We start from the raw sequence: 72,089 nt of genomic DNA on the forward strand, positions 1-72,089 counted from the left end.
TATTTATTTTATATATTTAAATGCCATTTAACAAAGAAAAATCAACCAAAAAAATGAGTTCGCGTGTCACCTCTGACACGCATGTCATAGGTTCACCATCACTGGTCTATACTCACCAGGCACTGGGCTAAGGGTTTTAGCCAGTGTTAGTTCACTTTATAGTCCCAACAACCCTATGCATTTTATTAATAGGACTGAAGCTGAGAGAGACTAAGTAACTTTTCCAAAGTCAATTGGTAGTTAGCTGCAGAATTGGAATTTAAATCCAAGCCTGTCTAAGCCTACACCTGGTGCTCTTCTTTTAAATTTATTTTCTTTTTATAATGCCCACTTCCATCCTTGTCTCTTTTTCCTGTCCCTCGCCCTCTCAGAAATAATTTCTATTACTTCCTGAGTTATCTTTCTAGTATTTCTTTTTGAGAATACACATACACATGCACACACACGTGGATTTGAAATCATATTAAGCCACTGCACAAAGACCCTCTCGTAACTTCCCAACCTCATCCCCAGCCAGCCTGGCCTCCTCGCTAGCGATGAAACACCCCAAGTGAGCTCTTCCTTGGGGTCTTGACACTTGCTGTTCCCTCTGCCTAGAGAGCCTTTCCTCACCATAGTTACATGCCTCACTCCCCCACTTCCTTCAGGTCTTTATTCAAATTGAGAGGCCTTTTCCAAGTACTTTACCTAAAGAAACACACGCACTTCAGCCCCTCATTCTCTATCTCCATTATTTTGGTTAATTTTTCTTCATTGCATTACTGACTCCCATCGACTCTCAGCCCCAGTAGAGGGGACACTCCTTCGAGGCAGCAAATTTTCCTGGTTTGTTCACAGCGGTATTCCCAGCATTTAGAACAGTGCTTGACACAGAGGAGGAACTAATAAATAACTGTGAATGGATGGATTTCTCCTCAGCCACGCTATCTTTTTTTGTTTTTTTAGTGTATGAAACAAAACAGGTTATCATCAACCAAGTATATCCAACCGAGGATACCAGGTATGACTTTTAACTTGCTAAAGAAAAGTATCAGTGGATAGAAAACAACACTCTCTCTCGTCCCTCTTCTTCCCATTTCCCAGCCCTACGCCAGTATATCTAAAGCAAGATGAACTCTAAGCAAAGTGTGCTAAATTAATCCTGACTGCCCGCCTTCTCTCCCCCCTCCCCCGCTAGGTGCCTTGCTCAGTCTGGCTTTGAGAAGCAGTGATGCAGGGTGTTCGTGGACCAGTGCCATTGAGAGCAAATCCTGCAGAGCTCCATCCACGTTGGAGGAAGCCACTCAATCCCAGCCCAGAGCCCAGAGCCCAGAGGAAAATCAACAAAGGAAGAGAGAGAGTCAAGGACAGAATCCACAACGGGTCATCCTGTGCCTGTCATACCAGAATAACTAGACTCTTGGTTTTCAATGGAAGGAAGGCAGAGGAGGACTGCAAAGGAAGAAGTATATTTTTGTTTAATGCATTTATTTTTAAACATATTTCTTTTAAGTTACATGTTGGAGAAATTTAAGAAAATCTAAAAGTAAAATGAAGCAACAATTTTTAGAGTCACACTCCCCAGATATAACAACTGCTCAAATCCTGTGTGTGTGTGTGTGTGTGTGTGTGTGTGTGTGTGTGTTTACAGTCTTCTTCCTATGTGCTCCCTTGTGCTGGCCAGAGTTCTGATCACTTCCACAGGACACTGCTGCAAAATTTGCACTCAAATGGGTGATCATTTTTAAAGCACTTTGAGATGCACCGGCTAGTCGCTTTCCGGAGCAGTCATGCTAATTTGCATTCCCTCCGGCAAGGCATGAGAATACATCCCTCACCTGGCTTCACCTCACTTCACCTAGCCTCACCTCCCCAATGCTGTCCAAATGCACCTTGAAAACATTTGAATCAAGACACAGTGTAATGTTGTACACCTGAAACTAATATTACACGTCTACTGTAAATTAAAATTTTTCTTAATTTTTTAAGAAAAAAAGTGTAAAAATATGAAATCAACTGGCATTACCCTCTGACTACCTTACACTTCCCAGAGAGGCCATCTAAAGGCAAAGGATACAATTTGGTAGGTTGAGATGCCCTGTTGGTCTAACAAAAAGTGTTTCTCATCATCTGCCTTGGTCTTTTGTAACCTCCGTTAGCCGCCGCCCCAGTTCTCTGACTGGATCTGTGGCCAATCAATCCATGCTCTCAGGGCTTCTCTTCTTCCCTAAAATCATATTTCTCTCTTTTTGGAATTTCCCTGCTTTGACTCTTTAGGAATGTCCTGAGCTCAGAGCCCAGTGACGTGCCCACTCAGGTTTCTTTAGCGCTCTCAAATTGGGCCTTTTCCACTCCACACTGGTGATTGAGCCTGCAACCTGGGCATGTGCCCTGACCTGGAATCGAACTGTGACCTCCTAGTTCATAGGTCAATGCTCGACCACTGAGCCACACCAGCTGGGTTCCATTGGCATTTTCTTCTGTAGCATGTGTGTGTGCATTTAGGGACGCAAAATATTTCAGAGATCATGGTGATGGTGATGACGCCGCTGTTTTATGCGTAACACCTGGTATTGACTGGACATTCCATTCACTGTGCTCAGCAACTAGTTACAGGTGTCCTCTTAATCCTCGGCCTATGGGATGAGCACTATTATTATATCCATTTTACAGATTAAGGAGATTTAGGGAAGGAGGTTTGATTTAGGTGACTTAACCTGTAAATGGCAGAGCCACACCTAGAGAAATGTCTGACTCCAAAGATGATGTCCCTAAACCTCCCCCTGGGTTTTCAATCCAAGCCAAGCATTCCAACATTTTCACTCAACCCCTCCTTTAATAACATCATCATTAGCATCAACACGTCATCATCATCATCATCATCATCAGATCTGGAAATCACACCTTATATATTCGCAGGAAATCAATTTCCCTTCCAAAGATTTCTCAAAATCTTGAGGAATGGAGAATGATGTCCCCTCACTATAGACAGCTGCTCTGGGCTGCTTTGTGGCTTGCTCCTTGCCTTCTCATAACTTTTCTGCAGGAGGTGGCTCACCCCAAACACCGAAACACTACCTGTTTCCCTATGTACACACAGCTTCATTCTGCCTTCTCCCTTCGTGACACCCCTGCACCCCGATTTGGATATAGTTCACTTTGCAGAAGGCTTGAGGGAAACAGACGCTTATTAGTGGACAGAAGAGGTGGGCTTTAGAGGATCAGACTTCAGCTGGGAAGTCTGGGGATGAGGCAGTATAGTGGGGCATATGCAAAAGCACTCTGGAGCCCAAGTGTTAACAGGCTGCACCGAGGCCTGTGCCCATGCCACTTGCACCGTGGTCCCCTTGTTTGGATCTATGGGGATGTGGGTTGGAATCGTCCAGCCGCGGTACCAGCCTCCAGTCTGTGTGGCCGGGACTGACCCAGACCCAGCTGTGCCTGCTGCTCGGTAGCAGGAAGGCCTGTGGAGCGTCTTGAAGGAAGGTCCAGCTACCAGTCCTCAGTGAGGATTCCCACCGCATGCAGAATGGCAAGGAGCATAACAATGCCAACCACCAGAATGAGGAGCCCATAGACATCAGCCCACTGGGTTCCAAGTCCCCCAGGAGGACTCAGCGCCCCAAGTGCTGGCTGGAACAGTGCTTTACTGCAACAGGAGAAGTGAGGCAGCAAGATCGGCATCTGTGGTGTGTGCCGGTCTCCCTTGACCAGCTGGTCCCAAGGCCAGTGCCCTGGGCTGGGCTGGTGGACCAGCTTTTAATGCTTGTGTTGAGAAGGGCCCCTCGTGGGAGGTGGCTGCCAGAGACACTCAGATGGGGTCTGTGCTGTCTCAAGTGTCTGCAGAGGCCCACTAGCTGCTGTGCTTCCTCTTTATTAGAAGCCAGTGACAGGGACTTCTGTTTAACCTTCTCTGGAGTGCTCTGTTGCCTCCTGTTAGCATCCCCCTGACCACAAGCAGTGGCAACTGAGCTCCTGCTGTTTTGATGTTTCGGTGGCTGCCCTGAGAAAGGCTCTCACCCGTAACCGTGTCATAAAAACCAGCCTTCTTCAGCAAATTGTCCCTCTCAAGTTTCATAACTATCTTTACCTAAAACTATTAAATTTTGCCATTACAAAACTAATGACTTATTATTAAAAAAAGAAAATTTGGAAAAGGAGAAAAAAAGTGCATGCAAAGGTAGAATGGCTAAGATTCTAGTACATTTCCTCCTACTCTACTTTACATATTTGCTTGCTCAATTGCACAAAACTGTGTTGATGTCAATGTTTTGCTTTTTAAACATAATATATAAGTACTAGAGGCCCGGTGCACAAATTCGTGCATGGGTGGGGTCCAACCATACTGATTGGGACTGATCAGGCCAGGCCGGCCCGGGGGAGGGGACACAGGAGGTTGAGGGACAGATCGGGTTGGGGCTGGCCAGGAGGAGGGGCCATAGGCAGTTGGCTGGCCAGCCCCACCCCCGATTGGGGGAGGCGATCAGGGCCTGATTGGGCTGGTTGGCCACTGCAGTGAGCATCATAGCAACCGGTCGCTCTGGTCACTTGGCTTTTATACATATAGGTATTTGTTAAATATATTTTTATTGATTTCAGAGAGGAAGGGAAAGGGAGAGAAAGATAGAAACATCAATGATGAGAGAGAATCATTGATCGGCTGCCTCCTGCATGCTCTCTGCTGGGGATGGAGCTGGCAAGCTGGGCACATGCCCTGACAGGGAATTGAACTGTGACCTGCTGGTTCATAAGTTGATGCTCAACCACTGAGCCAGCCCAAGATATAAATGTTTTTATTGTTTTTGCTTTTGTTTTTTTTCTTTTTAGGGAGAGAGGAAGGGAGCAGGAGAGAAAAATATCAATGGACTGACTCCTGCATAACCCCGACTGGAGATTGAGCTCACAACCTGGGAATGTGCCTTGACTAAGAATCAAGCTAGGCAACCTCTTGGTGCATGGGAGGACGCTCAACCAACGGAGTCACACCAGCCAGGAGACCCATGTTTTATTTGGTTGTTTGTTTTTAAGTGTTGTCAGTAGTGGGACCATTGGAGTTGTTCACAGTGACCTCTGTTTTGATTGGTTAGAATTCATGCTGGCCTCTGTTCTGATTGGTCAGTTTCTGAGAGTTTGCGATAGCATCATGCAGGTCATTAAATGTTTTGAATATCACCCTCTCCTCAGTTTAAGTTTTAGCCCATTATCTAAGCATTTTGGGGCCTCTATTTTCTCATCTTTTTGCCAGAGCTCACAAAGCCCTTTGCTTGGAGTAGGGAAGACTATTATTGCAGTAACTGGCCCCTGAAGATGGGTAGAAAAAAACTTAGAAAATGAATTAGCTCAGTATGTTGATGCTGAAATAGTCCACCAACCTATAACCTAAGGCCTATCTGTTAAGATTGGGCCCTGCGATAGCACCATAAAAAAAAAAAGAAAAAAAAAAGAAAAAATCCTAAATTAACTTGACTGTTTGCTGACCATTATAATTTCATGAGGGCAAAATCCACTTGTGATTATTGCTATAAAAACTCCTCATTGTCACTTCTTGCAGGAAAACAGCTTTCTGTCACCTGTTCCAGGTGAGTAAGTTTCAGATGAATGAGCCTCAGAGGGTTCTCTGGAAATAAGATAAAAAGAGATTTCCTGAGAAATAGACAGAGTTATTAAAAGCTGCTGTTTTAAGACTAAATTTGCATCAGAGGAAGTACAACAGATTTAACTATATCAAAAAAATCTAAATTGTTTTGTTTAATAAAAATCACTAACCACAAACTAAAAATACATGTTACAAAATATGGCAAACAAGGAGTTTAATCTCTTTAATATATAACTATACTAGTTAGTAATGTTTGTAGGAGAAGCAGTAGCAATATAGAGAAAACATTGTCTTTTGTACACTAATTTTTAAAAATGGCCAAAGAACAGGAATAGATAAGACATAGAGGAGTAAATATAAATGATGAAAAGAATTCTGAAAGAAATATTTTACATCACTGATAACTGAATAAATTTTAATTTAAGAAATTATTTGCCTGTCAAATTATTTATTCATATTTATTGCATATTTAAAAATTGCTGAAAGAGTAGATCTTAAACATTCTCATTACAAGGAAGAAAATTGTAACTGTGAGGTGATGGATGTTTCTAGACTATTGTGGTGATCATTTAGCAATATATACAAATAACAAATCATTATATTGTACACCTGAAACCAATATGATGTTATATGTCAATCATATCTCAATAAAATCATTTATTCAACAAATAAATACTATGTGCAAAGCATTTCAGACCCTGGAACTTCAGCATTGAACAAAGCAGACACAAATCCCACCCTCTTAGAGATTTCATGCTAGTATAGGAGGCAGACAATATAAAATATGTAAAAGATATAATGTCTTAGGTAAGTGCTAAAAAGAAAAGTAAAGCCAGGGAAGGGAGGGCCTTCAGGATGGAGGGTGGGGCATACTCTTTTAGATAAGGTGGCCAGGGATTGGGTAAGTAGCTGACAGAGTTGAGGGAGTGAACCATCGAGGTATCCGGGGAAAGGGCTTCTCCGTAGAGGCCAGAATGTTCAAAGGCCCTAAGGCAAACGTGCAGCTTCATGTTCAAGGGACAGCAAGGAAGTTGAGTGGCTAGAACAGAATGGGCAAAGGAGAGAGTAATAAGAGTAAGGTTAGACAAAGGGAGTGAAGGTCAGATGATACAGGGCTCGGTAGGGCACTGTAAGAACTTCCGCTTGAACTTGAAATAAAACAGACAGCCAGGGGAAGACTTGGGGAGAGGATGGTGTAACTTGATATATTGGTTTGCTGAGGCAGCCTTAACAAAATACCACAGACTGAGAGGCTGACCCAACAGAAATTTGTTTTCTTACAGTTCTGGAGGCTACAAGTCTAAGATCAAGATGTCAGCAGGCTTGGTTTCTTCTGAGGCCTCTCTCCTTTGCTTGCAGACGGCCGCCTTCTAGCTGGATCCTCACATGGTCTGTCCCCTGTGTGCATGCACCCCTCCTGTCTCTTCCTCTTCTCACAAGGACACCAATCAGATTGGAGTAGAGCCCGCCCTAATGGCTCATTTTAACTTAATCACACATTTAAAGACTCTATCTCTAAACACAGTCACATTCTGAGGTATTGGGAGTTAGGGCTTCAACACACAAATTTGGAGTGGACATATTTCACCCATAATAAGTGATTTACATGTTAAGAGCTTCATTTGCCGTGTCAGGTTGAGAGTAGATTCTAAGTTTTCAAGGACAGAGCCAGATTAGTTAAAAGGTGTCACAACCACCCTGACAAAGGATGACAGTAGTTAAGTATTTATCACTCCCACACTTGGTCTGATCCAATTACATAACTAAACAGCTTGATGGAATATTACAAAATCAGCACCTCTGTAACTAGGTGAAAGAATAGAACATTGCCTGCGCCCCAGAATCATGAGCTTCTTTTTTTTAAAAATATATTTTTATTGATTTATTACAGAGAGGAAGAGAGAGGGATAGAGAGCTAGAAACATCAATGAGAGAGAGACATTGATCAGCTGCCTCCTGCACACCCCGCACTGGAGATGTGCTCGCAACCAAGGTACATGCCCTTGACCAGAATTGAACCTGGGACCCTTCGGTCCGCAGGCCGATGCTCCATCCACTGAGCCAAAGCAGTTAGGGCTCATGAGCTTCTTTTAAAAATCCTTTTGGTTTGGGTATTTCCCCCCAAATCCACATTTTACTTTTTCTATCATTTTTTTTCATTTTTTATTGTAGTAAAATGCATATAGCATAAAATTTACCGTTTTAATCATTTTTAAGTGTACAGTTCTATGGCATTAAGTACATTCACATTGTTGTGCATCCATCTCCAGAACTTTCTTTATCTTCTCAAACTGAGACTAGGTAGCCACCAAACTAACTCACCACTCCCCCTTCCCCCCAGCCCCTGGCCACCACCATTCCACTTTCTGTCCCTATGAACTTGACTGCTCTAGCTAAGTACCTCGTATAAGTGGAATCATACGGTTTTTGTCTTTTTTATGAATTACTTCTTAAATTTAAAAAGATTGTTAGCACTTACAAAACAAATTGAACTCATAAGAACCAAACCCACTTGGTTACAATCCCCTGATGCGCAACAATAAACAGTTCAAACATGATTTAATCAGCTCACTAAATGTCCCAACATGACAAGACTTTGCAATTCCTTGGCACAGACATTTTTTTTTGTATATTCCTACCAATCCCAAGTTTCCTCAAGCCATCTGAGGTGGTGGTGAGGGTTGGAGCAGAAGCCACAGAACAGGGGGAAAGTTTGGGGACGTCAAACCATCATCACACCTCCTCCCAAATGACCCTTAACCTGGAAGTGCTCATAGCAGAACAAGAACTACATAGGACTATCAATAATTAATCATACCAGCCGTTATCTATTAAACACTTACTGTGGAGTAGGTCACATTTTAAGCACTCTATCTGCATTAACTCATTCAGTCCTCACAGCTCTATGACACAGTTATAACCATTATCCTCATTTGCAGATGAGGAAATGGAGGCACAGAGAAGTGGAGTAACTTGCTCAAGATCACACAGAGAGTAGGAAGTCGAGCAGGCTTCAAACATAGGCAATCTGGCCCTTTGCTCTTGCTTTTCATCAGTGGTTCTCAAATGTGAATGCACACCAGAATCCCAGGAGGGCCTGTTCAAACACTGATGGCTGGGCCCACCCCAGAGTTTCTGACTTACTTCCTAGGCAGAACCGAAGAATTTACATTTCTTTTTTCTTTTAAAAAAATGTTCCTTTATCATTGATTTCAGAGAGAAAGAGAAAGGGAGAGAGAGAGAAACATCAATAGTGTGAGAGAATCATTGATTGGCCGCCCCCTACTGGGGATCAAGCCTGGCCCCCATCCGGTAATTGAACCGTGACCTCCTGGTTCATAGGTTGACGCTCAACCACTGAGCCACACCAGCAGGCTGCATTTCTAACACATTCCTCAGTATGCTGTGCTGCTGGTCTGGGGACCACACATTAGAAAGATCTGTTCCTGGCAAGGAGTTAACGGTAATTACTATATCACGAGCATCTGCCATGAATCGGGCACTTTACAAGGACAGTCTGTCAGGTTGTTCCCATTTTACAACTGAGTATTTGAGAATCAACAAGAGTAAGGACCTGCTCAAGTTCCTAGAAGTGCAAGTGCTGCAGCCTGTGTTCAACACCAGCTTTCTGAATGCCAAAGCCCTTTTCTTTTCCGCCCACTGCTCACTGACAGAGCGGGGCTGGGGGCTCTAGGCAGGAGGATGGTTGGGTACCTCTTCAGAGCATGTTCAGGAAGTATTTGTCTGTTGTTTGTTTTCCTGGAGGTGGGAGACATGGATTTTCTATTAATAGAATTATACACCAACTCACACACACATATACCTTTATGTTCAAAAGTAGAAGTAATCCCCTACATGGAACACAGTCTAACATTTTAACCTCCGTGGCGGTGTTTTCCATTCTATCCTACCTTTGTCATAACTGGGTAGTATGTGGTCCTTCACAGTCATTAGGATGACTTAATGGACGTAGTTTCAAAGTCTTGTTCAACATTTTGTTAAGTTTGTTTCTTTTCTCTTTTTTAAATTGTCATGCTGGCATAATTTTTCCCTTTGTTTCTAAAGTTCTTGTTCTCCCTCCTGTGTTCTTACACAATTTATCAGCGGACAAATTCTGAGAAAAACTAGTCAAGGGTTTAATCTCAGACTTTCAGTTGGCTCTGGGAATCAACTTTCTGTATTATTGGCTGATTGGTCTCAGAGTGGATGGGTGTGCAATTGGGCTACTTGTAACATATATGGACCCAGATAAGAGTTTCTGTTCCTCGTTCAAGGTTGCTGTCTTCTTTGGTGAGATAAGGACAAATTTATATTTTTCCTGTTACAGAAAGAGTGGTATGTAGATACCTAGGTTAACTGGTGCCATATTTTCTATTCTTTCTCAGTGTTGTGGTCCACACTGTTGGCTATCCAAACAAAATCTTTCTTGCCAACAGATCCCTACTGTTCTGGTATTGGGAGTGCTGCAATGAGGTGAGAGAAAGTGGACCCTTTCTCCAGTCCCAGGGAATAAATCTGACTGTTCTAAAATCAGCCATGCGCCCGTCTAGTGTGGCTCAGTGGTTGAGCATCGATCTATGAACCAGGAGGTCACAGTTGGAGTCCTGGTCAGGGCACATGCCCGGGTTGCAGGCTCGATCACCAGTAGGGGGCATGCAGGAGGCAGATGATCAATGATTCTCTCTCATCATTGAAATTTCTCTCTCTCTCTCTTCCTCTGTGAGATCAATAAAAATATATTTTTAAAAAATAAAATACTACCAGCCATGCAACAGTATGCACTAACCTCTGTCAATGATAGGTCTAGGAATGTACATATGACCAAGTACTGGCCAATGAGATATAGAAGGAATACTGTAGGGGGCTTCTGGGAAAGATTTTGCTCCCTGATAAAAGTAAGAAATGCTATTCTATTTATTCTTTCTTGTTGCTAATTTTTTAAAGCCCTTCTTACATTTGCAGAAATTTTTTTTATTTTAGAGAGAGAGAGAGAGAGAGAGAGAGAGACATCAATTTGTTGTTCCACTCATTTATGTGTTCATCTGTTGATTTTTGTATGTGCCCTGACCAAGGATCGAACCCACAACCATGGCATATCATGACAACTCCCTAGTCAACTGACCTACCCAACTCTTTTTTTAGAATAATAGAAGTTACTGCTTAATTCTCTTAAAAAAAAAAAAAGATTTGAGCCAATCGTTAGAACAGATTCCCACAAAAAGATAGAATGCTTGGAGTTCTGTAGTTCTGACCTTGCAATCCTTGCCCAGGATGGGGCAGAAATTGGAAGGCTCGGGGTTACTCCTAGGAACAAGGAACATCTGGAGGTGTGCCATCTCCCTGCCGAGTAGCTGGAGTCTGGACCTTGACCCAGTTATCTGATGTGAGGATCTCAGTTGCTATAGGCTCTACAGCTAAATTACATGTGAAGGCTCAGAGTGTGTTACATAACTTCCCACAAACATAACCATTAAGCAATTAATGTAGCTGGTGTAGAACAGGATAATTCCCTATCTATAGGGTCACAGGGACACCTGTGGGCTACATCTAGTTACTAGCAACTGTTCAATTACTACTGCAGCCATGTGCCACTTAATAATTTAATCAATTAAGAAAATAAGGAATATAGTATCAACGTGGTCCTGGAATTCATTTCAACCCAGCCCAGACTCAGGAGAGAGGATGAGGGAACATGGGGTGAGTGGGGAGCAGAGCCCTGTTTCAAATCTCCAAGATCTTGAAACAAGTCAATTCCTTTGCTTTGGGTTTATATATCAACCTACTAACCTTGGGACCTGCAAGTGAATTGTTAGTATGTCAATGACTAAAGTCAACAGGCTTCAACCACAGCCTTCAGGCCAGAGACAGGCAAAGAAAACCTTTCCTTGGTTTAGTCAGAAAGGGAACCTCACAGACAGAATTTGTCAAAATGCTGTTCCCCTCAAACTTAAAGAACCAGACCTTCATTGTCTCCATGAGAACAATGAATTGTCTTAGAGTTTATAATTCTAAATTATGTTTCTTATCTCTTCTTGCCTAGTGTTCCTCAGCTCTTTTTTTTTTTTTCTTCGCTCAGGCCCCCTTCAATGCTTTCTCCCCTTGAATTTTTTATATCCCTACCAGCCAACATTTAGTCAGGTTTGCTTCCTGTAGTTGGATTAAGGAAAACATTAGCTATATGGCACCATCTTTTCTGAAACAAATACATGTCTCCTGCATTTCCTGGAGGTAGGGCCCCTTCCCTGATTTGTGAATGTATGTTCTAGTCTTGAATAAATCTAATCCTTGCACTTTTAACCTGTGGGGAGTCATTTATTTCTAAATGTGATTAGGCACACACTGTGTAAAGTAGAAATTTTATTATATTTGGGTTTCTCTGACTTGGATAAGGAAATATGTTTAAAAGAAAGAGATCATTTGTTACATCTCTCATGATCCCTCGCGCCATCCTTACTTCTCTTGTATTTATCTGTCTTATTATGACTTTGCTTGGCATGAATTATTGGCTACAAATCAGTGTACACTTTGCTTTTATTGCATTTTCCCTTAGATCACTAAAATTTTACTCTTTGTTCTATGCATTTTTCTTTTAATATAAAGATTCTATGAGTGTAAACTTATTTTCAAATAGGGTCTTTGTAGATCAAATTAAGATGAGGTCATACTGAATTCGGACCCTAAATCCAATGGCTGGGTGTCCTTGTGAGAAGAGGAATTTGGATACAGAGTCAGAGACCAGCAGAGAACACCATGTGAAGACAGAGGCAGAGACTGGGGTGTTGCATTACAAGCCAAGAGATACCAAGGATTGTAGGCAACCCCCGGAAGCTGGAAGAGGCCAGGAAGGATTCTCCCCTGGAAACTTCAGAGAGAGCATGGCCCTGCAGACATCTGGATTTGTTACCTCTAGCCTCTAGGACTGTGGGGAATACATTTCCATTGTTTTAAGCCACCCAGTTATAGCAGCCCTTGGACAGGATTACAACACCCAAATAATGGCAAAATATAAAGATAAATAATATACAATTCTTGTACCTAAGAGAGAACACAGCTGTAGATATTTTTAACTTACAAAACTGTAGTGTGTCATATGGCAAATATAGAAATTTGTGCATGCTTATAGAGACAACAAAAAAGGAGTAATTAACAAACTGGGAGCACAAGAGAAGCACTGCAAAAATGTGAATTTTTTAAAATAATTCTTTTTATATACAAAAGCACTGGACTTCTACCCCATTAATCTTGTTAATACTCTGGTATTTATTTTTCCATATTTTTCTCCAAGTTTAGGTAATTACTCATATTCGTATAGATATATATGTTGTTTTTGTTCATTTTACAAAAATGCAAATCATATTGTAGATATTTTATGTATCTTTCTTTTCTCAATAAAACCTTATAGGAACCTTTCCATTTCAGTCAGTATAACTATAAATCATTCTTTCTATTGATATTATTCCATAATACTCCATCTTATAAGTATACCATATTTCATTTCCCTGTTGGTGGGTGCTATAAGCATGTTGCAATAGACATCTTTGGACATATATTTTCGCCTGCTGCTTCTATTTCTATGGGCTAAATTCCCTGGAGGGGGATTTATGTGGCAAAGGACATACTTTTAATACTTAAAAATGTTGCTAGTATGTATTCTGAAAATATTATAATACTTCACATTTCTATTTATGTTGTATGAAAGAGTAGCCCTGCCTTCCCATACCTATCCCCACCAGCCATAGATGTCTAGATCTTTTTTAATATTTGCTACCAGTTGGGTGAAAAATGGCATAACATTTTTTTAAATTTGCATTTCCTGGACTATTCCTTTGTTCTAACAACTTTTTATATGTTTTAAAGTCATATTAATTTGTTTTTCTGTGAATTGCCTTTTCATATTGTTTTTTCATTGTTTTGATTGGGTTGTTTACACTTTTTGACCAATTTGTAAGAATGTTATGGCTATTAACAGTATTAATGGTATGTCCGAGTCTGTCCTTTATCATTTGACTTTTTCATTTACTATATTCATTATACTTTTATCATAGGGAATTTTTAGTTCTTATGTAATCAAATATGTCTATCTTTTCTTTTATAGCTCTTGATTTCTAGCTTTTTAATAAATTTTATAGCTCTGGTGTTAAGAAGATCTCAATAAATAAGTCATGGTGACTATAGTTAATAATACTGTTTGTATATTTGAAAGTTGCTAAGAAAATAGATCTTAAAAGTTCCCAACAGAAGAAAAAATATTTTGTAACTATGGAAACAGATATTAACTAGACTTATTGTGGTGATCATTTCACAATATATATAAATGTAGAAACATTCTATTGTATACCTGGAATTAATATAATGCTATATGTCAATTATACCTCAATTTTAAAAATAAGATCTCCTGTGACACTTACATGTAATCTCCTAAATTTTCTTCCTCCCACAGCTTTTATTGAGGTATAATTAACTAGTGAAAATTATATATATATATATAGTACCATGGCGTTCAAAGTATATCAGGTGATGATTTAATATATGCACACCTTGTGGACTGATTACCACAATCATTTTGAATTAATATTTAAGATAGAGGTCCCATTTATTTTTTAATAGATAGTCTTTCCCCACTGATTCAAACTACCCTCATTGTCATGTATCAAATTTGCACATACACTGAGAATTTCTGACTTCTCAACTCCTTTTTACTGATGTTTGCTTGTTTGTTTGCTTTTTTCTATGTCTAGCCTAATCCTAATTTTATGTGCTTATCATGGCCTCTACTATCTTCTCAGGCAAGTATTTCTCACAGTTTTCTTTTGCAGATTTTTCTTGGCTTTTGGTATTTAGTATTCATTCTTCCATATAAACTTTAAGATTTAAGGTCTCAGGTAAGGGTCTATGTCTAGCTTAGCCTGAGTCACATGCCCAAGGTGGGAAACCAGCTTTGCTCCTCCTTTTTGAACTACTGAACACCAAAAGCCTTATTTCTATCCATCTTCTCATGATGAAGACCCTGATTGCTCCCAGAGGTTTCAGACTCTCACAACAGAAACGGTCTGATTACTTCTCTTGCAAGAGATAGCAGGGAGGTTTCTTTCTATGCCAAAAAGATAAATTATGGCCTCGGAGTGAATGAACAAAGGAACACCTCTTAGGTAGCGCAGCAAAAAAGAAAGCACACATATACACATTTTTAATCTCTGCTATATCGTATTAAGGAAGTAGGACTCTATCCAACTTGTAGGTATTTAATTAGCCATTTAAAAGTTTTGGGTGGGAGAGTCACAAGATCAGTTTGGCATTGGGGAAGAAGATGGAATAAAAAGGGAAGACAGGAGGCTCAGTTAAAGAACTACTGCAATAGTCCAGGCAAATATGACAAAGACCTGAAATAAAGCAATAAAGGGTATAGCAAGAAAAGGACAGATTTGAAAACCCCTCAGCAGGTAGAATTGACAGGATCAGTGACGGGCTTTGTTGGGTTAGGTGAGCACCCAGAATGACTGTCTGATTTTTAGCCTGGGTGGTAGAGTTGGTGTTGGTGTAGCTAAATAACACAGAAACACAGAAAGAAGAGACTTGGATGGTAACATAGATAATGAGCTTAGTTTGGAACATGTTGAATTTGAACATGTCTATGGGATATTTAGGTGTGATACTCAATTGGCATGAAGATTATATTGGGTTTGGAGCTAAGCAGAGCACAAGACTGTGCAAGTGGTTCTGAGAATCGTCAGGATCCTATATAACAAAAGTCTAATATGCTAAGAGTCCAGCCATTTGACCAGTCGCTATGATGCGCACTGACCACCAGGGGGCATACACTCTGACCAGTAGGTTAGCTTGCTGCTGGGGTCCGGCCAATAGAGACTGGGTGAGATGGGCCCAACATGCCCTGGAACCCTCCAGCAGTCCCTCCCTGGCTGGCCAACCTCCCGCGGTCCCTCCCCGCTGACCGGCTCCAATTGGGACTGGCCTAGAAGGGCCCAACATGACCTGGAGTCCTCCTGCAGTCCCTCCCCAGCCCCGATCATGCACCAGTGGGGTCTCTCAGCCTGGCCTGTGCCCTCTTGAAATCCAGGACCCCTCAGGGGATGTCAGAGAAATAGGCCCAGGACCCCTCAGGCCTATTTAAGCCTGGTCCCCACAGGCCAGGCCGAGGGACCTCACTGGTGCATGAATCCGTGCACCGGGCCTCTAGTATATCTATAATAATAAAAGCATGATATGCTAGTTAGACCAGATGACCTTCTGGACGAAGCCAGGGCTACAAGGGAAGCCCAGGTCCTGGGTGCCAAGGGAAGCCAGTGCTGGCAGCGGGGGGAAGGAAGGCCGACTCTTGCATGAATTTCGTGCATCAGGCCTCTAGTGTAATAGTAAAAGGCATGGAGGAGAAGAGCTGAAGACAGAGCACTGAGGGACATCAAACTTTGCCAGAAAAGGAGGAACTGGAGCCAGCCAGGGTTTCTGAGAATGAGCTGTTTAAGAAGCAGACAATGGTAACACAGAAGGTAAGAGAGAAAGGGTTCAAGGAGGAGGAATTGGGAGAAACCAAGATGGTGGCATAGGTAAACACCTGAAATTGCTGCCTCGCACAACCACTTCAAAAATACAACTAAAAGACAAAATGGACATCATCCAGAACCACAGGAAGGCTGGCTGAGTGGAAATTCTACAACTAGAAGGAAAGACAAAAGCACACTGAGATTCAGAGGAGGTGTGGAAGTAAAGTGCAGAGATATGGAGGTGCACGAGGAAAGGGCTGGCAACTGAGGATGTGGTTGTCTTTTTCAATCAGGCAGGAGTCTCAAGCTCCTGACTGCTCCGAACTCCAGTTCCGGGCAAGTCTCTGGGGACCCAGACTCATACTGGGAGAAACTGGACTGCCTCGCATCGGGTGGAACTCAAGGGCAGCTCGCTCTCAGAGGTGCTTGCAGAGATTACCTCGGGACACTGAGACCCGGGACCTCTTAGGGCAGGGCTGAGGATCAGCCATAGCTGTTTGCTCCACCCTGTTGATTCCCTGAGTCCCCGCCCCACCCAAGCTGTGCATGGAGGCTTTTGCATATGAATGGCCTGGCCCTTTGCAATCTAAAGTTACCTAACAAACTGCAGCTGGGTCAGAGAGACCCTGAACATCCAAAAGAAGGCCCAAGGCCCCACAGCAGCTTGCATTGCTTCACAGCTGGGCCTCATCTGGGCACCTCCAAACCCCAAACAAAGAAGGGGAATCTGCATATATCTCCATAGCTCCTGCTGGGTAGCTTCAGGCAGAGGCTAAATTAGCACCTCCTTTGAGATCCAAGAGCCCATGTACCCAGTGGTCAGAGTGGGACCATCCAGATTACAACTCCTTAGATCCATAAGGGACACACTCAGGGGGCAGACTCAGTGAGCACCAAAGCCCCACTGAAGCAAGTCTTGCCCCAGAAGGGTGTCTCCAGCACAGAAGTTTTCCCACCATACACAGCTGATTCTCACAGACAATTGGCCTGGAGGTCAATTCCTTCCAGTGATACCTACAACAATCAAAGCTTAAATATAACAAGACTGTGCACAAAGCCCACAAAGGGGTGCACCAAGAGTGTCCACCTCAGGTAATTGGGGAGGCTGAGCCACTGGGCCCTATAGGATACCTAGCACACAAAGCCACTCTATCAACACAGGGAAGCATAAAAAATGTGGAGGCAAAGAAACAGGTCACAAATGACATAAATGGAAGAAAGCAAACGACTGGATATAGAGTTCAAAACCACACTTATAAGGTTTTTCAAGAATTTTCTAGAAACCACCAATAAATTTAGTGAGACCCTCAATAAATCTAGTAAGACCCTTGGAGAACCAAGATGGCGGCATAGGTTAATGCCGGAGATTGCTGCCTTGAACAACCAAATCAAAATACACCTAAAAGATGGAACGGACATCATCCAGAACCACAGGAAGGCTGGCTGAGTGGAAATTCTACAACTAGGAGGAAAGAGAATATCATACCCAGACTCAGAGGAGGCGCAGTGCTGAAGTGAAATACTCAGGTACGGAGTGCGCATGGAGTGGGCTGGCAGCAGAGGGCGTGGTTGGTGCTTTCAATCGGGAGGGAGTCTCAGATTCTGAGCTCCAGATCCGGGCGAGTCTCTAGGGACCCAGACTCAAACGGGAGAAGCGGGACTGTCTGGCTTCGGTCGGAACTCGAAGGCAGCTTTCTCTCCGAGGTTTGCAGCGGTTGCTGGGACTATGTGAGGCAGAGCCCCTAGGGACGGAACTGAGAGCCGCCATAACTGCTCTCTCCAGCCCACCCTGTTGATCCCGAGCCCGAGCGACCCACCCACCCCGCCCAAGCCCTGCGCAGAGCCATTTGCCAGATAGCCTCAGGCAAAGGCTAGATTAGCACCTCCCTAGAGGACAGAAGTTTTCCCACTGCAGACACAGCTGATTCTCACAGCCAGCTGGCCTGGAGGTCAAATCCCCCTAGTATTAACTACAACAACCAAGGCTTAACTACAGGAGGACTGCACACAAAGACCACTAGGGGGTGCACCAAGAAAGCATTAAAAATGCGGAGACAAAGAAACAGGACAAAACTGTCAATGGAGGATATTCAGTTCAGAACCACACTTTTAAGGTCTCTCAAGAACTGTCTAGAAGCCGCCGATAAAGTTATTGAGATCCTCAACAAATCCAATGAGACCCTCGATGTTATGATAAAGAACCAACTAGAAATTAAACATACACGGACTGAAATAACGAATATTATACAGACTCCCAGCAGCAGACCAGAGGACCGCAAGAATCAAGGCAAAGATTTGAAATGCGAAGAAGCTAAAAACACCCAACCGGAAAAGCAAAATCAAAAAAGAATCCGAAAATACGAAGATAGTGTAAGGAGCCTCTGGGACAGCTTCAAGTGTACCAACATCAGAATTATAGGGGTGCCAGAAGATAAGAGAGACCAAGATACTGAAATCCTATTTGAAGAAATAATGACAGAAAACTTCCCCTACCTGGTCAAAGAAATAGACTTACAAGTCCAAGAAGCACAGAGAACCCCAAACAAAAGGAATCCAAAGAGGACCACACCAAGACACATCATAGTTAAAATGCCAAGAGCAAAAGACAAAGAGAGACTCTTAAAAGCAGCAAGAGAAAAAAAGTCAGTTACCTACAAGGGAATACCCATACGACTGTCAGCTGATTTCTCAACAGAAACTATGCAAGCCAGAAGGGAGTGGGAAGAAATATTCAAAGTGATGAATAGCAAGAACCTACAACCAAGATTACTTTATCCAGCAAAGCTATCATTCAGAATTGAAGGTCAGATAAAGAGCTTCACAGATAAGGAAAAGCTAAAGGAGTTCATCACCACCAAACCAGTATTATATGAAATGCTGAAAGGTATTCTTTAAGAAGAGGAAGAAGAAGAAAAAGGTAAAGATACAAATTATGAACAACAAATACGCATCTATCAACAAGTGAATCTAAAAATCAAGTGAATAAGTAATCTGATGAACATAATAAAATCAGGGGCATATAAAGGGAGTGGACTGACAATTCTTGGGGGGGAAAGGAGTGTGGGGGTGCGGGAAGAGACTGGAAAAAAATCGTACACCTATGGATGAGGACAGTGGGTGGGGAGTGAGGGCAGAGGGTGGGGTGGGAACCAGGTGGAGGGGAACTATGGGGGGGAGGGGAACAATTGTAATAATCTGAACAATAAATATTTAATTTAAAAAAAAGAGAGAAGGAGGAAGTGGTCAGTTGTGTTGAAGGCAGCAGAGAGGCCTCAGACATATCCAGTGGATTTGGCAATTACCATATAGTGAATTTGGCTAGAGCCGTTTCAGTTGCGTGGGGGTGAAAAGAAATTAGGTTGTAGAGGGAAGTCAGAATGAGGGAATGTGCCAGATGTCTCCCCTTTGTCCCTCCAGATCCACACTCTCCCCTTCACCACTCTGCTCTCTGTCCCAGATATAAGGCAACTTCAAAAGGTTCCCATGACTCCATTGAGTTTGGTCAACAGTGAACCCTGGAGATTGGAGGGAAGATAGAGAGTGAGGTGGGGACATATAGTCCCCCAATTCCTTCCCTACAGAGTCTGCTTCATTCACTCAACCCAAGGATACAGCTCTCTCCAGCTGGGTTCAGGTAACCTTCCACCTTTTTTCAGGCCTTGGAGCGGTAGTACTTCTGCTCTCCTAGTTCTGGGGTCTTCTCTCACCCCTTGTGTTTCGCTACATACTGCCCACACCTTTATAGAGTTATTTATTAAATTTTCCATGAACTATCCTAATCTGAACACACCATCCATGTCTTGCTGGAACCCTGAACAATGAGGTGAGGAACCTTGGCTGGGGACGGTAAGAGAAAAACAGGGAGGTTTTATCATGGAGTTTATTTTCTAAGGTTTGAGGGGCTTGACTATATTCACAAGCTTATAAGGTTCCTACAGCTTACTTCAAAGGTGTGATCTAAGCTGAAGGAAGACACAGGTAGAGAGTTTTTTGTGAGCCTCTGGAATTGATGACATTACAAGTGGCCTCACCACTGTTGCTCAAGACATTCTAAAACCTGTGTTTCTGGTTTGACCAAGAGTCCATCTGCCGGGTTTGCCTGTGGCTGGTTTGGCAAGTGTCGGTTTGAGCAATGAGCTGATGGAAAAGTAGACAGTCTGACGAAGGAGAAACAAAGGTCAGGACCTCAGCAAACCCTGGCACACCTCGGTGCACCAAGACAGTTAGACGCTGAACAGGGTCATTGGTGTTTTTGAAATTTTGCAAGGCTCTGCCTGACCCGGCCTTGTTCTTGCATTTCTGCAGGTCACTGATTCCATCACACTGATCTGACTCTCAGGCCTCCTTTCTCTTTCTCAAATAATAAAAACTCTGCTCTTCCCTGAAGCTTGAACTCTGTCCTTCCCACTGCCTGCAACCTGGCATTTCCCAGCTCTTCCCCCTCAGATCTCATATGAGCACCACTTCCTCAACAGGCATGCCCAATCCAACCCAGTCCCCCTTTGCTGTCTCCTCCAGAGGGCCCTGCACTTCTCTTTCATAGCAGTCACATCTCAAAATGTATTGAGGTGGAGAATTTTTTACATGGTTTATTATTATTATTATTATTGATTTCCTAGAGGAAGGAAGAGGGAGAGAGAAACATCAATGATGAGAGAGAATCATTCATCGGCTGCCTCCTACATGCCCCCTACTGGGGATCGAGCCCACGAGCTGGGCATGTGCCCTTGACCAGAATCAAACCCAGGACCCTTCTGTGAGCAAGCTGACACTCTATCCACTGAGCCACAGCAGCTAGGGCGAGGTGGAGAATTTTTTTAAGTTTATTATTATTATTATTATTATTATTATTATTATTGATTTTTAAAGGGAGAGGGAGAGATAAAAACATCAATGAAAGTGAGACATCATCGATCAGCTGCCTTCTGCATGACCTCCCACCCCTGGGATCCAGCCTGCAACCTGGACATGTGCCCTGACCTAGAATTGAACCAGCAACCTCTTGGTTCATGGGTCCACACTCAAACCCTGAGCTACACTGGCCGGGCCAGGTGGAAAATTTTATTTAGAAATCCTCCTTTATTTCCTTATAAGCTTTTTGTTTATTTTTACATCTAACTCTTTAATCCATCTGGTGTTTATTTTTATATGTGGGATAGAATAGGCACCCTGTTGCAGTCTGCACTTCTCTAGCACTTTGTTGGACCCTCCTACAGCTCTTCCTTTCATTCACTCATCCATTCAATGATTGTTTAATTACTAATGACTTTGTGCTATGCCCTTCACTGTACACTAGGATAAAAAGAGAAGATCCTTATCATAAAGGATAAGAAGAGAACAATAAGAGGAATCTCTTACCTTTCGGAGACTATTATGCTAAGTGAAATAAGCCAAACTGAGAAAGACAAATATCACATGATCTCACTTATTTGTGGAATCTACTGAACAAAATGAATCTATATATATAAAAGCCTAAGTGACTGTTCAACCAGTAGTTCTCATGCACAGTGCCACCAGGGGGGCGGATGCTCAATGCACAGGCATGGAAACATAGAACAAACTGATGAATCTCAGAGGGAAAGGGGTTGGGGGGAGGGCGGGAAGAGGTTAACCAAAGATCTTATATGCATACTAGAGGCTTGGTGCATGGATACATGCACCAGTGGGGTCCCTCAGCATAGCCTGCAGGGATCGGGCTAAACCTGGCAGTCTGACATCCCCAAAGGGTTCCCGGATTTCGAGAGGGCACAGGCCAGGCCGAGGGATCCCACCAGTGCATGAATCCATGCACTGGGCTTCTAGTTGACCAATAAAATAAGACCTGAAGCATGAAGGCATGGGATAGACAGACATACCTTGATGTGGGTTTGGGAGGAGGAGGAGAGATAAACCAAAGAAATTATATACTTACATGCATAGCCCATGGACACAGGCAATAGGGTGATGAAGACCTGGGGGAGTGGGGGCGTGCGGGCAGGGAGTAGGGGCTGGGTGGAGAGTAAAGGGGAAGAAAATGGGAGACATCTGTAATACTGTCAACAATTTAAAAAATAAAAAAAAATTAAAAAGAGAATAATGGCCCTAGCCAGTTTTTCTCAATGGATAGAGCATCAGCTTGTAGACTGAAAGGTCCCAGGCTTGATTCTGGTCAAGGGCACATGCTCGGGTTGTGGGATTGATCCCCAGTGGGGGGCATGCAGGAGGCAGCTGATCAATGATTCTTTCTCATCATTGATGTTTCTATCTCTCCCTCTCTCTTCCTCTCTGAAATCAATAAAAATATATTTTTTTTAAAAAGAGAGAGAATAATGACAGAGCTTCTGGGCCCTAGGCCTGGGGAGGAACTGAATATACTTGGGGAAGCAGATATGTGAATGGAGAAATGACAGTTTAACAAGGCAAATGCTTTAATGATGTATGATGGTTCTAAGCTTCTGGAATTCTGGCAAAAAAAAATGTGTTTTCATTCTTTTGACTCTCTCATGGTTTGTAGCACTGTGTCCTACCCACTGAAATTACTTAATATATATGTTAACAATGAACTTGAGTGTATATCTTTTTTTTAAGCTTTCACTTATATCCAAAGTTCCAAATGTACGTTCAGCTACTTACTGGATATCTCTACCAGCATATCCCAGAAGCATTTCCAGCTCAAGATGTCCTAAACAGAATTCTTTCCTCCAAAACCTGGTCTTCCTTTATTCCTCACCTCAGTTGTCTGAGATAGAAAGCTCAGAATTATTCTCAATACCACTCTCTCCATAACCGCATATCCAACCAGTCACCAAGTTTTGTCTATTCTAGGTCATAAATACGTTGTGACTCGTTTTCTTATTCCTCTCATCTTGAGTCACGCTTTCATTATCTCTTTCTTGAATTGATAAAACAAAAACAACACATTTCAATAGATCTCTCTACCTCTTCTATCTTATCTCTACAATCTCATAGTCACCACCATCTTATTTCTGAAACATAAATCTGACACTATCATTCCCTTGGTTTAATCCTTTTGTGGATCCCTAATGTTTTCAGGATAAAGTTTAATTTTTAGAAATCAAATTTTAGAAAGCAATATAAGAATCTTATAAACAGCTGCATAATACATTTGAAAACCTAGATGAAATATCTAGAAATGGCTCAATAAAATCATTTCAACCTGGCTATAGTCAAACCTATCCCAAACAAATAATCTAAAACATGGAAAATGTTATATACACAGAATTACTCTGGTTCCTATATTAGTTTTCTATTACTGTTGTAACCGATTACCACAAATTTAATGCCTTAAAAACAACACAGGAAAAATGAAAAGATCCTTGGACTTTGTAACTGTAGATTTATTTTTGTGTAGGTGAGTAGTTTCTATTTAAGTTATGGTTCATTGGGTTTTCTGTTATTTGCAGCCAAATGCAACTTAACTGGTAAAAGTATTTCTGTAATTAAAATAGAGAAGACTTGGAGGAATTATTATTGTAGATCACAGAGAATTCTATTATTTCATCCCCACATACCAAGTGCTCATTAATCTGCTCTTGCTATGATCAAAACAGTCATCACAAACACCATAATGAAAAAAATCCACATGAAGAATCGATCTATGACTTTCGCAACCTTCTTCCATTCACTCCCCTTGGAATTGGTGGCCTTGTGGTCTTTGAGGCACTTGGCAATGTATTCGATATTCCTCGTCAGCACTTTGTACCGTGCACAGTAATTGTCAGCATCCCGTGGGGTCTCACCTTGGCATCCCAAGTCATTCTTTAAGAGTTTGTTCATTTCCTTCTTTCTGGGAAGGTCTTTGTTCCTGGCTGTTTTCAGATTAGCCTCTGGAAGTTTGCCATAAACCTTTGTGAGGCGGCCCCGCTCCCTGTCGTGGCGGGGGCTAAGGCAATTCTCACCCACGTCGTAGACGAACAAGATCCTGGACATGTATTTCAGTATAACCACCCTGGCCCAGTGTGGCACTGGCCGGGCCTCAGCCCCACAGAAGTGGATATTCATCACCATAATGGTCAAGGCAGTGGAGGCTGTGATCAAGGCCATCGTGGCTATGTAGTATTTGCCTGAAAAATATCAACAACCAAGTCAGCTTAAAACTGACCTCATGTTTGGCTCAAAAAAAACAAACCAAACCAAACCAAACCAAACCAAACCAAAACACACTTTTTCTAAGGAAGCCATATACACCAATGAGTACTACTATAGACTTTTGAATCAAACTTCCTGGGTTCAAATGCCAAGTTCTGTCACCCACTAGACTTGTGTCCTGGAACAAGTTATATAATGCTGCTAAGCCTGAGCTTCTTTCTTTGCAAAATGAATATAATACTTGTATCTAACTCATGGGAATATAGTGAAGCTTAACTGCGGTGACTCATGTAAAGTCCTCAGAACTGTCCCTTATACCTACTTAAAAGGTTTTTAAATGTTTGCTGAGATCGTGGTGTGAAAAATGTTCACTTTCGACAGAGAAACAAATAATTAACAATCTCATCCAGTTCTCTGAATTGTCTTCAGGTCTCATTAATGTGAAAGCTCATTACTATTGAATAAGAAGAGACACTGTGTCCTTATCTATTTAACATGTGATCATATAATAAAGTGAATAATCCTGAAAAAAGGAAACAAAGATAAAGGTAAAAATTTATAAAATATAGAACAAAAAAATCCAAGAAAATGAATAACATTGAAAGGGAGCTACTTTTTTAAAATAATGAAATCGATACACTTTTGGTAAGACTGCACATGAAATAGAGGCAGGTGGTAGTGGGGAGAAAGAGGATGCAAAAGAGAAAATAAGAGAATCAAAATTGAGAAAACAATATAATAATCTTATAGTTGCATTTGAAAACCTAGATCAAATTTCTAGAAATATATCAGATGTCAAACATAGCATAAGAAGAAAGAACACTTGATTAGAAATGGAATTAATCAAATATATCTACCCCCCAAACACTCTAGGGCCAAAAGACTTTGTAGGTGAGTTTTGCCAAACTTTTAAGGAACAGATAATTTATTTCATTCAAGTTGTTCCAGAAATAGAAAAAGAGGAAAAACTGCCTGGTTCATTTTGTGAAGTCAATTTAACCTTGATTCCAAAAGTAACAAGAAAGGAAATATTAAGGCCATTTCACTTATAGACATATTTGAGAAAATCCTATAAAAATTATTAGCAAGCTAACTCAATTGGTGTCTTTAAATGATAATTCATCATGATAAAGGAGGGTTTAGCTCAGCATCAGAAAACCTAATTCACTACTTTAATAGAGAGTAAAAGAGAAACCTCACATGCATATCTTAACAGATGGAGATAATGGATTTAATAATATTCATCATCTGTTTATTACTTGTTAAAAGCTCTGAGTAAACTAAAACTAAATGGAACTTGGTAAAGGCTAAGGGCCAGATGCCCAGAGCAAATGCTATACTTATGAAGAGCACTTGAACACGTTTCTATGACTAGAAGTTCATTTCATGAGTGCTACAAATAAATTGTGATTGCTAATAAATATTCTCAAGATCTGTGTGCATCCTTCCTTAAAAAAAAATACATTTTTTTAATCTCTTGTTCTGGATTTTTTATTATTATTTTTTTCCACAAGGAAATAAGATTTAATTCTACAAATTTACAAGCCAAGACAAAACAGAAACGAAATGTGGAAAAGGAGGCCAGCAGTTCAAGACGAGGCCACGTCACCACAGCCCGGGCCGCAGTAGCCCGTCATCCGGGCAGGACCGGGTCTGACCCACAGTCTCCCACTGCTCCTTCTGCTGCTCCTGCAGCTTGTGCTCCCGCTCCAGCTTCCTTTCCAGCTGCTCCAGGCAGTCCCTCTCTCTCCGGGAATGCTCTCTCACCATCTCCCGCCTCTCCCACTCCCAGCGAGCTTCGTCCTGCCCAAAGGTTACCGATCAGAATTTTTTTTTCCATTTTTGTTTCCTTAATAAGAAAATAAATATTATCAGGTCAAGAGAAAGTACAGGGGCTGGACAGGAGCAGGAAGTGGGGCCAACACTTTCAATGAGCTTCATGGCTCTCTCTTCCACACAGTACCAGCTAGGGTATCAGGGTCCCCATTGTGTCCATCTGTCTGCATGTCCAGGTGTCCTGTGCTCACAACCCATTTCCCATCCCAGGGCTGCACGAGTTACCCCTTTCTTGGAGATGATACAATGTACCCGTGTTGGCTGTGAGCCCCAGGTGGCCCCAGTGATTTGAGGTAGTGCGTGCGGACTGGACATTCTGGTCAAACCAGGCATAAATCCCTGTTTCTATTTTACCACAAGGGAAGAAATGCAAATCAAGTTTGGAAAATGTCCAGTTAAGATCGTATCCTCATGGTCAGCTTTTCATCAATAAGAGTGAGTCCAAGCCCTGGACCACTGCCACAGAAGACAAACAAGTCTTGCCTGTCAGCGCTGCCGGAAAGCCCGGGATATTCTCCAGGCATTGGGCTCCTCATAGCGGTTGTACAAGGGCTCCAGGCGCTGCTGCTTCTTCTGCTTGCTTAACTTCGTCGGGTTGGAGACCTTGAAGAAGGCAGGAGCGAACTCAACAAGCCACCGGGGGTCGATGGTGGTGACCTCACGCATGTACTCCTTTGTGGTCAGCACCAGCTCATGGTACACCACCTATTCCGGCTGTCTGTTGAAGAGAGCACTGGAAGGGTGGATGTAGACCATTTGCTGGTCAATCAGTGTCCGGTAACCCTCCTGTGGGTCTTTCTTGGCAGCATTTCGGAAGAATCCACTGCAGATGGCCTTCTGCACTCGGACTGTGGACTTACCGCAGGAAACCACATCCAGCTTGTGTCTGTCCATTATGCCTAACATCTGCTTGCGAATGTCCTGGGCCCGGCGCAGAGAACGAGCTTGGATAAAGTTCTCATAGCACCATGGGTTGGAAAACTTGTTGTTCTTCCAAGAATTGTACACGGCCAACAGGGTGAGGTGGTCTCCTTCGGTTTGGTGGAATTTGGCCTTCTTCTGATCAGCAAGGGCTTGTTTATCCTTGGGCCTGTAAAAAACGTTCTGCACAGACAGCATGGACACAATGGTCAGCATTTCCTCACTGCAGCCCAGATGCACAGACATGATCAGCATTTTGCACAGCATTGGTTCCAGTGGGAATTCTGCCATCCTGCGGCCCAGGCGAGTAAGCAGGCCCTCATCATCCAGGGCCCCCAGTGTGTACAGTTGCTCCATGGCTGTGATTAAGGTTTCCATTGGTGGGGCATTCATGAAGTCAAAGGACAGAAGGTCATTGATGCCCATGGCCTTGAGCGAGAGCACTGTGCTTGCTAAGTTGGTTCTCTGGATTTCTGGCACATTGGTGGTCAGCATTTCATCTCGGTAGGCTCGTTCTGTGTACAGCCTGTAACACTTCCCTGGGCCCGTTCTTCCAGCTCTGCCAGCTCGTTGCTTTGCCTGAGCCTGAGAAATAGGGAGTCACCACGAGCTGGTCGATCCCTGTCTTGGAATTGTAAACTTTCTGCTTCACAAAGCCAGGGTCCACCACATAGTAGATGCCGTCAATAGTCAGCGATGTCTCTGCAATGTTGGTGGCAATCACGACCTTTCTGCTGCCAGGTGGAGCTGGGTCAAAGATTCGGGTCTGCATCTCACTGGGAAGAGCAGAGTACACCGGGAGGATAATCAACTCTGGAACATCAGGTCCCAGGGATTTCATTCTTTCATACAGGATCTCACAGGCAGTGTCGATCTCCTCCTGACCAGTCAGAAAGACCACGATGTCACCTGGTGGTTCTGTTAAATGGATCTGCATGACAGTGATCAAGCTGGCATCCAGATAATCTGCCTCAGGTTCCTTTGTGTACAGTATTTCCACTGGATATGTTCGACCAGGGATGGTGAAGATGGGAGATTCATAGAAGTACTGAGAAAACTTCACTGCATCCAAGGTAGCTGAGGTGACAATCAGCTTCATGTCCTGCCGTTTCTGAACAGTCTTCTTCAACAATCCAAAGAGCACATCAGTGTGAATTGTTCTCTCATGTGCCTCATCCAACACGATGATCGCATACTGCATGAGGTCAGGGTCAGTCAGGCACTCTTGGAGCAACATCCCATCTGTCATGTACTTGATGACTGTTTCAGGGCTGGTACAGTCCTCAAATCGAATGGTATAGCCCACCTCTTGGCCTAAGCAACAACCAAACTCCTCTGACACTCTTTTGGCCACTGACATGGCTGCCACTCTTCTGGGCTGGGTACATCCAATCTTGCCCCTGGAAGTGTAGCCCGCCTCTGCCAGGTACTGGGTGATCTGTGTTGTCTTCCCAAATCCTGTCTCTCTAATACCAATCAGGATCTGATTGTCATGGACAGCCTGGACTAGCTGCTCCTTCAGTTTGTAGATGGGCAGGCTTTCTCTCTGCTCAAGGATTGACATCTGGGTCCTTTTTCCATAAGAAGCTTTGTTGCCCCCAAAGGCATGCTTCTTCCACTCGGGGATGTCATTGGGCATCATCCCAATACCTCTCATGTTGGCAGCAATCTGCCTGCCTTCCATATCATGCAAAGGATCAACCCAATGTTTGTTGAGTCCCATGGGAATAGAATCCATCTCGGCTTCCCGCTGGGCTTGCTTGAGCTCCCGCCTTTCTTTGGCCAAGGCACTCTGCATCATGGCTGCATGAGAGAGCGAGCCATCTGGGTTCTTAACAATTTCAATAGGGTTCATGTCCATGCTTTGCTTGGTGTGCCCTCTCAGGAAGGGAGGCTCTTCCTCAACCAGTTCAATCTCAAGGTCCTCATCTACTTCATCATTTACTTTAGGAAGAATGCCAGTCTCTTCATCAAAGTCTGGAAACTCTTCTTTAGAAAGTACATTAGCAGCAATCATCTGTTTGATCTCCCACTTCTCTGGGTCAGAGATTCCGGTAAGGCGCTTGTGCTCCAGCGAGTCATCCTCTACTGCAGGGGCACTGACGAGGGAGAGGTGAGTGGGTCTGTCTGGATTCCTCATAGAAGTCTCCTCATTGGTCTCCCCGACAAGATTTCGTCGTCGATTTGGGTTTAGATCTTCCCCAGACTCTTGATCCACATCCTTCATGCTCAAACTGGTCTTGGTCCTAGTGAAAGACAACACTTTGACCTTGACTCTCTGGCCTTTGCTCACCACATCAGCCACATTAGCGACACGGCCTTCCCGCCGGAGCTCAGAAATATGCACCAGACCTTCCCACCGCTTCCTTAGTCCCTCTAGCTGCACAAAACATCCAAACTGCATGATGCTGGTAACTTTGCCACTGTAAACGTCCTGGATAGCGGGCTCTTCCGGGGGAGGGCAGTCCACGTGCTTATCCCGCCATCTGTCCAGATTCCTCTCCCATTTGTGTCTGGGGGGACTCTGACTTCTGCTCCTGGACCGATATCTAGACTTCCCTTTATTCCTCTCCAGGGTCCTGGAACGTGATCGAGAGCGGGACCGGTGTCTCCGCTTGAGGTCTCTATCACGGTCTCGTTCTCGGCTCCGGCTCCGCTTCTTCTTCTTTGCCTTGTCCCGGTGCTCGGCATCTCTTTGCTTCTCCTGGCCCGCTGCACTGGGCATTAAAGCCTCCAGCTCTTTCAGGACATCCACAGCGACTTTCACATCATCCTCATCCAGCATGGTCCGAACAGAAGGGTTGTCTGGTTGGCAACGGACTGGAAAGAGTTCTTTCAGCTTTTCTTTCTCAGTTTTGGGTTTAACAACTGGATCTTTGCCAGTAGAAGACTTTGGGGGAGGCTGCATGGTTTGTATGAGACGCAGCAAGTTACTGATAAGAGAATCCGTGAATTCTGCACCATTTTTGACCAGGGAAGTCTTAAAAGTATCAAAGGTGGTATTTTTCTCAGCAAGACTGACGACAAATTCAGCCAGGTCCTTGTCGTTGATCCCCAAGTGATTGTTCAACTCAGTGCAAACCTTCGACACCAAAGACAGATACTCGAGTTTGGCGAGTTCTTCCGCGAGGCCTAGCTCCGTCCCGTTGACCGCTCCCACCAAGGCCACAGCCACCGCCATGGCTACGGCTTCCCCCGCCTCCTCACTCACGGTCGGAATTTTTTAAGCGCTTTACTCTGCCTTCTCCTCTTGCTTCTTCCGTAGCTTCTTTTCCGGGAGAATCTAATGCAAGGTCTTCACTTTCCAAGAGGCCTTTTCCTCACGCAGTGGAGTGAAGCCACCCTGCGCCGACACCGCCGCTGTCGCTTGTCCGGAGTCTGAAGAGAAACTGCAGCAGCGTGTGCCCAGACCATCGTTTTTTATCCTGAGCATCGGCGCAGGATGATGACGTATTCTCCAGGTTCCAGCTGGAGCCAGTCAGGGGCGGGCGCCCAGCCCCGCCCCGCCCCGCCCCGCCCTGCCCAGTTGTCCCTTGCAGCCTGGTCGAGTCTGGGCGCGGGGGCACTGGTCTCTGGCGCCCCCTCGTGGCTCTTCCCCTGCAGTGCCGACCGGAGCCTGCTGCTCCTCACACAGAGCAAAGCCGCCCTGCCAGGTGGTCAGTGGTTAGAGCAAAGTGCTCTGTCCCGGGGTTGGGCAGGGAGGGCGTGTGGTGATTGCGGTTTGGATTTGGGGGCGTGCAGGAGGCATCCGGTGGTTCAGTCCCACATCAATGTTTCTCTCCCTTCCTCTCTTCAAAAATCAATTTAAAAATAGGCTGGGGCGGCAGCCCTAGATGGTTTGACTCAGTGGATAGAGCATCGGCCTGTGGACTGAAAGGTCTCGGTTCGACTCCAGTCAAGGGCACATACCCGGGTTGCGGGCTTGATCCCCAGTGTGGGGCCTGCAGGAGGCTGCTGATCAATGGTTCTCTCTTGTCTCTCATCATTCATTTTTTTCTCTCTCTCTCACTCTTTCTTCCTCTCTCAAATCAGTAAAAATATATTTTAAAAAAAGAAATATAAGAACCACCCTAGCCAGTTTGGCTCAGAGGATAGAGTGTCGGCCCATGCGCTGAGGAGTCCCGGGTTCAATTCCTGTCAAAGGCATGTACGTTGGTTGCAGGCTTGACCCCCGCCCTGGTTGGGTCGTGCAGAAGGCAACCAATGGATGTGTCTCTCTCATACCAATGTTTCTCTCTCTGTCTCTCCCCCTCCCTTCTACTCTCTCTAAAAAATATTTTTAAAAATTTTTTAATTATTTTTTTAAATTAAATCTTTATTGTTCATATTATTACAGTTGTTCCTCTTTTTTCCCCACATAGATCCCCTCCACCCAGTTCCCACCCCACCCTCTGCCCTCGCCCCCACCCCCACTGTCCTCATCCATAGGTGCATGATTTTTGTCCAGTCTCTTCCCGCACCCCCCACACCCATATCCCCCCCGAGAATAGTCAGTCCACTCCCTTTCTATGCCCCTGATTCTATTATATTCACCAGTTTATTCTGTTCATCAGATTATTTATTCACTTGATTTTTTTAGGTTCACTTGTTGATAGATGTGTATTTGTTGTTCATAATTTGTATCTTTACCTTTTTCTTCTTCTTCCTCTTCTTAAAGTATACCTTTCAGCATTTCATATAATATTGGTTTTCTGGTGATGAACTCCTTTAGGTTTTTCTTATCTGTGAAGCTCTTTATCTGACCTTCAATTCTGAATGATAGCTTTGCTGAGTAAAGTAATCTTGGTTGTAGGTTCTTGCTATTCATCACTTTGAATATTTCTTGCCACTCCCTTCTGGCCTGCATAGTTTCTGTTGAGAAATCAGCTGAAAGTCGTATGGATACTCCAAAAAAAAAATACATTTTTATATTATCACAGAAATAGAAGAAGTAATGCTTGCAAAATTTCCAACACATGTCCCGAGACATTGCTTTTCAGAACTGAGGCAGCTTGCTGTTGAATGTCACTGCTAAAGAAGGGAGAGGGATTTACCAATTGGTGCTGCCTCAAATAGGGTTATGATTGGATATCATCACTGTCCATCATTTCTGCCTCTCAGAAGAGGTCATAAAAAATGCCAATATACCTCCTCTTTAGTGGTGCGATGGGGATTAGAGAACCTTCTGTGTCTATCTCTTAAAAAGGTGTGTGTGTATGTCTGTGTGTGTGTCTGTGTTTTGCTTGGAGAGATGTAAGAAACAAACCTCCAAACAGAGAAATCAATGTAGTAACATCTGAATCCTATATAAGAAAAACGTAGTATGCAAATTGTCCCCTTGACTGGGAGTGCATCAAGGAGTTCTACCAGGGGGCAGGGCCGGCCAGGGGGAAGGAAGGAGGCCCTGGCTGGCTTCCGGAAGCCACCAGGGACCCTACCAGTGCATGACTTTCATGCACTGAGTCTCTAGTATTAAATAATACGGGATTCAGTGGAGGGTAAAGGAGCAATGCAATATCCCTTTGATATTGGTCTGTAAGTCTCTGGTTCTGAAATTTCTCCTCATTGCCTACTTTAAGGAACTAAAAAATAGGTCTAGTTTTTTATTTGGGTAAGCAACTTTTTTAAAATTTATTTTTTATTTTTAAATATATTTTTATTGATTTAAGAGAGGAAGGGAGAGGGAGAGATAGAAGCATCAATGATTAAGAGAGAATCATTGATCGGGCTGCCTCCTGCACACCCCCTACTGGGGACAGAGCCTGCAACCCAGGCATGTCCCGTTGACCCAAATCGAACCCAGGACCCTTCAGTCTGAAGGCAGGCACTCTATCCACTGATCCAAATCAGTTAGGGCAGGGTAAGCATCTTTTACAATAACACAGCATTGACATAGGGGTGTTGCAGCTGAGTGATATCCTTGGTGGCAGGGTGTAGGTATTGAAGGTGTTAGGAGGGAACTCAGAATGAGGTAGGTAAAAAAAAAAATACAGGAGACAGGAATGGTAGTCTCAGTCTACACTCTACCCTTAGGAGGACATTTCATTATTGCAGATTTTTTAAAATGTAATCCACTTTAGAATCACCTCAGATTCTCAAATCTTGCCCAAGATTGCTAAATTAAACTTTATAGATATAGGAACCTGAATTTTTACAAGCCCTCACACACCTATTATACCCAATAAAGGTTGAGAATTATTCTTTTAAGGGTAGATGGTAGGCTTAAAACCAGTTCATTTCTAACGCGTTTACCATTCTTCCCAAGGAGAGGCCCCTTGTGATGTGAAAAGATAAAAAGAGTCACTCTTTACTCAGTACTTATCATATGCTGGGCTCTGAGCTAAGCAATGGCACATGAGGTAGCAGTTACATGAATTTTGCTGATGAGGTAGCAGAGACTCAAAGATTAAATAACTTGTCAAAGATTGATCAAGGAATGAATGGTGAAGTCAGAGTTCAAATGTAGATTTCTTTTGACTTTAAAAAATCAAGGCCTTAAACTCAAAATCACCCAGAACGCTTCTTAAAACAGATGCCAGCCCTCACCCTCAGGGTCCCCAATTCATTAGGTCTAGGGTGGGCCCTGAGAATTTGCATTTCTTAAAAAGATGCTGATGCTGTGGGCCTGGGGACCTCCCTTTGAGAACCATTGCTCTAAACTATATTGCCCCTCAATCTTCTTTTGGGTCCATCTGGAGACCACAAGGCCAGTTTTGTTTCCAACAGCCACACCTGTATTCAAGGATGCCAACTGAAGACACTAGATGAAGTATGTGACAGCCTGTGTTGAGTGTGAAGCTGGGCTAACTGTTATAAGTTAAAAGGCATGCATATCACTGCAGTCACTACAAAGTTGGGCTCAAAGTGTAAGGCACTTGAACTCACCTATCAGAGGGACGTTTTCTGAGGCCGGCATGATCTCTGCCACCATGAGCTGAAATACAGTCATGGCCAAAAGGATGGTCACTCCCAGGGAGACCTTTTCCCCAGAGGCTGCAGGGAGATAAAAACTCAAGGGAGCCAGAAAAGAGATGAGGACGCAGGGGATGAGGAGGTTGACGATATAGAAGGAGGACCTCCTCTTCAGAAGGAGAGTGAATGTCACATCGGGGTAAGGCTCAGAGCAGCAGCCATAGGAGATCACGTTCCTCACCGCAGGCATGCCATGGACCTCCCACTCCACATCCTCAATGAAGTCGGAGAGGTCTCCAGTGTCCAGGGCGTTGAATATGTCCACCTGATTGCCATTGTAGGTCCAGGAGCCAAAGGTCAGGTTGCACTGCTGGTTATCAAAGGGGAAGTAGGTGACGTCCACCACACAGGAGCTTTTGGTGATGGCTGGTGCGTCCCAGGTGATCAGCCCGTCATACCGCAGGACCACATTGGTGTTCACGGGCTCGGAAGATTCATCGTCAGCCCTGAAAGTTAGAGGAAGAAAATGAAAGCAGCTTGCTGGAATAACTCACCAACTTCCCATTCCAGACAGCTCACCACCCTGTGTCCATCACTTTAATGTCTTTGGCTATGGGTCACCATTCTCCCTGTTACTTTGGCATGAAAATCTGAAATCAACTCTAATTTTCTCTTCTCCTTCATCTCCTGTGATTAGTGAGGGGCAAGTTGTCTTGGACTCTTCCTTAAAAGCATCTCTGCTTTATGTCCCTTCCTCTCTATTCCCAATACCACTCTGCTGGTCCAGGTATAATGACTTATAAATCCAGACAAAATATAAACCTGTCAAAGCTAAAATCTGAAAGGGAGGTTCTGCTTACTTGATTTTGTTAACTTTGGGCCCAAGAATATTAAGGCAACTTTTTGTTGCTGTTGGAAAAGTTTTACATGTGTAGTAGAACTTTTGGAAAACATGGACAAAATTTTATTCACCTAGAATTTAAGATATAATAATTTATTCTGGATAAATGTTCTTTTTGCTTTGTCAACATTTATGCCTGGCAATTTGAGATACAGAATTTTTACTTTCCTTTGGGGATTTCTCTTTCTCCACCACCATTGCAAGGCATATTGACTGTTGATCAAGTCAGGAGTTATGACCTTCTGTTCGGGGACAGACAGCCAAAGATAACTCTATAGGAAGGTAGTATATCCTGACCTCACTTTATTTTCTCCCTTTAATTGCACACTGGTGCTCCCCAGAAGCCAGAGGGAAGAGTTTAAAGGCATTCCTATTTATTTACTTTAAAACCAATATCTTATTGTTTTATCTCCCTGGTTTCTCTGATCAGATTTTATAGCTCAAAACTTGCAATGATTTCTTATTGTCCACCAAATACTCCAAGCCTCCTTAGTTTAATGTCCCAGATGTTCCATGATCTACTCCCATCTCACTTTCCAGCCTGACGTCTCCCACGGTCTCCTTCACTCACACTCCACCAACCAGGGCTGAAACCCTAACGCACCCTGTGAGCTTCCCTCCTTCACTCAAACCCTTTCTTCTGTCTATAATATTTTGCATGAACAAATCTAATACATTGTTCAAAACTCACTTCTTAAAGCAGTAGTAATGTCAACTGTAATTAATAAATAAAATTTTAAAGTAAATTTTAAAAAAGATTCACCTCCTATGAGAAGCCTTCCCTGCCTCTCCAGTCAGATTAAATATCCATCGTTTGTTTTGTGTTTTTTTAAAAAAATATTTTATTGATTTCAGAGAGGAAGGGAGATAAAGAGAGAGATAGAAACATCAATGATGAAAGAGTCGTTGATTGGCTGCTTCCTGCGCACACACACACACACACACACACCACCCCCACTGGGGATCGAGCCTCCATGTGCCCTGACAGGGAATCAAACCATGACCTCCTGGTTCATAGGTCGACTCTCAACCACTGAGCCACGCCAGCCAGGCCAGAGACTGAGTTTTAAAACCCTAATTTATTCTTCAACACACTACAGAATGCCTTGCCCAGAAGAAAGATTTGACGAAGAGACGTAGGTAGGTAGGTAAATGGGTTGCTTGAATAATTAAGGCCCATTCTCCTGGAGAAAGTGTCATGACATCATAGAAATGTCACCAAGAGATTTTGGTTCAAAACCTGGTTCAGGTTTTATAACCTGGAGCAAGTTACATCTCACCTGTAAAAGTAAGGAGTATAATACTTTAAAGTTTCCTTTTGAACATTAGATTAAGTAAGTAAATTATATGTATTAATTTCTATTGCTATTGTAACAAATTCCATAAACCTAGTGTCTTAAAACAATACAAATGGAGCATCTCTCGAGTTCTGAGAGGCCAGAAATCCTAAAATCAAGATGCAGACAAGGCTGCACTTCTGTGGAGGCTCTGAAGGACTGTCCCTTTCCTGGTCTTTTCCGGCTCCTCGAGGCTGCCTGCATTCCATGGAGCAGGGCATCACTCTGCCCTCTGCTTCCTTCATGGCATCTCCTACTCTGACCCTCCTGTCCCTCTTTTATAAGAATTCCTGTTTACACTGGGCCCAGCTGGGTAATCTCCTCACTCAAATCCTTGCGGTAATCACACCTGCAAACTCCCCTTTGCCTCATAAGGTAACATATTCACGGGTTTCCAGGATTAGGGTGTGGACACTTCGGGGGCGGTTATTCTATCTACCACCCTTTGCAAAGCCCCAACTCTGCCTGACACATAGTATGTGTCCAGTATGTGTTCCTTTCTTCTCTTCCCCTTCCCTGTGTTTCTAACTGGGCTCCGTGTTCTCAACCAGAATATGAAACATGACAGGGACCAACTTTCAAAATGGAGGTTGACAGAACAGGATGACCCTGAGGATATGTCATTTGTTTCCCTTTTCTTCCCTTTCCTCGGCCACTCAGTGCCCTCCAGGCAGCCCCTCGCCCCCTTGGAGCTGATCAAAGACTGAGCTGATCTTAGTCGCCTTGCACTTGTGCACACAGGTCTTTCCCGGTGGGGGCTGTAAGGATCCCACCCCGGAACCGGAACCGGAGGAGTGGGCTGGTGAAGGAGAGAACAGTGAGTCCGCCAGTTCTTTCGGTCACCAGAGCGCCTGGGCCCTCAGCGTAGACTCGTCTGTGCACTCAGTCCCACCATCCATCCCACCAGTGCCGCTTCCTGAAGGGGCACTCGTGCCCACTTGCAGGCTGAGCTCTCTCTTAGGAGAGATCCCCTGAGCTGCCCCTCACTCACCTTGTTCTGAGCCCAAGAGGAGCCTTTCCCAGCCCATGGAAACTTGAGTTCCAGAACAAAAAGAGATCGAAGCTCCTTTGACAACAGGTGGAGCAACTGAGCCTGAATTGTGACAGAACAAGCTGGCTCCTTCTCAAACTGTGGTCCACGGACCAGCAGCTCTAAAATCTGGAGCTTATAAAAGTGCAGAATAAAAAACTCTAGCCTAGACCCACTGTCTCAGAATCCGTATTTTGATTAGCGCCTTGGGTGATTCATGTGTGCTTTAAAGTTTGAGGAACATAAACCTTACCTACATTTACTTAAGGCTCCTTGCTCTGAGATCAGCCAACTGGTGACCTTATAACTTCGTTCCTCCTCCTCTCCATACAAAGTCCAGTATCCATAGGCCAGCTTCCAGCTGGTCCATCCCGATTTAATCTGAGTAGTATCATTGTTATTGATACGTGATCTTGGAGAAGAAAACACTACTATTATGTGTTGAATTGTGTCCCTCCCTAAATTCGTATGTTGAAATCCTAGCCCTCAGCACCTCAGAATGTGACCTTATTCAGAATAGAGTCATTATAGAAGTAATTAGCTAAGATGAGGTATAGTAGGGTGGATACTTAATCCAGCACAGCTGCTGTCCTTATAGAAGGAAACTTGTGTGCCTGGCCCCTGTGGCTCAGTTGGTTGAACATCGTCTCATACACCAGGAGGTCACTGGTTTGATTCCCAGTCAGGGCACATGCCTGAGTTGCTGGTTCAATCCCCAGTGTTTCTCTCTCATCGATGTTTCTCTCTCTCTCTCCCTCTGCCTTCCTCTCTCTGATATCAATTAAAGAAAAAAACATATTAAAAGGGAACATGTGGCCCAGACAGTACAGAGAAAATGCCATGGGAAGATGAAGCAGAGATCAGGGTGATGCTTCTGTAAGTCAAAGAACAAAGACTGCTACCAACCGCCAGAGGCCAGGGGAGAGGCCGGGCACAGATTTTTTTTTTTAATTTCTTTATTGATTAAGGTATTACATATGTGTCCTTATCCCCCCATTACCCCCAACCTCCCCACTCATGCCCTCAGCCCCCTGTTGTCTGTGTCCCTTGGTTATGCTTATATGCATGCATACAAGTCCTTTGGTTGATCTCTCCCACTTACCCCCACCCTCCCCTACCTTCCCTCTGAGGTTTGACAGTCTGATTGATGCTTCTTTGTCTCTGGATCTGTTTTTGTTCATCAGTTTGTGTTGTTCATTATAATCCAGAAATGAGTGAGATCATGTGATTTTATCTTTCACTGACTGGCTTATTTCACTTAGCATAATGCTCTCCAGCTCCATCCATGCTGTTGCAAATGGTAGGAGTTCCTTCCTTTTTACAGCAGCATAGTATTCCATTGTGTAGATGTTTTTCAATCCATTCGTCTGCTAATAGGCACTTAGGCTGTTTCCAAATCTTAGCCATGGTGAATTGTGCTGCTAAGAACATAGGGGTGCATATATCCTTTCTGATTGGTGTTTCTGGTTTCTTGGGATATATTCCTAGAGGTGGGATCACTGGGTCAAATGGGAGTTCCATTTTTAGTGTTTTGAGGAAACTCCGTACTGTTCTCCACAGTGGCTGCACCAGTCTGGTGGGCACAGAGTCTTCCGCATTACCCTCAGAAGGAACCAGCCTAGCAGGCACCTTACCCTGATCATGCACGTCTAGCCTCCAGACTGTGAGCTAACACATCTCTGTTGTTTAAGCCCCTGCCTCCCGCCCCCAGTTTGAGGTACTTTGTTACAGTAGATCTGGAAAACGAATACAGCCTCTATACAGTTCTTACCTGAAAAGGGGAATGTAGCTCCAAGCTTTTATGAACTACCATCTTATCATCTAAGATTTTATGACCATTATTTTAGGGCCTAGAAACAGAAATTGACATTTGACTTGTTTTGTTTTTAAATGATGGAACATCTTTTGTTAATTGATTTCAGAGAGTTAGGGAGAGGGAGAGAGAGATAGAAACATCAATGATGAGAGAGAGTCATTGATCCACTGCCTCCTGCACATCCCACAGAGGGGATGGAGCCCCCCCCCCCCCCCAAGCTGGGCATATGTCCTGACCGGGAATTGAACCAATGGCCTCCTGGTTCCGGGCTCGATGCTCAACCACTGAGCTACACTGGCCAGGTGACTTACACATGTTTTAAATATTCCTTCTCCATTATGTTTAAATCCTGTTACATCAACAAGTTCATTCCTGAGAAGCTAGTGATTTGCACTTACTTGTTGTACAGGACAATGTCCGGCCTCCACACCAGGTCGCTGGGGATCCTGATCGAGTCCAGGCCGTCATACTGGTCTCGATCCCACGTGAGATAGGCATCATGCCAGGTTTGGCGGATCCATAAGTAGGCGGTCAGAATTTGGTTCCTTTCATCCTGCACAATTGACCCAGATGTAATTTTAGCCAGTGGACACCTCAGCTGGCCCTCCATCTCTAGAACACTTATTCTTCACATGGAATTCCAAGAGCACTGCTCTTTTTTCTGTGAGTGAGAGCTCTCTCAGTCTAGCCCCTTGACTGACTGCCAAGGCCATATTTTTTCTGCTATATTTAGTGTTTGGAATGTTAAGTGGACAAATACTTAAGTCATCAAATCTTTGCACGAATCCACTGCCCAAATTTCTCCAAAAAACAATTATCAGGTGATTCATTTGAATGAGAAAGTCAGGAAATATTTACAATGGACAGAAGAAAAATCAAGATTCGTAACTTTGTGTAATTAAACACATATAAGCAGTAAATAAGGTATGTCATCTTAAAACACCACCTTTGTGTTTATTAAATTGGAATAAAATGCACATAACATAAAATGCACATAACATAATATGCACATAACACACAACTCACCATTTTAACCATCTTAAAGATTTACATTTTAATTATTTGGTGGCTTCCAGAAGATTCCCAGTGTTGTGCACCCATCACCACTATCTAATTCCAGAACATTATGTCACCCAAATAAGAAACCCTAAGACTGTCAAGCAGTCACTCCCTGGTCCCCTGTCTTTTCCACCGCCCCTGGCAACCGATACTCTGCTCTGCCTCTGTGGGTTTGCCTATTTTGGACATTTCATAGAGACGCAGTCATGCAATATGTAACACCCTCTATCTTTAGATGATCTAAAACTATTACTGTTAATGGCCGGGATAGGTAACAATTAGCAAAATTAATTTTGAAGAACGCTTCCTTCCCCGGGTGTCCCCCTCTCCCACCCGCTTGCACACAGAGCTGTCTGTTCTCCTTCCCTCTCAAATTCCCAGTTAAAACATCTCTTTGAAAAGCACTGTTAGCTTCTTCTAAGCAATGTGCCGAAGAGGCACCACTTTGTGTACTCACCACGTCCTTAATCTGGGAAAGTGTAATCTGCAGCGTGACATTCAGGACCTTGTCTGTGTCTTCTACTGGACGAAGAGCATTGGAATAATCTTCAAAAAGGTCATTGAATAACTTCTGAGCGTATTTCCCATCTGCTGCTCCTACGACTGCTCAAAAAGAGGGACCTGATCAACACTCAGCGCCGTGTGTGTCTCAAGGCAAAGAACAACAGACCGAGGGCTGGAATTGGGGGCGACCCAGCATCAGCTAGGGACAAGCTTTGGAGGAGGAGTTTTTTCCTACCTTGCACTACGGGACCAGGGCTAGTCAGTAAGAAGACACTTCCCTACAGCTAGATCATGGATTCTGCGTCCTGGCCCACCCCACCTCCCACCAAAGAAGTGGCCCCAGATGAGCAGAGGTGGGTACCCACCCACCAGTCTCATACCTCTCAGTCTGGAGGCAGCAAAGCAAATCCAACAAAAGGAGATACAGGAATGGGGCCAGTTCATCTTTTTTCTGAGCCTCTATAAATTCCCAGCCAGGCAGCGCTGTCTTCCACTTCCCTCCGTGAATGGGAAGGGTCTGGGCACAGCTCTGGGGCAGTCTCCGCAGCCGCCGATGGAGCGATGGAGCATTCAGTTTGCACTGCACGGAGGGCCCCAGGTCCCGAGATCCCTCCCCTCTGGTAATCGGAGATGGGCAGTGCCAGCAGCTGAGATGCCAGGAGTCCCAGGAGGGCTAGGTGAGGCCGTGCTGCTCTGGGAGGGCCATCCCACCCTTAGCAGGAACATCCAGACCACACTCTCAGGGGAAGAGATTCCATCTTAAAAGATTGGGTACTTTCTACCCCTGCAGCAGTCAGATTCAGCCTGCGTCTGGGGCTGAGGGAAGCTGAACAGACCCAGCCACGGGCAGCCATCTGGAAAGGCCACGTGTGCTCTGAGCAGCACGTAAAGACGGAAAGAGCAGCAGTTCCATGATCTCCAGAACAGATCAGCTTTCCTTTCTGCCGTCTGCTTCGCATCCCTGCCTCAGTTGTCCCCTGGAGCACGGATCCGGGAGGGTATGTGTGAGTCTATGTGTGAGGGGGTGATGGGTAGGAGAAGCGGCAGACTGTGATTTGGTCCTGTGTTGGATGACCAGCCCAAACCCTTCCTAGCTCTATAATACCGAGCCTTCCTGAGGCAGACACTGGGGGGACACTGTGCCCCCTTCCCCAGCTGCCAGGATGCTGTATGGAAAGCACTTTGGAAACTGTGAAGCACTAAATTCGGAGCAGCCTTGCAGATGCAGAATTCCCTTACTTACCAAGTCATCCAGGGTTTGCTAGCTCTAAAAAACAATGGCTCACAGGCCACTAAGCACATCAGCATGAGAGTGATTCATAAGCAATGATGATATTGCCAAGGATGATCTATCCCTTCGCATCGAATGTTGCTTCATGGAATTTTACCGTCTTTTCTCCTCTGTGATCTAGTTTGGCTCTCACAAAAGAATGTCAATTTTCAGTGCTCGCCTGGGCTGACTGCCTGGGAAACCCAAATTAGGATCTTTCCGTCGGTCGCCTGGAATCAAAGCAAGGAAACTGGATATAACCTCGTTCCTCAGGTGACAGCCGGCCGGTGAGTCATCCTGTCCCTCTTCAGGAACATATCCTCCGAACGGAGCAGACACTCAAGCTGTCAGCTAAATGCGTTTTTTAATTGCCTGGGCCCTGGTGTTGATTGTGAAGACATTATTTTGCTGACGCCCTAGTCTGACTCACCCATCAAATGACACAATTCCTTATGCCCACGCTCAGCAAACCTCCGCTCTGGAATCTCAGGGGCTAAAGACACTGTTGAAATGGAATTGACCATCTCCTTTTCACATGAGAAACTGAGGCCCAAAGATGCCCAGTCACTAGCTCTTCCTTACCTCCCAACCGGGGGGGGGGGGGGGGGGGGCGAGGGGAGAGAGAGAGAGAGAGAGAGAGCGCTATAATGTAATCCCAAAGCTTGCAAGACACTAATGGAAGAAGAAATCCGTTGAATTTACTATTTAGAGTTCAGTAAGGCTTCTAAAAATCAGGCAGCTAAGCTTTAGACCAATTTTCTAAAATGTGGGCTCAGACAACCAAAAGAATCTGAACAAACATTGGCCATCCAGAAATGTGGAACCTCCTGAGTACACCCCATTTCCTGAGCACCCATGAATGTGGGGCTGGTCCTATGTACCGGCATGTTAATTCAGGCTCACAGAGCACTGAACTCTTCCAGTTCGGAAGTTCATGACCCTCACGCCAGCAGCTGCCTTTCCTCAGCTCATGGGTAGAGCTTCTGAACAGCATCTGACCTCAAAACCACCCCCCGAGGGAGTAGACGCTGGCCAGAAACAAGAGCTGCGCAGTTCGGAGAATTTCTAGAGAGCACAGTAATCCTTCAACCTCTGCGCCGTGTGAGAGGCAGCAGTCCTGCCTCAGTGCAGTAGCCCAGCCATTTCAGGCTCTCCCCTGTGGACTCGCAGGCACTCGTCTATTGCCAAATGTGAGATTACGGTATTAAAGACATTTCATAAGTTCTTAATATTTTTAAACACAATTCTTATTACATAAGCAATGCGTGCCTCATGCAGGAATATTGAAAAGTATAAAAAAGCACAATGCAGGAAAAGAAAGGTCACCGAGGAGAATCCAACCAGGCAGAGGCACGCAGGTTTATGCAGCAGCCGTCTTTCGAAAATGCTCGTGGGCTGTGTCGTCGTGTCTTTGGGATCCGGAAGGGCACAGACCATGCGTGGATCCCTGTCTTGCTCTATCATGAGCACACAGAAGTGCTGAGGATGTTTCTTCCTGCTCTCCTGGGATTGGATTGTGGCTCAGACACGGTCTACCAGGTCTACCTTGAATGGTCTCCCATCATCTCCTGCCCCTCTCCCCTCCCCTCAGGGTCCCTGCTCAACCCTTTTGGGTTGAAGCTGCTGAGAACCCTTGGCCCATTGGGGTCATGCCTCCTGGAGCACCCCTGGATCCACTCTAGGAGGCTGTACTCCAGTCCCTTGGAGCGATCACAGGCCCCACAAAAAAATCCTGGTGAATTCTTCCGCTAAAAGGCCCTCTCCCAGTAGCAGAGGGGAAAGGGTGACGACAAAGGGGTGAAGAGGATAAATACATTCATTCTGCTACCTGTATTTTTTTAAGAAAAATTGCAAGACTCAAACATAATGTTTTATAAAGGACCCCCCCCCCCGAAAAAAAGATGGTATGAATATTTTCTCCATTTCATTAAATCTAGAATCAGAATATGTTTAACCCATAAAGAGCTCTTGGAGAGTATGCAGTTGAGCTCCCTCATTATACAGATGGCAACAGTGAGGCCCAGAGAGCTCATAGATGGGAAAGGATTCTGATTCCATCCAGAGCCAAGTCAGAGACCCTCAGCCTCCCCCCCCCCCCCCCACACACACACACACATAGGAGCCTGAGCTCCTGGCAGAGGACAGCTGTCTTCGATGCTCAGAGCTGGGACACCTGCTCCCACTGCTTCCAGCTCACTGAAATCTCTGGCCTCCAGGCCTGAGCACCTTTTCACCACTGTTTTCTAAATTTGCTGGATTCGTGCTGGGCATGTGCCTCGAAATTAAAAGGTTAAAGTTTCTTTGGAGGAATAGTCCCCCGATTCTTTCACCATGCACCTGAGTTTGGAATAAGGGCTGGTATCTGGATGCCAAGTCATGCCCAAAGGACTACCCATTAAGGCAGAACTACTTTCTCTGTTTTCGCCAAGAAAACCAGTATAATATTGAGTTTAAAGCATAAACTTTGGAGTCAAACTGCTTGGATTCAAGCCCACTTGCCACTTACTGGCTGTGGAACTTTGGGCAGATGACTTAACCTCTCTGTGCTTCAGTTTCGTTATCTATAAAATGGGGACAATTATAACAGTGAATGCCTCTGAGGGTTATTTTGAGAACTAAATAAACGCAGGCTCCCAGGGGCCCATACCAGGTTCCTCGGAGTAAAACCCAAATCCTACCCACAGCTACAAGGCCCCGGACATTCTGGCTCTAACACTCTCCTCTGGTTTACTGCACCCCAGCCACACTGGCCTTTTTGCATTCCACAAACACACTAACCACTTCTGCTCAGGGCCTTTGCTCTTCCTGTTCCCTCTGCCAGGGTGCCCTTGGCCATATCCTGTTGGCTCCCCCTCTCTCTTCCTTCTTGGTTCAGCTCAAATGCCATCTTTCTTGTTGACCCTACATAAAGTAACACCTCACTCCCTCTGTCCACCTTCCCTGCTGCACTTTCTCATCACACTTAGGGCCAGCTGATGTATATGCACTCGAGTGCCCTTACTTGCTTAGTGTCTAATCTCCCTATGAAAATTCAGTTCCATGAGAATGGGAGCTTGGCCTTGTTCCATGCTGTACTCTCAGATACAGGGAAGATATTTATTGGTTGAATAAATGAGTAATATCTAGAATGGGGGCGGTGGGGAATCTAAAGAATCAAAAAGGGGGGGAAAGGCCAGCTTTCAGACAAAAGAAGGTAGATAGACTTCCTCTGATTTATAAGCTTACCAGGATCTTTTTAGCACTCACAGCTGGGGTGTTTTTATAGCCTTATCTTGCTAATCTACTGCATCTATTTTCACCTGTGTCTTAGCAAAAGTCCTTGAGAACATGGATCATAATTTCTACTTCTCTATATGCAGCCTGTGCTTTATTCACAGCCCTAGCTCTAGGGCACTGGTTCTCAACCTTCCTAATGCCGCAACCCTTTAATACAGTTCCTCATGTTGTGTGACCCCCAATTTCACTGTTACAAATTGCACATAATTAAAGCATAGTGATTAATCACAAAAACAATATGTAATTATATGTGTGTTTTCTGATGGTCTTAAGTGACCCCTGTGAAGGGTCATTTGACCCCCAAAAGGGTCTCGACCCACAGATTGAGAACCACTGCTCCAGGGGAACAAGCACCAAGATCAATTAGCAGCACCTGCCATGGCTGCAGAAGGAGGGCGTGGAGGCATCTCTCCATGTCTCTGCTGACCCCATGCAACAGAAAGGACATAGAGACACAGCAGTTGTCCCGAGGTCTAGGTTCAAGTCCTGGAACCACCACTCAGTAGTTACATGAGCTAGAGCAATCACAAGATTTCTTCAAGTTTCAATTAAGGGTAGTATGAGGATTAAAGAGAAAACTTAAAGCGCCAAGCACGTACTCGGCATACAGCAGGCTCTCAACGGAACCACATGGGCTCCAGTGGCCAGCAAAACCTCCATCGGTAAAAAGAGACTCACCCGTTGCCAACAGAAGAGCCAAGTTCATGAGGAGTCATGAGCCGGTGATAAGGGATATGCCGTTTTCTGGGGCAGAAGAACAGCTGATACCTGATACGGGGTATCCGATGTGTGCAGGTGAGTGATCCGGGGACTGTGGCCGGCTCTGGTGTCTGTGCCTTGTCAGAGGGCACACCCTACTCTCCCTGAAACCCCTCAAGGGAATGTATGTGAAAGTGCACACAGTTGCACAAGCGAGTACCTCCCGGCTTCCTCTTCCTTCGGGGTTCTTTCTTCGCCGTGTGCTGAGGAACCCCCATCCATGAGATCCTTCTGGCCTCTTTCTTAAGCCACGTGCTTCTTAAAGCTGTTCTGAAATTTTCCTTTGTTCTCGAGTTTCTGATCCTTCCTCACCCCATCTGTTCTCACCCCACTGGCTTTACTTCCTCTTTCACAGCAGCTTGTGTGACTACAATTGCACAACATTTCCCTGCTGTTTGACTGCCAACGCATGAGTTAGGTGAAGGACAAGCCTGTAGTGTAGACTCAGGGAGGAAGCTCGTGGGGACCCTCTTCTGTTCACAGAAGTTGAACATCCGGGTTGCTGATCCTCATGAAGAGGAACAGGGAGATTCAGAGATAGCATCACACAGACAAACGCATACCCTTCCCAGGATTTTGGGGGTATACCAGCTACCGACATCTCCCACCAATGTCCCCCACCCCAAGAAGTGGCAGGTCCCCTGGTCTCAGATCCTCACGTATCCCGCCCCTCCTCCTGCCCTGGCCCTGGTAAATGGGAACTGAAGGGCTGTGTTAAAACTGGAAAGAAATGAAAGGGTCTCTCTCTCCAGAGCAACGCCTTCCTCCACCTCCCATTCCCACCGGTCCTCAGTGTCTGAGTCTCATGGGCTCAGGCCCACTGAGCAAAGAGCTCCAAGGGAATAGTAAGCATGCTTGGGAGGAAATGGGTCCTGAAAAGCAGGAGAACCCGAATAGTTCATTCCCAATTTTTCCCCTCAAGGCCACTTTTTAAACGTTCTATTCTTTATTTCTCTTTTTACCTATCATTGCCATTGACCTAGACTCCTTACACTTGAATTAAAGGAGAGGAGCCTGAGAGAGCCACAGCAAGGACAAGGGAAATCGTAGGAGTGTGTGTGTGTATGTGGGGGTGCAGGGGGGCGGGGGGGGGGGGTAGACACACATTCACTGACCATGAATGAGCCAGGTGAGGCGCTAGGCCATTGGCTACATTTGCTCTTTCCAGTGCCTCCTGGAGCCACCCTGGAGCCTAAGATAAAGGGGAAAATCAGTTAATACTGGTCCTGTATTTACAATTTTGATGTTTTTTTAATCATAAATTTTTTGCATGGATTTTGAGTTTTTTAAATAGTGCATTCCATACTGTCTACATTCATCCCTGAGAATTTTGGCACTTCCTTACACTTGCACTTGCTTTGCCCTAGTCCTGGCCCTGGTTATATTGAGCCCAGCAGATGTTGCTGGTCACCAGGCTGGTGGTTTCTTTAGGAAAGAAAGGCTGGAGGCTATAGAAATAATCTAAAGGAATCAAAATCTATTTTTAAATACACAATTTCAGTCCTACGAAAATAAATGGCAGAAGGAAAGAAATTCTCAACAACGAACATAAACCAAATTGTAGACACAATTCCCATCTTTCATTTTCTGACAAAGCTGGGTACTTCACCTTACCAGCCACCAGGTGTCTCTGTAAACTCCCTGCAGGCCCTGCACAGGATGCCGAGGATGACGTCATGAGTGAAATCTGTGGTTTGTAACCAGCTCTAAAGAGAGAGGGCACACAAAAACAATTTGAAATGTAACAGGCTCCAATACCAAATACTTCAGAGATCCATCCACTTATTCAGGATTTCTGGCTAATAACTAAATGCTTATTATCATAGCTCTTCCCCTATCTCTGAGATAGGTTATTAGAGTCAGTTTGTCAATATACTTTCTAGAATATTCCTGCATTATTATTTCCTCATCCTTCAGCCAGATTAATCTCTAACAGAGCACAACCCTGCCAGACCCAAACAGAGCATCCCAGGAGCCTCTCAGAGGAACCATCTTCACCCAGCTTGATCTCTCTACTTCCTTCAGGGCAGGGAATTTTGAAAATAGTTTCAAACCATTTGTTTATGGGGGTTTTTAAAAATAAATAAATAAATAAATAAACTCATGAAGAGTTATGGTCAAGGTCCAGAAAAAAAAAAGTGGTGGGAAAGCTGTCTCATTCTTCAAAGTAAGTTTACTTAGTTGTGTTCTCAGCCCCTCCCTTCGCGCCACCTCACCCTGCCCTCAAAGGGAAGTGTAAACAGTGAACAGACTACTTCCTCTGACCTAATTTTTTTTCTGAGTTTATTCTCCAAATCAGCCCCTTTTCATTCAACACCCAAGAAGGACCATAGATACTTCCTCCAAGGGTCCGGGAAAGTGACTCTTGTGGGAAACCTTGGTGATGATGCTTCTTGCCTTTCCCCAGCTTGTCCAGAAGCACCCGCTCTTCGTCTTTAAATTGCTACAGACAGTGGTCACAACAGGGACGACGGGTAGCGCTCATGGAGCGCTCACCACGTGCTCGTCAGGGTGGTAAGGGGACCTGACAAGTGTGACGTCCTTGAAAGGTCCTCGCACTGGGTTTCTATGACCGTCAAGCTCCCCTGGTTTTCTCCTAGCTTTCTGGGTAATTCCCCCTCATCTGCCCCCTTCCCATATTGGATTCCTCACATTCAGCCCCAGGCCCTCTTCTCTTGGTCCATGTAGCAAAAAGTTCTTAGCAATTAAAGTCTCAAATTCACATGAAAAATATGCTCATCGTCATTAATCATCAGAGAAATGCAAATTAAATGAGGTACCACCTCACACTTGTCAGAATGGCTATCATCAATAAATCAACAAACAAGTGCTGGAGAAAAAGGAACCCTCTTGCACTGTTGGTGGGAATGCAGACTGGTACAGCCATTATGGAAAACGGTGTCATGGTCAAGGTCAAGTTTTTCCCCTCAAAAAACTAAAAATGGAACTGCCCTTTGACCCAGTGATCCCACTTCTAGGAATATATCCTAATGAAAGGGTTAGCGAGCTATCTTAATTAGGAAGGTTTAGGGCAGTGGTTCTCAACCTTCCTAATGCCGCGACCCTTTAATACAGTTCCTCATGTTGTGGTGACCCTCAACCATAAAATTATTTTTGTTGCTACTTCATAACTGTAATTTTGCTACTGTTATGAGTCGTAATGTAAATATCTGATATGCAGGATGTATTTTCATTGTTACAAATTGAACATAATTAAAGCATAGTGATGAATCACAAAAACAATATGTAATTATATATGTGTTTCCCGATGGTCTTAGGTGACCCCTGTGAAAGGGTCGTTCGACCCCCAAAGGGTAGCGACCCACAGGTTGAGAACCGCTGGTTTAGGGAATGAGGACAGCCCATGGGAGAGGAATGCATAGATGGGAGACATGAAGACGTCAGGGTGCTTATCTTACTTGTACAGAGGACAGAGAAATGCCACAGGCAGATGGAAACATTTCTGGCCTAAGCAATTAAAACAGCCATAAACCAAGGACAGACAGGGGTATCTCTGGCCTGAGCAATTAAAGTGACCATAAGTTAGACCAAAAGTAGCCTTGACCTGAGCGGCTAGGAAAGCTATAAGATAAAGCATCTCTGCCAGCACAACTGGGAGAAATCCATAGATAAATCAAAAGTGACTCCCACCTAAACAGATAAGATGACCAAACGAGGAAAAGTGCGATTGTGCAGGTCCTGGGAGCTGATAACAGGGCTAAGGTCCCACGGCAGAAAAGGAGCGTCTCCAGCCTCTTTAATGCCTCAAGACAAAGAAAGCAGCGGCCACCCTTCTTAGGGGCCCCTCTTTCCGTCCAGCAAAGACAGAGTCTCAGGATTAGGAACTTAGAGGACACCTTTCTCAGGTGGCCCCTCTGCCCCTCTGAGCCAAGGGGGGCAGAGTTGCAGGCTTAGAATTTAGAATTAAGGTTTAGAGGTAGTATTTGCTTGCAATAAAGTTTCTGTACTTTTCACCTATCACCTGTTGTCCATGGCTTCACTACGAAGTCAGAAGCACCAATCAGATATAATGTACGCACCCCTATGTTCATAGCAGCACACTTTACAATAGCTAAGATCTGGAAACAGCCCAAGTGCCCATCACTAGATGAGTGGATAAAAAAGATCTGGTACATTCACACAATGAAATACTATGCAGCTGTAAAAAAGAAGGATCTCTTACTCTTTGAGACAGCATGGGAGGACCTGGAAAATATGCTAAGTGAAATAAGTCAGTCAGAGAGAGACAAGTATCATATGATCTCACTCATATGCGGAATCTAATGAACAAAAGAAACTGATAAACAGAGTAGATCAGAGACATGGAAGCATTCAGAATCCAGAGGGAAGGCGGGGGAGAGGGGGTGGGTGGAGGGTAATGAACCAAAGACCTGCATATATGCATGACCCATGGACACAGACAGTGGGGTGGTGAGGGCCTGGGGAAGAGGGTGGGGGTGGACTGGAGGGGGTTGATGGGGAAGAGAAAAGGGGAACATCTATCATACTTTCAACAATAAAGATAAATTTTAAAATATAAAATAAAGTCTCAAATTAAAAGAGGAAGCCATGGTGGTTCTGATAAATTAGTTGCATGACCTGAAGAGGAATGCCAGCTACAGGCTTGATCCCTCATCTCCAGGTAGATGAATTCTTTACAGCAGTGCTGCTCTACATTAAAGTGCAATCATCTCACAGCGGGGGTGCCTTGTTAAAATGCAGGTCCTGAGTCAACTTATCTGAAGTGGAGCTGAGATTCTTCATCCCCCCTGATGCGGGCGCTGCCGGTCCGTGGACCACACTTTGAGAAGCAAGGCCCCAGAAGACTCCATCATTATAATGGTGTACCAATAAAGCACACATAAGTTGCCAGCTACCCCACAGACCAGATCAATTATAACAACGGCTGAAATGTGGGATGGGGAATACAGATTGTGAAAATGTTAAAGAATACATGCTTCTGATTTCCAAAATTCAGTATCTATTTGAACTTAAAAGAGACTCAAAAATTCTGTAACACCAGAAATAAGGCTTGATTATTTTTAAAAGGGCTCAATCTGAAGACTAACTGTGCAGGTGTGAATTGCTAGGCCTGGTAACCCCTCCAAGAAGCAATGACTTGAGAACTCAGAATTTGCAACTTTGGTTAATCTGACTCTTTTGGGGGAGGGGGGAGAAAGGATGATCAGTATGATTATTGCAACCATAAACTGATATAGAAATAGTAACCCCAGAAAGGCATAAAATAAAAATAAGAATTAAAATATAGATAACAATTATTATGATGAACAAACAACCTTAAATCCATGGTAGTAGCAATTTTAAAATACATTTTTCATAGTAACTTCTGTAATCATTGTGATGATTAGTGTGTGTTTTGTCAGCTGTTTATGGTGTTTGATGTATGCATTTAAGAAAATCCAATGTGTTCATGTTGTGTTTTTAATTAAATGAACAGAAGAACTTAATTTAAACTTGCAATCAAAGCTTAAATGTTTGGAGAAAATTCTTTCCTTAAAATCATAAGCTTTGTTTTATTAGTTATAGACATACTCTATGAGGAGAGAGATGCTGACTGTTGAATATTTAAAAGAATGCTAATTGTTGAATAAATTTATGAGATCACCCTGTTGGCCTTCTTTGAGGGTAACCCACACTCCAAGTTCCCCATCAGAGCAAGACTTCCGCGGGTCCTTCTCCCTAGAAAGGGCTCCCCTAGTGCTCACATGTCTCTTTGTGTTGTAGTTAGCTTACTGACTCTCCTACCCTGGACTATGAACTCTCTGCCACTGTAATCCTTAGAGTCCTAAAAGTTACCCCATGTACAGCTGAGGAAGGAGGCTTGGGAGTTTTGAGTAGCACGTCTAAGTAGCAGAGCTGGGATGGAACCAAGGCTTCTCTTACTTGCGAGCCCTGGATCATTATTATTACGCTGAATCCAGTCAACAGGACTCAAGCGCTGAATGATCATGCTGCTCAGTAGTCTGCTGCGGGCTGCAGACACAAAGCCACACAATGACAGGAACTCCCAGAGCTTTCCCCAAAGAGGCTGGGCCAAATCTCTAAATACTGCTTCCTCGAAGGATCAATCACGGGAGAATATACAGCTATAATGTAGGCCTTAATATACATTATGTCACCTGCCTGTTACAGAATCCATGAGGAATTGGAAGCCGTGTAAAGTGATATTTCCTAACTTTTTTTAAATATATTTCTTTATTGATTTCAGAGAGAAAGGGAGAAGGAGAGAGAGATAGAAACATCAATGATGAGAGAGAATCATTGATCGGCTGCCTCCTGCACAACCCCCACTGGGGATTGAGCCAGCAACTCAGGCATGTGCCCTTGGCCGGAATCGAACCTGGGACCCTTCGGTTCACAGGCTGAGCTTTATCCACTGAGCCAAGCCGGCTAGGGCTATATTTCCTAACTTTTACACGGAGAGGCAGGAAAGCACAGTCATTAATTGCCTCTATAAGGATGCTGGGCCCAGACTATCTGCCGCTTTTGAGCTGAGTGGCCTTGGGTACGTCACTTATACTCTCGGGTTCAATTTACTCATCGTCAAAGGAGGCATAACAACGGAATTACCATGAAGTTGTTCTGAGAACGGAATGAAGTAATACACATAAAGAGCTCAAAACAGCCCTGACCGGCTTGGCTCAGTGGATGGAGCGTCAGCCTGCGGACTCAGGGGTCCCAGGTTAGGTCCCAGTCAAGGGCATGTACCTGGGTTGTGGGCACATCCCCAGGAGGGGGCGCGCAGGAGGCAGCTGATCCATGTTTCTTTCCCATGGATGTTTCTAACTCTCTATCCTTCTTCTCTCTTCCTCTCTGTAAAAAAAAAAAAAAAAAAAAAAAAAAGAGCTTAAAACTGTTACTGTATCTGTGAAAGTGGCAGCAACCGTTTATTACACATCTGATCATTTATTATGGACACCCAAGTAGTTAAGGAATCATCTCCTGATGTTAAACTTTCATCTCTTTCTACCGGATCAGATCACTGCCTTGTCCCCTTTGGCTGGAACTTGCCCACATTTGTACCCTGCAGGCATGCTGTGCCCTCCTGTGCCCCAGTCCTCCTTTCCCCTGCGGCATTTCTTTTCATGGTGTCATTGAAAACCCGACTGCAGCAGAAGGGTTATTTATAGCTGGGAAAAATTAGTGTTATTTAGCTGGAGCTTTTCTGCAACCATCAGTCCATTACCGGGAGAGCATCCACATTTACATTGCAAAGTCGTTCTGTTTTCCCAGTGCCTTGTAGTCATTAATTAGCTACCCAAAACAATCTTTACGGAATGTCTACAGAAAGGGAAGCCGGATCCAGCCTCTGCCATCAGAAACCAGCCTCTTCCATGAGCTCAGACTCCCACACACCAAGCACTCAGCAGACAGCTCTACCTGGTCGGCCCAAAAGCACGTTAGACACATGGCCAAAAGTGAACTCCCCTCCACACTGACCTTCCCGCCCCTCCCATTTGTTCCTGCGTTTGTTGAATGGAGCCACCATTCCCATCTCCCATGCCCAAACTGGGAGTTATCCCAGATTGCCCTCCCGCATCACCACATCTCATCTTTCACCAGGCTTCATCAATTCTGTCTTTTAAACCCACACTCTCTCTTATCTCCCCTGACATACTCCAGGTAGTGTGACCAGGTCACCTCAGGGCTGGTTCCTCTTCTTCAGTCTCTTCCTCTTCTAGTACCTCCTTCACATCATTACATAGATCTTTTGAAATCTGACTGATCCACACCCACCTCCTCCTTTGAAATCCTCCCATGTTCCTTCACCATCCATAGGATGGAGTCACACTCTAAAACACAGCATCTCACCCCTTCATATTTTCAACTCTGCCTTCCCCCATAAGACTCATTTCCTGCCATCGCCACATCACTTGGATAATGAGGTGGGCCGGGGCCGGCGTGGCCCAGTGGTTGATCATTGACCTATGAAACAGGAGGTCACGGTTCAATTCCTGGTCAGGGCACATGCCCAGGTTTTACAGGCCCCATCTCCAGTGTGGGATGTGCAGGAGGCAGCCGATCAATGATTCTCTGTCATCATTGCTCTTTCTAGCTCTCTCTCCCTCTCCCTTCCTCTCTGAAATCAATCAAATTAAAAAAATAAATACCGAGGTGGGTTTGCCGCACTCCTTCACACCTCCATGCATGTGTTGTTCCCTCAGCCAGAAATATTCGTTTTACCCTGCCCAACCAGGGAACAATTTTCCCTCTTTCTAGACTCATTTGCAGAGTCTCCTAACCTATGAAACTTTTTCTGAACCTCCCTGGGCAGAATTCTATACTTCCTTCTCTGTACTCTCATACATGCTTCTAGTCTTTTTTTTTTTTTTTAGAAAGACTTTGTTTTTTTAAATATATTTTATTGATTTTTTACAGAGAAGAAGGGAGAGGGATAGAGAGCTAGAAACATCGATGAGAGAGAAACATCGATCAGCTGCCTCCTGCACACCTCCTACTGGGGATGTGCCCGCAACCCAGGTACATGCCCTTGACCAGAATTGAACCTGGGACTCTTCAGTCCGCAGGCCAACGCTCTATCCACTGAGCCAAACCGGTTTGGCCATGCTTCTATTCTAATGCCTATCGTTTTGTTTAACTGTTGACATGTTTGTCCCCCAACCAGACTGAGCACCTCCCAATTGCTGTATTTCTCTTGGTATCCCCAGTGCCTGGCACATAAGAGGTGCCCAATAAATGCTCACGAAATACATGACTGTAGTGGCCAGAGCCTGTTGGAGGGTCTCCTGACTGCCGGTCAACCCCCTCCCATGCCACACCTCCCCAGGCAGCCTTGGCCAGCCTCTCCTGAGAAGCAGCACTCCCTGCTGTCCACTGTGAGAGGGTGGTGGGAGCTGAGTGCTTTGGGTCTTAACCGTACTGTGCACATCCCTGCGCCAAGCATGGCTCCCTGGAGGGCAGCCTTAAGAGCAAAATGAGCACACCCAGATGTAAATGCTCCTGATAAACAACCCAGCAGCTTGTTCCTGGGTCTATTAGGGCTCCAGCTTGCTGGAGCAGAACCTTGTTTCAGAAGTTGTGCTGTTTGGCCTGGGAACCAACAGGTTCCAGTCAGCACAGAAGGAGCTACCTGAATTCCCCCTGTGGCCCAAAGCCCGTGTCATAACAGTCAAGCCACATGTGCGCTCGAGGTCCTAAGCTCCTGGAGAAAGAGATCTGTATTTACCTTAGGTTAGGTTGCAAGCCACCCGCTTCCCCCCAATCCAAGGAAAAAGTCACTTATTAGGTGTGTGTGGGGGGTTTATTTTATTTTATTTTTAAAAATATTTTTCTTTATTGATTTCAGAGAAGCAGGGAGAGGGAGAGAGAGATAGAAACATTGATGATGGAAGAGAATCATTGATCGGCTGCCTCCTGCACGCCTCCGGTGGGGATCGATCCCGCAACCCAGGCATGTGCCCTTGACCGGAATCAAACCTGGGACTCTTCAGTCCACAGGCTGACGCTCTATCCACTGAGCCAAACCATCTATGGCTAGGTGTGTTTTTATGAGAATAAATTTTTCAAACAAAAATTAAAACTGTTTGCTAGTTTCCTAGTACCAACAGGCCCTGGGAGGTAAGTTCTGATTTGCACTCTAACTGCAAATATTTTCTGAATTCTGGGCAGAGAGTTTACGGATTAATACATTGTCCCTTCCTTCAAGGTGCTTATGAACTCTTTGAAGATGAACTTCCAAGAAAAGTTGAATGATAATCTAAGACTATTTAAACAAATAATATAAGAAGAATACGCCCTGAAGGGGTGACTCACTGCCAAATGAGAGGTTCAGAGAAGTCAGAGGACATTGGCCTCCAGGGCAGACTGACCCAGAGGATACAGAGATCATGGGGCTCTTACCTGACAGGCTGGACAGCAAGGTGGTGGGCATTGGGGGTGGGGCATCTTGGTGGACAGAAATGAGCAGATCCGTTGGAATTTGGGGCTGGAGTTTCTGTGCTGCCATTTATTAGTTAGAGACCTTGGGCATTTGTAAACCTCTTTGCGCCTAAGTTTCCTCTCTGGAAAGACAAGAAGAATATTATCTGCTTCATGGGCGCCATGTATCACTCCAGACTGCAAACATTTAGCACAAACAGATGTGTCAAGCCCTCAAGAGCTACCATATGCCCAACCAGTGTGGCTCAGTGGTTGAGAATCGACCTATGAACCAGGAGGTCACTGTTAGATTCTTGGTCAGGGCACATGCCTGGGTTGTGGGCTCAGTGCCCAGGAGGGGGAGTATAGGAGGCAGCCAATGAATGATTCTCTCATCATTGATGTTTCTATCTCTCTATACCTCTCCCTCTCTCTGAAATTTATATATATATGCTACCACATGAGTAGGGCTCAGTAAATATTGGTATCCCCTCTCCCTTTACCCTGTCTGTAGCTTTAAAGTAGGGTAGCAGTGGAATGCAGGGCATGGGGTCAGATATTTGGAGGCAGAATAAGCTCTTCTTAACTCTCCCCCTTGAAACATTCCTGCCTCCAGTGCCACCTTCTATTAGGACGAGGGTTCATCATTCCAGAGGCCAGGGGTCCTGATATGCAGCCTCTCCCTTGAGCTATGATGAGGCCTGGAGGGAGTCAAGGTCAAAGGCAGGAACCTGCTGTTTATGCCTCACTTACAATTCTTTTAATTGCGACAGAGAACCACTAGGGGGCCTAGGAGTGAGCGTTGGGCTCTGACCCCATCCATCAGGCAGAATGCCTTTGGTCCTGGCTGGAAAATGCAGTAGTCGGAGTCAACAAAACACACGAGTGGGCCGAGAACAATACTTCCTGCACCTTCTGCAAGCTCTTCGCACAGAGCACGGCTCCCTGGAGGCTAAAAGGCATTCGTAACCCCGCCCATCCTCCACCCACAGCCCATCACGCTGGGCCCAGGGTTTCTTAGCTCTGACTCCGTGTTTCAGTGTTGCCTCCTGATTAAAAGCCCTCGGGCTCAGCAGGATGATCTGTAATGATAGCAAATGGCTCACATGATGATGAGGCAATCTTTTTCACATCCTGAGCTGCAATCCGTCTTGTAAAGCCTCGCCACTGTCTGCATTCCCAGCCCTGGATTCTCAGCAAAGCCAGCCACCTGGGGCTGTTGCTTTGGGCTCTCATTCCCCACCCCCACCCCCACCCAGTTTCCCACACCATAAGCAGATCCTTGAATATCTATCTACTTTACCTATTTTCAGCAATCTTCATTAAAATCAATTACTCATTTGCAAACAAAACAAAACAAAAAAAACAAACAACAACAACTCTCAAGCCCCCTGTGAGGTCACAATAGCTCAGCTCCCCATGGCCAAAGCTGGGTGGAAAGCGTGCTTTTCCTTAGCAGGAGTCTGCTTCCACAGGGGTTCATCGCTTACATTTTCTTTGAGAGGCTCACGCACACTCCAGGAACAATGGGCAGGAACATGATTTCCCAAGCAGGTTGCCTAGAAACCACTCCGTGTTTCTGAAACGAATTTAAACATGAAAATTCAGCTCCTGACTCATGCCAGGAATGCATGTCATGGTTTTCTCGGTGGTTTACTTTCGTTTTCTTTCACATTACAAAATAATGCATGCATGTTGAAGAAAAATTGAAAAGAATGTAATAAAATAAGAGTCTAGAAAGAAAAATACTCCCTGTAACCTCACTACCAGAGGCAGACACTGTTGTCATTTGAGGATATTTCTTCCAAGTTTTTTTTTCTATGCATTTTTAATATCATTGCTATTAATACTGAATTTACATAGATTATGTTTTTTCCACTTAGCATATTGTAAGCATTTCCCCCACTTTTCAGAAACCTGATTTTTTTTTTTTTAAATGACCACATTATATTACAGTCCATTCTCCTTTATTTACTTAATCATTCTCTTAATGCTAGGCATTTAGGTTATTTCCAATCTTACACCATTTTCATAAATGTCATGATCATTTTAGTACAAAATATTTATTTAGCCCTATTTCCTCAGGATAAAAATCATAAAAGGAGTTTCAAAAAGCCTGGACATTTTTAAACCATTTTTTAAATGAACTAATTCATGTTTAGGATTTTTTAAAAATTTAAACAGTACATTAAAAAGTCATTTCTATCTAGTATCATTTCCTATAGGTCACCACTGCTACCAGAAGTTTTCTATGAATATAGAAACACATAAATATCATTTCTTTATTTGACACTATAATTATTCTACCCCACTTGCTTTTTTCACTTACTGGATCTTGGACAGCTTTCCACATCAATCCAAATTGATCTGTTATTTTTAGAAATTGCATGATATTCCATCAGATGATGTATCATCACATCCTGCCCTGGGCAGAACTTCTTAATGCCAGCGAGCTGGACTCCCACCGTGGGTCTGAGTCTACACTGCTCCATCCACATAATACCTTTGCTGAAGGAGGGAACAGGGGGCGGCCAAGGTAACCACAGCCTCACCTGGCTGGAATTCATCAGAATTAGAGGTCTCCAAACCTGTTCTCTTTTTGTGGCTTAACTGAAAGTTTTACCAAATTGATATCCTTTTCCCAGTCTCTCCCCATTTCCTCCACATAGTGATTTCATGCAGTATTCGTCTTTCTATCTGGCTTATTTCCCTTAACACAGTGTCCTCCAGGTTCATCCATATTGTTGCAAATGACGTGACTGCCTTCTTTTTAAGGCTGGATAATACTCTTCTCTCTGTGCGTGCACATGCGCACAAAAACATTTAGTTTATTCATCTGGCAACAGACACAGGTTGTTTCCATATGTTGGCTATTGGGAAAAATTATGCATGAATATAGGAGTACAGATATCTTTTCAAGCTAGTGATTTCATTTCCTTCAGATATGTAGGCCCAAAAGTGAGTTTGCTGGATCATATAGTAGTTCTATTTTTAATTTTTTGAGGATCCTCCATACTGTTTTCCATAATGGCTGCACCAGATTTATATTTCTACCAAACATAGAAGATGCAGACTGGTGCAGCCACTGTGGAAAACAGTATGGAGTTTCCTCAAAAAAATTAAATATGGAACTGCCATTTGACCCACTTCTGGGAATATATCCTAAGAATCCCGAAACACCAGTCAGAATGAATATACGCACCCCTATGTTCATAGCAGCACAATTTACAATAGGTAAGATTTGGAAACAGCCCAAGTGCCCATCAGTAGAGGAGTGAATTAAAAAAAGCTGTGGTATATTGACACCATGGAATACTATGCAGCACTAAAAAGGATCTCTTACCCTTGGACACAGCATGGAAGGACCTAGAGCAGTGATGGCGAACCTATGACACGGGTGTCAGAGGTGACACACGAACTCATTTTTTGGGTTGATTTTTCTTTGCTAAATGGCATTTAAATATATAAAATAAATATCAAAAATATAGTCTTTGTTTTACTATGGTTGCAAATATCAAAAAATTTCTATATGTGACGTGGCACCAGAGTTAAGTTAGGGTTTTTCAAAATGCTGACACGCGAGCTCAAAAGGTTCGCCATCACTGCCCTAGACTCTGCCTTTTACCAGCTGTGTGTCCTTGGGGAAGCCACTTACCCTCTCTGAGCTTCACTTTCCCTGCCCATAAGAGAGAGTAGCAATCACTATCTCAGAAGGTTACTGTTGCATTAAATGAGAAACCTACAAATTAGTGGAGAAACATGCTACTACTATTATTATTTTTAGTTACTATGGACATAAAAAGGGCCTTCATGTTCTGAATCCAATTGACTCAAAGTAAATTGTAGTGCTTGACAAATACTGCCTTTTCTACTTGGAAACTTGACTTTAAAAAAGAACAACAACTGAGCAATTCCTAAAGCAAAAGGAAATTGTTAAAAATTGAACTACTAGAGGCCCAGTGCACAAAATTCATGCATGGGTAGGGTCCCTAGGCTTGTCTGGCGATCAGGGCTTATTGAGGCCTTCTGGCTGCTGGCCAGGGCCTTCCTTCCAGCTGCCAACCAGGGCCTCCCTTCCCCAGCTGCCAGCTGCCAGCTGCCAGCCTGGGCCTTCCTTCATTCCGCACCGCCTCCTGATGGTCAGCGCACGTCATAGCGAGTGATTGGTCTCCCAGTCAAACTCCCTCGGGGACAGTTTGCATATTAGGCTTTAATATATATAGATCCTTGACCCCAAAGTCTCACTTCATACATTGTTTCCTCTTTCCCTAATATTCTAGCCCAATATATGTAACCCCTTGCTTTTACCTTCCTGTCCATACAGGAAGCATGGACAGACAGACAGGATGTGTCTTTGCCCAAATTAGTTTCACTTCCTCCCAACCAGGCCAGATTACAGCAATGGAGAGCTGAGGGCTGCATTTCTGATTTTATCAAAGCAAGGTGGGCAAGAGACTTAACTCAGAGAACTTGGTGATGCAATGGATTTTTTGGAATTGTTTTAATTTTATTTTTCCCGTCATCATTTATCCCTTCTGTGTCCTCCTCCACCTCCACCCATAGCCCTCACCTCCCCAAGGTGATGCAATGAATTTTAAGCTGCCAACTGCACTAGTAGCTCATCATATTCCTTTGTCTCCTTCTCTGACCCCAAGTCTAGCAGGAGTCCATGTTCTCATTAGCAAAGCAACGTTCATAAAGAATGATGAGAGAAGCAACCTTTGACCACTTCTTGGCTACCATCTGACCACACTGGAAGGAAGCTACCTATTGAAAATAGCAGGGAATAAAAGATAGAAGGGAACAGGGTCCCCAGCATCATGGAGCCACATGCTAGCTCTGGAAAGCTTCTGCACGATGGAATTCTCAAGAAGCCTTCTGAAAACCAGATGTCCCCATCCTGCTCAGGACCCCTGCCCTCCCCGGGAGCTCTCTGCAGATCTCCTCTCCAGCCTCACCCTGCTGCCACGTCCACACAAGCATAAGGTCTGTTGAACTGCAGATAGGCTTGGAGGCATCGTTCTCTCTGCCTCACCGATGCTTCTATTTTATATCCTTTTCTGCTCCTGTCTGGAGAATGTTATTCACTCACCGGAGACCCATTCTGTAGAAAAAGCTCGACTGACCCAGAGGAGAGGATATCACTCTTGTTGCAGCTGGAATATATCTGGGACCCAGCTTGTCCCCACCACTACCACCACCACCACCGCTGAAGTGTAAACAGCTGCAACTTAGACACGTCTCCATTGCTGAGGATTTTATCTGTCTTACAAATTGGTTTAGAGTTAAAGGAGTTGGAGCTGTCAGACACCCATCCATAGCTGAGAGAGAAAGAAATATCTTAAAAGATTTGTTAGCAGCCACTTTGTGCCACACAGAACTGACATTTGTCTTGTGTCTAAAAGGCTGGTCTTTGACGTTGAGTGGGTTTTCACCGATGCTGTCAGAAAACACCTTAGCACTAAGTGGACGTAAAGATGAACTGCCTCTCTGAAGAGGCAGAGGTAAGTGATAATAGCGAAAGGAATGTTGGCATGATTTTGTCTGATGCTTGATGACCTTCAGGGCCCCAGGGAGCGTTTTGGGAACATTTCCCCCCTTCGATCTTGCAGAACAGTCTGAATGGACACAGAGGCCTTCCATATCAAAGAGTAACCTGGGTACACACGGCAAAAGCACACGTATTTCAATAAGCAGAAACATGGACCCCTCTGTCTTGCCTATTAAGCTGTAATTTCTTCTCTACTTCATATCCTACCAACCAATTACTCAGCGGTATCCTGCAATGCAAAGAGGGCAGGAACATTTCGTTTTCAGAGTGATTTCGTCTTGCTGCCAGGCCAGCTCTCCCCATGCATATCGGCCACCTGCCTCTTCCACAATCGCTCCTCCCTCGGGCATCAGAGAGTTGCACTTGTTTTGAAACCTTCTTTAAATTGTGGGGCCTTACGATGATCTGATTGATGCAGGTGTACAGTCTCTTCATGTCTCCCACTCTCTTTTTTTTCCACAATATTTTTAAAATTGATTTCAGAGAGGAAGGGAGAAGGAGGGAGGGAGAGAGAGAAACATCAGTGATGAGAAAGAACCATTGATCAGCTGCCTCCTGCATGCTCCCTACTGATGAGCGAGCCCGCAACCCAGGCGTGTGCCCTGACCTGGAATCAAAGCATGACCTCCTGGTCCATAGGTCGGCTCTCAACCTCTGAGCCATGCCAGCTGGGCTCCCCCTTGCTTTTCTGCCTCCATTACACACTAGCCCCCTCCCCGCGATACTTCCATCCCCAGCGATTTGTCCATGATCTTGCTTGCCTCTACCTTCTGATTAGGCTAACCTTAGAGAGTCCATGAGGCTGAGTGATATGGACTGAACATAAATCACCAGAACATCAAAATCCTGGCTTTTTGCTTCCAAGCTGTGTGATCTTTGACAAGTTACTTTATTTAGCATTTCGGCTTTAAGAAAGAATAGTTATAATACCTCCTCATAGGGCTTCTGAGATGATTCAATGAGAAAATGTACAATGCATTTATGGGACATTAAGTGCCTTTTTTTTTTTTTTTTAAATCCTCGCCTGAGCCCTAGCTAGTTTGGCTCAATGGATAGAGTGTCGGCCTGCGGACTGAAGGGTCCCAGGTTCAATTCTGCTCAAGGGCACATGCCCGGGTTGCGGGCTTGGTCCTCAGTAGGGGGCCTGCAGGAGGCAGCCAATTAATGATTCTCTCTCATCATTTGCCGGGAGCCGGTCCATCCTTGCTGTTTCAAGGGACCTGGCATATATGGCATACTGTTCTTAATATGTTTTCTCACCTTCTTGGCACTATGTGTTTTAACCAAGGTCTCTGAGAAAGGTTGTTTCCCCAGGTAGGGATTTTACCCTGAAGTTAGGGAGGGAATAAAACCTCTTAACTAAGTGCCAGGTGGGTAATTAATCACTTTAACTACGAACAATCATGCTTAAGCTACATAATCTTTACTCCCTGGAATGGAGATAAGAAACGCCCTAACCTTTGAAATAGAGATTGATAGGATTTGAATCAACTGGTATAAATACAGTTGTAACAAGACAGGAAGACACAGAAGGAGACAGAGAGAGACAGAAAGAAGACAGAACCTACACAGAACCTACAGACAGAAGAACTTCGCTGGAGAGAACATGGCAAAAAATCCTGGACTGAACCTGACTACAGAAATTGGCAAGAGAACCTGACTAGAACCTGGTGACTGAACCTGGCTGGAGAACCTGGACAGAACCTGGCTGAAGAACCTAGCGAGGGAACATGGCTACAGAACCTGGCTGGAGAATCTGGAGAACCTAGCAAGAGAACATGGACACAGAACCTGGCTGGAGATCCTAAGCAGAACCTCTCTGGAGATCGAGACCAGAACTTGGCTGGAGATCCTGGCTAGGCTGCTGATCAACTGAACGCTGTCTCCGTGTCATTCCTTCTTCGCCGACTCCGTCTACGCCTTTGGGAACCCCTGGACCTGCTGGGGTTGGACCCCGGCAATCATTGATATTTCTGCCTCTCTCTCCCTCTCCCTTCCTCTCTGAAATCAATAAAAATATATTTAAAAAATAAAAATAAGTTTTAAAAAAAAATAAATCCTTGCCTGAAGATATTTTTCCATTGATTTTTAAGAAAAGTGGAAGGAAAGGGGAAAGACAGAGAGAAACATCAATGTTAGAGAAACACACCGATTAGTTGCCTCCTGCATGAGCCCGGACCAGGGCCCTGGGCCTGGAAGGAGCCTGCAACCAAGGTACCTGGCCTTGACCAGAATCAAACCCAGGACCCTTTGATCCACAGGCCGACACTGAATCCATTGAGCCAAACCAGCTAGGGTTTAAGTGCCTATTAAACAGTAGTTCTTTTCTTTCCCCATCTGTTCCCCCAAAGTAGTCCTGGATTGGAGGACTCCTTGTCAAAGACTATACCACAGAGCCTGGCGTTATTATTACCTGATTTCTATCAGTACTTCCTTTTTTTCTTTTTTCTTTTTTAATTCTTACAGTTTTATTTTTGTGTACACATTTGCTTAACAATAGCTGAATTTTTAGGCCAGGTTCAGGTAATTGAAAAGCCTTTATAAGCAGTTTATATTGCCTAGAACTAAGGTATGCTGAAAACCCAGCCTGGAGCAAAATGGGAAATAACATCTTTCTAAAGATAGGTTGACATATTCTCATCCAGTGGGTTAAGATGTGTCCTCTCTCTGGTAGCAGGGCTGAGGCACACCTGGCTGCTAGGCCACCATTCACAGGAGTAGCCAAAAAAACAGGGTACAAACCACCAAAAACAAGTCCAGCCAATCCACCTCGTGTGATGGTACAGGTTTCACAATGCAAATCATCTGTACTCAATGGTAAACTTACAAAGCTTTTGTAAGTTACGTTCTCTGTCAAAAATGGGATCACTACCATTGGTAAACCAGCAGCTATACGAGCCTGTGTCACATATACGATGCGTGGGAAAAGACTGCTGTTAGGCCCCGGAGAGCAGCATTAAACCCAACATATGTTGATCCATGTTCAAGTAGAATTCTTTCTGCTTCTGGAAGTTGGTTAATTTTTCTGTTTATGATGTCCAAAATGTGTTCTTTCTTGAAAGTGTCATTTGATTCATGATTTTCCAATTTGAGCCTTATGCTCTCCCTGCAGCCTTTCTCAGCCCTAAGGCTCATCCTTCACTCTGCTGGTGGGCACAGCCGTCTTTGGCAGGCATGCGACTCCCTCATTCAGTACTTTCATTCATCATTCTAAGGAACACAACAACCTGTCATCTGGGGCGCTGTCCCTGGGGAGGTAGTTACATCTTTCTTTGTTAGAAGTCATTTCCAGAACCAGTCTTTCACGCTCACTGAACGCAGCGGGGGCTGCTCATTTCGAAACTGTGAGGATCCTCTGTGGGTCCACACTTAGCCAGGAAGACGTGGCGGCCACTTGGGAGCCAGAACGGTACCCACCGAGAACTTCCTTCTCGTCTTCCGCTCTGAGGGCACTGCCGAGAAAAGGTGGGAGGGCCGCCTGCTCAGGTGTGGCCTTCCAAGACAAGGTGGAGATGAGCATGCGGCACAGCGGCCTGTGAACCCGAGACACGCAGCTGTGGGGAACAGAGGCCCCTAAGGAGCCATGTGAACAAACCCATCCACAGCCGGGAAGTGGTACCACCTGCAAGGGGCTCCTGTGAGGCGTGGGCAGGGTTTTCCAATGAGGCTTGTGCCCTGAAGAGGGTTATACCTCATCTCAGCTCTTGGTGCAATTGGATTTGACGCTTCCTTCATGGGTCCCATTTACAAGGAAAAACTACTCGCCAGGGATATGTTCATTCAGATACAGTTGAGGCTGCTGTGAAAAAGAGAAACAAAAACGGAAGTTTATTTCTCTGATGTAACAGTCTGAGCATAAGCTTTCCAGAGGAGGTATGGGACTCCTTGTTGGAGATCCAGTTTCCTCCTACTTTTTTTTTTTTAATGCTCTGCTATTCTCATTACATAGCTTCCATCTTGTGATGTCAGATGGCTGCTCCAGCTCCCACCACCATGTCCACATTCCAGCTGTCAAGAAGAAGAAAAGGAGTAAGAAAGGCCACATTACTTTACTTTAAAAGCACAGCCTGGAAGTTCCAAACATCAATTTCACTCTCGTACTGTTGGCCAGAACTTAGTCACATGATGACATCTAGCTGCAAGGGAGGCTGGGAAATGTAGTCATGAGGCCACCTGGAGCATTACTGTAGAACAAGGGGAGAATGTAATATTGGGGGACAGTTAGCATTCTCTGCACAAAGGACCAAACAGGAATATAAATCAGTGAAGCTTACTGAGTATAAGGACATATGCATATTTTGTGGGGGTGGTGGAGCCGAAAGCAAACAGGAAAGCCCCATTTTGAGGCGCAGCCACTTTTACCCAAGCAGAACTGTCGTGCAGAAATTCAGGCCCAATGTTCCAGATCTGTTGGTTTTCAAGAGAAGCCAGAAATCAACACTTAAATATATATACTAGTAACCTCCTAATTTTAAAATGTTGACCAAAAATAATTTCTTTAAGCACTGTATGGGCCAAACATATATGTGGACTGGCATTTGGGGCCCTATGATTTGCATGGACCTTCCAGTGTGCTTAACTCTCTGCCTTAAATGCAAAACTTTTGAAATCCAAAGTTAGACCTACAAGACAAACAAGGCTAATAAAGAGCTGTGACCAAGATAAACTCTTTAAATAACACCTTTGGTTTGTTAGTTGGGCATGAGTTGGTCAAATGAGCAGCCCCCGCGGCATTAGGTGAGCGTCAAATCATGAGTTAGTCATGAATTTCTTTCATCCTCCGAATATCACATTGGACTTTTCGGTGTGGAATCATTTTAGTCTCTCTCTGGGTTGTAACAATCGGGTAGTTAGTTAACCAGGTAAATGCATTGGAGGAAATGCTCAGGCTCCCTTTTTCATGTGTAAGATAGAGATGACGTGTGCAGCAGCCACAAAATACAGGGTGGGGCAAAAGTGGGCTTACAGCTGTCATCTGGAAAATAATACAATAATCCTATATAATAAAGAGCTAATATGCAAATGGTCATCACACCCTCATCCTATCACACCATAACGGCTCAGACACTCAACACTGGGGAGAGAGGAATGGGGACCAGCCAGGCTGCAGCCCAGAAAAGGGACAAGCCGTCCGCCCTCCCATCCTGGGCTCCAGTGGCTGCACCTGGGCCTGCAGCCCAGGAGAGGGACAAGCTGCATGCCCCACGGTGCCGGGTACCAGTGGCTGCACCTGGGCCTGCGGTCCAGGAGAGGGACAAGCCGCCTGCCCGATGGTCCCGGGCGCCAGCACCTGCGGCTGCAGCCCAGGCAAAGCTGCCCACCCACAGTCCCCTTCAGCTACAGCCAGCCCAGGTGAAGCCAGCCCGGGTCCCAGGTGCCTGTGACCAACCAGAGGAGGGAATCCTGGGTCCCGCATGCGGGACGAGGCAGAGGCGGTTAGGGGTGATCATGCAGGCAGGCAGAGGGGTTAGGGGCGATCAGGCAGACAGGCAGGTGAGCGGTTAGGAACCAGCGGTCCCGGATTGTGAGAGGCAGTCAAACATCCCCCAAGGGGTCCCGGATTGGAGAGGATGCAGGCCAGGCTGAGGGGACCACCCCCCGTGCACGAATTTCATGCACCGGGCCTCTAGTTAATAAATAATAGCACAAGAATAAACTGTGTTTCATGTGTTCATAACTGTAAGCCTACTTTTGCCACACCCGGTATGCCACTCAGAGCTCCTGTGTGGGAGCATAGTTGACTGCCACCCCAGATGCCGTCTCCTGGACCCACCACCACGTTCACATGAAGACCACATGTCCCGTGAGTTGCTCTCAACCAATGATTGAGCACAGAGGGGCACTTCTCCAATGGTTGACTTGGGCTCCAGGACCCCTCATCGCCTGGCCAAACCTTTCTTGTGGTTGCATTGCGGTCAGAGACTCCTCCAGCCCCACCCCCTTCCTTGCACAGGTGCAGAACTTCTCTCCCACTTCCTCTGCTCCCTCCTCCATGCTCCTTCACAGGCTCCCCACTTCATAAATCCCTTGCCTACCTACTCTCATCGTGACATCTACTTCAAAGCAAACATGAACTAACACATGGTGCTAATAACAACAGTAATTCAGGAAGCAATTATAATTTACTGTGTGTGCTATGTACCAGGCACTGTGCTCACACAAGCACAGTTCTGAGAAGTAGAAATAGATCCCTGGCAACAATAACAACAGCTAACTTTATTGAGCACTTACGAGGCAATCTTCACAAGAATTCTGAGGTAGGTAGTGAACTGTTGTTTTGATTTTACAGATGTGGAATGAGCTTATACAACTTGCTCAAGGTCATACAACTAGATAGACACTGATAGACAGTGATTCAAACCCAAGGTCGTCCTACTCCAAAGCCCAGTTGCTCAGATATCATATATTTGCATCATCTCTTCCCAATTTCCACTGTATCCAAATATCACCACATACGACCTTCACAACTTACATTATTTATGAATAATAGTACCTGTACAATTATTTATATAATATTTTTCTTTAAATCAACCGATTTTAAAATGTATTTATTTATTTTAAAAAGAAACATAATATCCCTAGAGTAAATAGTAAATTGCTATTTCTTGCCGTAAATTGAAGACAATCCTAAAAATAATCACAATAGAAACAAAACAATATTATCAACTTTTATTTGAACAATATTATAACAATTAAGTAGATACTATAACTAAAGATATAAAATCTGAGGTCTGCACTCATTTGTAGTTGTGTGTGTGTGTGTGTGTGTGTGTGTGTGTGTTTAAGGGAGATTAGCAAGTGTTAGATGTTAAAGACGTACTGGCTTCAAATGAAGGTTGTTTTTCTTGACGAAACCAGAAAGGTTGAAGAAATTTAAAAAGGGACTGACTTTCTCAGTCTGTGACTCGATGCTCTTTTGTGCTGTGTCCATGCATCCCTAACACTACTCTGGGTGGTACGCTTTGGGGAATAATGACTGATGTGAAAGTGGAGAACGCTCATTTGGAAAGTGAAGAATAAACAATTTTACATAATGATCCTTTGGTCCCCCCCTCAACCTCCCCACAAAAAAGAATTTCGTTACTTTTCAGCCTCCGCAGGTCCTCAATGCAGACAGTTGTACCCTCTGGTTTATCTGGAGGGAGCAATCTTTCAAAAGTAAAACAGCCGGAGCCTGCAGCATGCGTGAACACTGCTTTTTGGGCAGGTGTATCCGGTAGAGAAACAAAACAGGGCTCTGTGGTTAGGCCGCCCAGCGTGCTAGAGTTCAACACATTCACAAATCAGCCTGCCTGGGAGGGGGCCGAACCACACACAGCGACAAAGTGGGGTCTGTGTAAACACCTCCTAGCCTCTTTGGGTGAAGACCATGCTGATCCAGAGCTAAGCAACATGGATGGAAAAGGGCAGGCCACACCATCTGCCGGGCTCTCCCATATACTCCATAACATAGAGTCATGTGCTGTATGTTACTCACGGAGGCAACGGGTGAGACCCTACTGTAACAGATCCCACCCCTTTGCTTCAGTGTAAACACATGTCAGGAGACCATACCCCCATTCTTCTCCCTCTAGGCCCTGTGGGTCGCGACCCCTTTGGGAGTCGAACGACCCTTTCACAGGGGTCGCCTAAATACATCCTGCGTATCAGATATTTACATTGCGATTCATAGCAGTACAAAATTACAGTTATGAAGTAGCAACGAAAATAATTTTCTGGTTGGGGGTCACCACAACATGAGGAACTGTATTAAAGGGTCGCGGCATTAGGAAGGTTGAGAACCACTGCTCTAGGGTTTAACCCAGGGAGAAGAACATGGCATCTGGCCACTCTGTGGATTGGACAGAGTTCTGCACCCAGCGATGAGGTGTAGCAGGCTTGTCACTAGCCCTTCCTTCCGACTCTGAGTTCCTGAATCATCATGTATCATTTGTATTAGGTTTGGTAAATGGCTGGTAAATTGAGTTGGACCTGGAATAGAGGAAGGACGGGGTGCCATAGTGCAGAACTTTTGGGTCCTCCATTCACTGTCACCAAATCCCAGTCTTGTGTCCACTTTACAGATGGGAACTCCGAGTCACTAGAAGCTGAAATGAGTGGCTGAATGCTGAGGTCTGATAGTGAGTCTATGGCAGATGCCTCATCCTGTACTTCCTCAGACGTCTGGATTTTTGGCATACTATTCTTTTGAAGAAATCACCATCCCCAGCAGACATAAGTAATAGAGGAGAAGGAGGAATAATTAACATTTGTTCAGTGCTCAACACCCCAAAGGCCTCAACCAGTTTAATTCTAAAACTCTCATGGGATTAATCAATTGATTGATTGTTCCCTCACTGCCAATGAGAAAATTGAAACACAAAGAAGTTAATTGTCAAAGATCACCCAACACAAGGATTCAAGCCCAAGTGCTCTGACCCCAATGTTTGAACTCATAAATGCTATGCCGCCTTTTGAGTCAGACATACCCAGGCTCTATGCAGGTTCAAATCCAGGCTCTATCTGCTAGTACTGTGCAACCTAGAGCAAATCACTTAACCACTCTGACCACCGTTTTCTTATGTATAAAGTGCCTACCACTTAAGGCTAGTAGAGCTCGATATAAGTGGAGTATTGTTAGCAACATAATGGTGGTTCAAAGGATTGATCACTTCCTCTTTACTTCTCTAATGCCCGTCCTCTTTCCAGTTTCTCCCAGCTGTTGACAAAAGCAGAGCCCTCCATTTTACCTCAGCCACCCCAATGGCTAATCAAGGGAGGGGAAGCCAGAAGACAAAGAAAAACTCATCCATCTTCCTCAAACAGTCTTTCCCCTCTGGAGTTGCTTACGGGGAGTCATGGCGGGTCCCACACACCTTCAGAACCATTAAGGGTTTTTAAAGGCACTAACAAAATCCAGGAGATAGATGGCATCATAGAGCTGTTAGTCTTAGAAGGTAATGGACCTAGTAGGGGAGCTTCTGAGAACAAGTAAACTGTGCTAAAGATGTACGTGTGTCCCAGGATATTTCAGAGAATGAGTCCACCCTGAGGGTGAACCAAGGAATTCTTTGAAGAGAATCATAGGTTTTGCAGAATTTCTACATAAGACAGTTTTTAAATATACCTGTGAATTCTTTGACACTCTTCACATCAAGAGGTGGAGTCTAGCCAAAACCGGTTTGGCTCAGTGGATAGAGCGTCAGCCTGCGGACTGAAAGGTCCCAGGTTCGATTCCGGTCAAGGGCATGTGCCTGGGTTGCGGGCACATCCCCAGTGGGAGATGTGCAGGAGGCGGCTGATCGATGTTTCTCTCCCATCGATGTTTCTAACTCTCTATCTCTCTCCCTTCCTCTCTGTAAAAAATCAATAAAATATATTTTAAAAAAAAGAGGTGGAGTCTAATTCTCTTACTCTTTTTTAAAAAATATTTTTATTGCTTTCAGAGAGGAAGGAAGAGGGATAGAGAGATCGAAACATCAGTGATGAGAATCATTGATCGGCTGCCTTCTGCATGCCCTGCATTTGGGATCGAGACTACAACCCAAGCATGTGCTCTGACCAGGAATTGAACCATGACCTCCTGGTTCATAGGATGATGCTCAACCACTGGGCTCCACCAACCAGGCTAATTCTCTTGCTCTTGAATATAAACTGAACCTAGTGACATTGTGTGACTTCCAAGGCTAGGTTGTAAACATTGTTTGAGCTTGCCTCTATCTTAGGATTCTTGATCTTCAAACCCAGCTGTGCCATGGTATGAGGCAGCTCAAGGGACCATGTAAAGGCCAACTCTAGGTGTTCCTATCTTCAACTTCAAGTGAAGTTCCAAAAAACAGACAGTCTTTGAGATGACTCTAGCCCCAGTCACCGCCTGACCACCACCTTGAGAGGGACTCCAAGTGAGAACTGCCTCCTGAGCCCAGGCAACAATAAGTGATTGCTGTTATACCTGGAGTGGATTTTGTGCTGCAATAAGTAACTGGAGCACTACAGTGCATTCCACAAAGCTCTGCCTATGGGTCAGCAGTAGCTACCATGAGCTTTATGTTACTATGGGTTGTGGTTTCTTAGAAACTAGTAGTTTAGCACATTTTTGTGATGCATAATAATTTCTGTTAGGTACTTGTCAAATATTTTTATGATCCACAGTAAGAATTTTAATCAATTTACTTAAAAGTAACTCTATAATAAAAACTGAGAATATGAGTCAATACGTTCTCTGGGAAATGCGAATCAGCTAATATGTTCTCCTGAAAGGAAGCTAGGTAGCCTTTCCTTCAAATAACACTGAGAAGGATTCATTAGCTCCCTAAGCCATAAGAAATGGGGTCAATTTTGAATGAATTGACCCTTGAAGTCCTCTTTGAAGCAGGAGTAGAGCCAATAGACAAGCAGACCCATGATCCTCAGGCAGCCCAGCATATCAGGCTGTGAAATAACAATGCAGAGATTCTCGGCAAAGCATCAGCCAACTGCCAAGTGTTTTCTAGAAGTTAGCTTTGTCTTCAACACTTAAGATATAAAACTTCCAACCCTTTGCAGCTACAAAAAAATGGGTATCTATGAATATTAATACATACATACACATACACATATTAGTGCATACACAAGTCCCCACTATCTTGCCTATTGTGAACAAACTACTTAACCCCTCTTGTCTCAGTTTCTCTCTATAATGGAGATAATAATAATAATAATACTTTCCTCATAGATTGCTAAAAAGTAAATGAGTTTAGAACACTAGGGCTAGAGCACTAGAATAGAGCATACTCAATGAATATCAGTGATTATAATAACCTATACAAATACATACACACATGGAAAGAGGCTGGAATAAATTGCCCCAAAGAGTTGCTGTGCTTATCTCTGGGTGAAAGGATTATGGATGCCTTCT

At 44.5% G+C, this 72,089-nt stretch overlaps 3 protein-coding genes across 3 annotated transcripts; all 3 read right to left on the reverse strand.

Moving 5' to 3' along the window:
* Positions 1-23,393: 23,393 nt before the first annotated feature.
* Positions 23,394-40,901, reverse strand: CHRNA9 (cholinergic receptor nicotinic alpha 9 subunit; the record flags this gene model as incomplete). Its single annotated transcript, XM_081092853.1, has 5 exons — positions 23,394-24,137; positions 33,784-34,316; positions 39,293-39,447; positions 40,411-40,556; positions 40,838-40,901. The coding sequence occupies 5 exons, from the start codon at positions 40,899-40,901 to the stop codon at positions 23,596-23,598; spliced, it is 1,440 nt and encodes a 479-aa protein (XP_080948979.1). The 3' UTR covers positions 23,394-23,595.
* Positions 25,676-30,100, reverse strand: LOC308520354 (ATP-dependent RNA helicase DHX8-like; the record flags this gene model as incomplete). Its single annotated transcript, XM_081092842.1, is given in 2 exon segments — positions 25,676-27,516; positions 27,518-30,100. Coding segments are annotated over 2 exon segments (3,396 nt in total). The 3' UTR covers positions 25,676-26,703.
* Positions 40,902-63,596: 22,695 nt separating the features above from the next.
* Positions 63,597-64,658, reverse strand: LOC308511358 (transmembrane protein 126A-like; the record flags this gene model as incomplete). The annotated part of the gene is made up of 1 exon (XM_081081391.1): positions 63,597-64,658. Exon 1 carries the CDS (start codon positions 64,086-64,088, stop codon positions 63,597-63,599), a length of 492 nt encoding a protein of 163 aa, XP_080937517.1. The 5' UTR covers positions 64,089-64,658.
* Between the last annotated feature and the right edge of the window lie 7,431 nt (positions 64,659-72,089).

The sequence above is a fragment of the Myotis nattereri genome (assembly GCF_964212035.1).
Source record: "Myotis nattereri genome assembly, chromosome: 1".
Taxonomy (NCBI): Eukaryota; Metazoa; Chordata; class Mammalia; order Chiroptera; family Vespertilionidae; genus Myotis; species Myotis nattereri.